The sequence below is a fragment of the Odocoileus virginianus genome, chromosome 29 (genome assembly GCF_023699985.2).
Source record: "Odocoileus virginianus isolate 20LAN1187 ecotype Illinois chromosome 29, Ovbor_1.2, whole genome shotgun sequence".
NCBI classification, from domain to species: domain Eukaryota; kingdom Metazoa; phylum Chordata; class Mammalia; order Artiodactyla; family Cervidae; genus Odocoileus; species Odocoileus virginianus.
The window spans coordinates 28,654,021-28,726,109 of record NC_069702.1 but is presented as its reverse complement, the minus strand read 5'-3'; the positions used below and the strand labels follow the sequence as shown (position 1 = coordinate 28,726,109).

General features: G+C 38.6%; 1 protein-coding gene across 1 annotated transcript; it reads right to left on the bottom strand.

Moving 5' to 3' along the window:
* Window positions 1-17,625: 17,625 nt before the first annotated feature.
* GC (GC vitamin D binding protein) lies at window positions 17,626-65,897 on the bottom strand. The gene is made up of 13 exons (XM_020905824.2): window positions 65,684-65,897; window positions 51,280-51,349; window positions 50,567-50,699; window positions 48,319-48,530; window positions 37,645-37,777; window positions 37,254-37,348; window positions 35,001-35,130; window positions 33,411-33,613; window positions 32,554-32,683; window positions 30,566-30,663; window positions 28,547-28,679; window positions 22,718-22,769; window positions 17,626-17,800 (listed from the first exon to the last, which is right to left on the bottom strand). The coding sequence occupies exons 1-12, from the start codon at window positions 65,739-65,741 to the stop codon at window positions 22,737-22,739; spliced, it is 1,428 nt and encodes a 475-aa protein (XP_020761483.2). The 5' UTR covers window positions 65,742-65,897; the 3' UTR covers window positions 17,626-17,800; window positions 22,718-22,736.
* Window positions 65,898-72,089: the final 6,192 nt, after the last annotated feature.

Genomic DNA, 72,089 nt, shown 5'->3' with positions numbered 1-72,089 from the left:
CATGAGTTCCTTATTGTAAAATTCAGGCTTAAAGAAAGTAAGGAAAACCACTAGGCCACTTAGATATGTCCTAAATTAAACCCCTTATATAAACCCCTTATACAGTGGAAGTGATGAATAGATTCAGGGATTAGATATGGTGGACAGAGTGCCTGAAGAACTATGGAAAGAGGTTTGTAACATTATACAGGAGTTGATGACCAAAACCATCCTAAAGAAAAGGAAATGCAAAAGTGGTTGTCCAAAGAGTCTTTACCAATAGCTGAGAAAAGAAGAGAAGCAAAAGGCAAAGGAGACAGGGAAAGATATACCCAACTGAATGGAGAGTTCCAGAGAATAGCAAGGAGAGATAAGAAAGCCTTCCCTAGTGGTCATTGCAAAGAAATAGAGGAAAACAATAGAATGGGAAAGACTAGAGATTTCTTCAAGAAAATTGGAAGTATCAAGGGAATATTTGATGCAAGGATGGGCATGGTAAAGGATAGAAATGGTAAAGACCTAACAGAAACAAAAGAGGTTAAAAAGAAGTGGAAAGAATACACAGAAGAATATACAGAAGGTCTTAATGATCCAGATAACCATGATAGTGTGATCACTCACCTAGAGTCAGACATCCTGGAGTGTGAAGTCAAGTGGGCCTTAGGAAGCAACACTACCAACAAAACTAGTAGAGGTGATGGAATTCCAGCTGAGCGATTTCAAATCCTGAAATATGGTGCTGTTAAAGTGCTGAATTCAATATGTCAGCAAATTTGGAAAATTCAACAGTGGCCACAGGACTGGAAAAGGTCAGCTTTCATTCTGACTGCAAAGAAAGGCAATGCCAAAGAATGTGCAAACTACCATACAATTGCACTTATTTCACGTACTAGAAAGGTTATTCTCAAAATCCTTCAAGCTAGGGTTCAGTTGTATGTGAACTGAGAAATTCCAGATGTACAGCTGGGTTTTGAAGAGGCAAAAGAATAAGAAATCAAATTGCCAACATTCATTGGATCACGAAGAAAGCAAGGGAATTTCAGCAAAATATCTACTTCTGCTTCATTGACTATGCAAAAGCCTCTGATTGTGTGGATCATAACAAACATGGAAAATTCTTAAATAGATGGGAAAACCAGACCACCTTAGCTGCCTCTTGAGAAACCTGTATACAAGGCAAAAAGCAACAGTCAGAACTGGACATACAACTGACTTTTTAAAAATTTGGAAAGGAGTATGACAAGGCTGTATATTGTCACCCTGCTTATTTAACTTATATGCAGAGTATATCATGCAACTAGATGAATACCAAGCTGGAATCAAGGTTGCCAGGAAATATATCAACAACCTCAGATATGTAGATAGTACCACTTTAATGGCAGAAAGTGAGGAGGAACAAAAGAGTCTCTTGATGAGGGTGAAAGAGGAGAGTGATAAGACCAGCTTGAAACTCAACATTAAAAAACTAAGATAATGGCATCCAGTCCCATTCATTTCAGTTCGGTTCAGTTCAGTCACTCAGTCGTGTCTGACTCTTTGCGACACCATGAATCACAGCATGCCAGGCCTCCCTGTCCATCACCAACTCCCGGAGTTTACCCAAACTCATGTGCATAGAGTCGGTGATGCCATCCAACCATCTCATCCTCTGTCATCCCCTTCTCCTCTTGCCCACAATCCATCCCAGCATCAGGGTCTTTTCAAATGAGTCAGCTCTTCCCATCAGGTGGCCAAAGTATTGGAGTTTCAGCTTCAACATCAGTCCTTACAATGAACACCCAGGACTGATCTCCTTTAGGATGGACTGGTGGGATCTCCTTGCAGTCCAAGGGACTCTCGAGTCTTCTCCAACACCACAGTTCAAAAGCATCAATTCTTCAGCACTCAGCTTTCTTTATAGTCCAACTCTCACATCCATACATGACTACTGGAAAAACCACAGCCTTGACTAGATGGATACTTCTTGTCAGATAGAACGGGAAAAAGTAGAAGCAGTGACATGTTATCTGCCTCCTCAATCATCTGTATGCAGGTCAAGAAGCAACAGTTAGAACTGGAACATGGAACTGGACTGGTTCCAAATTGGGAAAGGAGAATGTCAAGGCTGTATATTGTCACCCTGCTTATTTAACTTACATGCAGAGTACATCTTGCAAAATGCTGGGCTGGAGGAAGCACAAGCTGGAATCAAGATTTCTGGGAAAAGTATCAATAACCTCAGACATGCAGATGACACCACCCTTATGGCAGAAAGGGAAGAACTAAAGAGCCTCTTGATGAAAGGGAAAGAGAAGAGCGAAAAAGTTGGCTTAAAACTCAACATGGCTTAAAACTAAGATCATGGCATCTTAGTCGCATCACTTCATGGCAAATAGATGGGGAAACAATGGAAACAGTGAAAGGCTTTATTTTCTTGGGCTCCCAAATCACTGCAGATGGTGATTACAGCCATGAAATTAAAAGACGCTTGCTTCATGGAAGAAAAGCTATGACAAACCTAGACAGCATATTAAAAAACAGAGACATCCCTTTGCCATCAAAGTTCCATCTAGTCAAAGCTATGTTTTTTCCAGTAGTCATGTATGGATGTGAGAGTTGGACTATAAAGAAAGCTAAACATTGAAGAATTGATGCCTTTGAACTGTGGTGTTGGAGAGACTCTTGAGAGTCCGTGGATTGCAAGGAGATTCAACCAGTCCATTCTAAAGGAATCAGTCCTGAATATTCATCAGAAGGACTGAAGCTGAAGCTTTTGCTCCAATACTTTGGCCACCTGATGCAAAGAACTGACTCACTGGGAAAGACTGAAGGCGGGAGAAGGGGACGACAGAGGATGAAATGGTTGGATGGCATTGCCGACTCTATGGACATGAGTTTGAATAAGTTCCGAGAGTTGGTGATGGACAGGGAAGACTGGTGTGCTCCAGTCCATGGCATCACAAAGAGTCAGACATGAATGAGTGACTGAACTGAGTGACAGATTTTCTTTTCTTGGGCTCCAGAATCAGTGTGGATAGTGACTGCAGCCATGAAATTAAAAGACACTTGCTCCTTCAAAAGAAAGCTATGACAAAACTAGACATCATTTTAAAAAGCACAGACATCCCTTTGCCAACGAAGGTCCATATAGTCAAGCTATGGTTTTTCCAGTAGCCATGTATTGATGTCGGAGAAGGCAATGGCAACCCCCTCCAGTATTCTGGACTGGACAATCCCATGGCCAGGGGAGCCTGGTGGGCTGCAGTCCATGGGGCTGCAAAGAGTCAGACTCGACCTAGTGACTGAAGAGCAACGGCAGCCTTCACCCAGCTGGTGCGGCGGTAAAGAATCCCATCAATGCAGGAAATGCAGGAGATGTGGTTTTGATCCCTGGATTGGGAAGACCGCTGGAGTAAGAAATGGCAGTCTACTCCAGGGTTCTTGCCTGGAGCATCCCATAGATAGAGGACCCTGGTGGGCTACAGTCCAAGGGGCAAAGAGTTGGACACAACTGAATGATGGAGCGTGCGCACACACACCCTTTACCCAGTCACTTAATTTCTCTCTGTGTCAGTTCTCTTATTTATAAAATTTGTGTAATTATTGAACCTATCTCATAGAGGTATCAGTGTGTTTGTGTGTGTGTCATTTTGGGATAGTGCTGATAAAGTGTTGTCAACAATGCCTGGCACATAGTAAACATAATTTTCAGCTATTGAAATAATCCTTACTAATGGACCCTAGTTAGAGATCTTAAGTAACCGAAGCCCAGGCTTAGCTCAATGGGATCATGAATCAGAAAACATTTCTCTTGAACCAATCCCCGTCCTAACCATTTAGAACTAATTCTGTTTCTTGGAGAAGAGTTCTTCAAGGCCTTGTAAAGAACAGGATTTTCTCTGAATGTGTTGAATCTGGCTGCTCTGTACTATGTGGAGGCCATGCTACCACAGCAGGGCCCAAATTAGCCTAATGCTGGGGGAAACATTATCTTTTCTCTTACTATACTTGTTAGAATTTGTTGGAATCACAAGAGTAAGTGACAATGCAGGTTACTTTTCAACAGCCTACAGACAATATTAAGTTCTCGTTTAGTCCTTGGCTAACTGATTCCTGGGCAAGAGACCATAGTCACTACTGGTCCCTGGGAATGACGTCTTAATGACAAGTTGGGCCTCTGCCATGAAGCCCTGGATGACACATTGTAGAATTCCTTAGGAAGCTGCATAGTGTCCTTCTCTCCCTCAACTGTTATAACAGACCACGGGAGAGGTCTTGGGAAAAGTCATATACAGCGTGGACCTGAACGATATCTAGTGTATGGGAGTGAAATCTCATCTGAGATTTCAGACGTCACTTCCATATCTGAGTTAGAATATATTTTCCTTCTTGTTGGGCCTCAAGGGCAGAAATTCAGTTAAAAATGTTACTCACACGCAGTTAATACATGTTATCTTCTTTGGTTAATGGAAGGCTCACCTCTTGTCCAATTTATCCCCATTCCTCATATCCCACTTCCCTTTGCTTATAAGTAACCATTCCATGTACTTCCTACAGATACTTTCATTGTGCCTGTTCTTGTTAAATACAAAATTTTGTTTTGCATGTATGCATTTTTAATTTATGTAGGTGGTAAAGTGTAAAAAAGCCATTGCGTTTCTTTCAATTTTTGGTCAGCACTGTGATTTGAAGGACCACTCGTATCTCCAAATGTTTATCTTCTGATGTTTTAACATCTGTGTAATATTCCATGGTGTGCATCCCTCGTCCCACCTGTTCATTCTTCTAGGCTAGTGCTGGCTATGCAGTTTTTGTTTGACTCTCTGTTTTCACAAAAGCATCTTTCTACATGTTCTCCTATGCATCTACATGAGATCTATCTATTTCTTTTTATCTCTCTATCCATCATCTATGTATGTATCTATCTATCCACCTACTTATCATTTATCTCCTAGTATGGAATGTGGAGTCAGAATTTGTACCTGTATTTAAGTGACTAAAGGCTTCTTAGACCATGTACACCAGACTGAGTTCCAGCCAGCAGAACACTGAGGGTTCTTTTATCTACTAATAAAAATCTCCAAAGCTGGCATTATCCAGATTTTCAAGTTCATTGAGTCTCACAGAGGCAGAGTGATATCTCACTAATATTTTAATTAGCATTTCTCTGATAATGCATGAGTGTGATTATCTCTTTATATTCTCACAAGCTTTCTGGGCTTCCTCACTGATAGGCTGAACTTTTATTATTAGCCTTTATATTTTAGAAGGGTTTTAGATTTAGAGAAAATTGGTCCAATAATACAGAGTGCCCATATTCCCTCCCCACCTCATTAGTTTTCCCTAACAATATTTTACATTAGTATGTTACATCTGTTACAATTAACAAACCACAGTTTATTCAGATTTCCTTAGTTTTTACCTAATATACTTTTCCTTGTCCAGGATCCTCAGTCTTCATGTCTCCTTAGGCTCCTTTTGGCTGTGATAGTTTCTCAGACTTTTCTAGTTTTTGATGACCTTGACAGTTTTGAGGAGTACTGGTCCAAGATATTTTGTAAATGTTCCTTTGTTGGGACTTGTGTGATATTTTTATCATTAATTGTGGATTTTTAGGAGGAAGACACCAGAAGTAGAATTTCATTTTCATTCCATCACATCAAGTGTACATACTATCTACATGATTTATCACTGTTGATGTTGACTTTGACAATCTGGCTAAAGAGTGTTTTTCAGGCTTCTCTACTGTGAATTTTATTTTTCCCCTTCCTTTTCCATATTGTACCTTTTGGAAGGAAGTCACTAGGCTAAGTCTACACTTAAAGGATGGAGAGTTATGCTCCCTCTTCCTTTAAGGAGGAATATCTTCATAATTTATTTGAAATGCTTTTGCAGGGAGTTATATTTCTTCTCTCTCATTTGTTAGTTTATGTAATTGTGTATTTATATTAGTATGAACTAGTTTATGGATATTTAGTTTATACTTTGTGTTATAATCCAATACCAGTGTATCTATTTTGTTCCAGATATAACCACTGGAAATTCTTTACATTGGTTCCTGTATCCCTTTGACTTTACCCCAATCTTTGTGGATTTTTTCCTTTTTTTTTTTTTTTTAGCACTTTCATTCTTCCTGGCATTACAAGAGTCTCTAAGTTCATTTTCCATACTTCCTTCCCTAGCCCTAGAACAGCCATTTCTCAAAAAAAAAAATTGTTAGATCTCTTGTTGGAGGATGGTATTAGAAACCAAAATCTGAGTGTTAGGTGTGTTCATTGCTCTTGGACTATTGTTTCCTTTAGGCCTTCTCAGACAGAGCAAACAAATACAGGAGTTTATACCACCCCCTGTATAGACACGCATGTATGAATATTTCTATGTGTAACCATCTGTTGTTGTTTACTTGCTGAATCATGTCTGACTCTTTGTAACCCCCTAGACTGTAGCCCTCTAGGCTCCTCCATCCATGGGATCTCCCGGGCAAGAATACTGGAGTGGGTTGCCATTTCTTTCTTCAGGAGATCTTCCCGACTCAGGGACCAAACTTGCGTCTCCTGCGTTGGTAGATAGATTCTATACTGCTGAGCCAACCATGTGTGAGTTTAGTCACTCAGTCGTGTCCGACTCTGTGACCCCGTGGACTGTAGCCCGCCAGGCTTCTCTGTCTGTGCGATTCTCCAGGCAAGAATACTGGAGTGGGTAGCCTTTCCCTTCTCCCGCGGATCTTCCCAACCCAGGATCGAACCCAGGTCTCCTGCATTGCAGATGGATTCTTTACAATCTGAGCCACCAGGAAAGTCCCTAAATTAGACATGTGTCCCACTGGTATCTTCAACTCTAATCCATCACCACACTCATCATTTCAGCCTCCTCCTCATTTGCTTGTGAACTTCCACTCCAACAGTGAGAAACCTCGTTCCTACTAACCTCCATCTACTTATTTAATTGTCCACTTCCAGAACACATGTACTGCAGTATCAGAATTGTTAACTCATTGGTATATCCCCATGGGAAATAACTTTATCAATGCAAGTACAATGCTTATGTGCAATTCCTCTTGCCTTTAGTCCTAAAGACTTCATTAATTCTAAAGTTATGTAGGTTAGTATCTTTTCCCCCATCCCTTCAGTGGAGTTGTTTCATACACGTGTAATACAGTCAGATTCTCTTGTCACAGTCCTTATTCTTTCCCATGATTCTTGACCTCCTAAGTGATGACTTTAGAATTGTATATGTATAGTGTATACATATATTATATATGTATAGTGTATACCTATATTATATATGTATATGTATATATGTATATGTATTTTATTCATTATTTGTATTTTACAAATACAATGAGTTTTGAAAAATGTATTAATATATCATTTATTCACCACCACAGTATCACACAGAACACTTTCACCACCCTAAAATTTCCCTGTGCTTCACCTATTCAATTGATGTATTTTTATTCTCTTCTTTGTGGACTTTGTCATATTTTCTAGATTTTAATGCCTTTTTGGTTATAATTTAATTTAATTTTTTAAAGATTTTTTTTTTGATGGTGGACCATTTTTAAAGTCTTTATTGAACCTGTTAAAATATTACTTCTGTTTTATGTTATGGTTTTTTGACCATGAGGCATGTGGGATCTTACCTCCCTGACCAGGGATTGAACCTGCAACTCCTGCACTGGAAGGCAAAGTCTTAACCACTGGATCACTGGGGAAATCCCCACCTTGTTAGTTTTTAGATTTGCAGATATATTACTCATCTGCATATGTCTGTGAAATTTACCCTTTGTTGAACAGAACTCCTTAACACTGATGTAATAAAATACATCAATATTTTGCCTATGATTTGTCTTTTTTGAATCTTTATTTGGTAGTTCCTGACCCCATTTTACAAATATATTTCCCTACATTTTTATTGACTCCAGAGAAATATCTTTTACTTTAAAGCCTTTAGACCATTTGCATGCAGTCTATGTTTGCATGTCTATTTGATAGGGTTTTGATTCAATTTTCCTACACAATTAAAAAATTCTAAAACTTTTTCACATGGATTTCTGGTGCCATTACCATTATGTTTTGGGTTTCCATATATACCTGGATTTCTATTTTATTCTTTTTAACTCTTTGTATGTTATTACACTGTTTATTATTTGTATGGTTTTGGACTGTGTCTTTGGAGAAGGCAGTGGCACCCCACTCCAGTACCCTTGCCTGGACAATCCCATGGACGGAGGAGCCTGGCGGGCTGCAGTCCATGGGGGTTGCAGAGGGTCCAACGTGACTGAGAGACTTCACTTTCACTTTTTACTTTCATGCATTGGAGAAAGAAATGGCAACCCACTCCAGTATTCTTGCCTGGAGAATCCCGGGGACGGGGGAGCCTGGTGGGCTGCCGTCTATGGGGTTGCACAGAGTCAGACACGACTGAAGTGCTTAGCAGCAGCAACAGTACTACATCTTAACATCTGGTTACGCACATTCCCGTACACTACGCTTTCATTTTTAGACTTCTTTGTTGGAGACTTTATATCTCTACATCCATTTTTAAAAAAATATCATTTTCTCTATTATTTATTTTTGGCTGCACTGGGCCTTCAGTGCTGTGTGGGGGCTTTCTGTCATTGTGGCAAATGTGGGCTCATCTCGCTGCGGTGCCTGGACTTCTCATTGCGGTGGCGTCTCTTGTTGCAGAAGATGGGCTCTAGGTGCATGAGCTTCAGGCGTTGCAGCATGCGGGCCCTAGAGAGCACAGCTTCAGTAATTGTGGTTAGTTGCTATGGGATCTTCCCACACTGGGGATCGAACCATATACCCTGCTTTGGCATATGGATTCTTTACCACTGGACCATCAGGGAAGTCCACCATTTTCAAATAAGGATTTGGAATGACTGATAAAAAAAAATTCATTGGGAATTTTAACGGTGATTGCATTTAATTTATAGATAAATTTGAAGAGAATTGATATTTTTATGATAGCAAGTCATTGACTCTGGGAGCATAGACTGTCTTTTCATTCATTCAGGCTTTCTTTTATGATATTCTTAGAGTTTTAAACTTTTCTGAGTGCATGAGCAGAGTTTAGAAGCTTTCCTCTGGCTTTCTCGGCCCAGGGTTGAAACCACTACAATTCAGCCTCTTTCTCTTCTCTGTCCCCAAGTTCAAGATAGCCTTTAGGGGATCCTCCAGTCTTCAGACCCTGCAGGATTCTCACAATAATTATCATTATGGTTGTTAGTCCCTCAAATCATTTTTATTTTCTTTCACAATTTCCAGGCTTGATTCTGGGGAAGAGAGAGTCAGTAGCTTGCTCTAAGTCACCATCCTGATAAGCCTGGGTGTAACTTGTTGTTAAACCTGTTTGGGTGAGACAGCTGAGAACTGCTTTTATGTGGTGGGGGAGAAAGGGAAGAAATCATTTAATTGATTCATTTTAGTACCTGCAAAATACAGACTGGACCCGAAACTGTAGGCCCAGGTGTGTGAATCCAAACAGAGGCCCACACAGCGTATGTCTAAATATTTAAACGTTTGAAATCAAGCTAACGAACTGTTAAATAAATAAAATATGTTCTCCTAGTTTGGCAAATATGTCTTCATAACAACCTGAACATCCGGGTTTAAGTTTAAAATCCTTAGAGTCCTCTGAACTCTGTGACTGAACTTGGCAGAAGGCAGAAAGCCAGCTTCCAGCCCGTGACCTGCCACTGTTTCCTAGCCAGTTCCAATCTGTCCAGGTCTCCGATGATCTCATTTACACGCATGTTCAGACCTCAGCCCACGTGTCTGAACCCTATCCACATCTGCAAACAACTCCCTTTTGGCCCGCTGACAGTGCGGTCAGCCTGCAGAAGATGCCTGTGTAGTGGCTGGAATTTTGCAAGTCATTCTGCACCCTGTGTCCCAGAGCAAGGTCTGGAAGGAGGAAAAATGGATTCTTAGGTATGCATGTCCCTTTGGCCCCATGAATGCCTGGCCCCATGGGGAGGGTCCTGGCTAGATGAAAGACAGATACATCGAAAAGTGTCAAACTTATATAAACATTAAGTATTATTATCACTGTTGTTTGAACACTGGAAACCCTGTGGACAGTTTGTATAAAAAGGAGGATTAAGTAACAAGTACAAAAGGAAGTCCAGAGCTGGTTATTGATGACCTTGGAAGACATAGTCTGTCTCATTTCTATTTATCCAGAGCCTGATTGTAGATGAGGCAGCATGACTTATTTTAATTACTATTTTTGATGTGTCATCTTCCCACCTATCACTAAGGTAAACAAACTAACAAAATAAAACCAAATAATTTATGGTGATTTTTCAACTAAAGCCTGATGATTGATGTTTCATTCTCATTGTCCCTCTGAACTTGAATTGCCAGCTGGAATTTTCAGGAAAGATGACTTGGCTGGTATCTCACCAAGAGAAGAAAAGACAGATGGCATGCTTCTTGCATGGGCAAGGAGCATTACAAGGTAACCTGACCCTGAGCGGACTTAATAGCAGAGAGCAGCATCACCTTCAAGAAAGAGAAAGTGTTAGTTGCTCAGTCATGTCAACTCTTTGTGACCCCATGGACTCATTACCCCCTGGTAACCTGCCAGGCTCCTCTGTCCATGGGACTCTCCAGGCAAGAATACTGGAGTAGGTTGCCATTTCCTTCTCCAGGGGATCTTCCTGACCCAGGGATCGAACCCAGGTCTCCTGCATTGCAGGCAGATTCTTCACCATCTGAGCCACAGGGGAAGCCTTCAGGAACCTGTGCTGATGTTCAGATGTGGAGACTTGCCACTGACCAGCTCTTACCTCTGCGATTTCCTTTCTTTTGGGGATGTCATTTACTCCCTAGTTTATGGGTGTAGATGCCAGTCTTTCCTCTAGAGTGGAAATTCCTCTGACAGTGGGGAATGTCCTTTGTAAATGCTGGCAGTTGCTCAATAAATGTTTATTTAAAAGGTAATATATTCTGCAAAATGTAGCCTGGGTAGATCTGATTTCCTTGTGGAAATGGGATAAAGAGAAGTATAAATACAGGCTTTTCCACTTTTTAACTTGATAATTATGGTTGAGAGTGAAATACCCTTTGGAATTGTCAGCGTATATCTAACTACCAATTTCAATGTCAATAAGATATGTATATAGGTTAAGAGTACAGTCTGGAGTCAAACTGAAAAGTGCAGTTGCTCAGTCGTGTCCGACTCTTTGAGACCCGTGGACTGTAGCCTACCAGGCTCCTCCCTCCATGGGATTCTCCAGGCAAGAATACTGGAGTGGGTTGCCATTTCCTTCTCCAGGGGAACTTCCAGACCCAGGGATCAAGCCCCCATCTCCCGTGTCACCTGCATTGGCAGCAGATTCTTTACCATTAGCGCCACCGTGTGGACGATACCTGAATAGACCACCTAGAGAGAGAGGCCCAGGGAGATCACTATTCAGACTCCAGCTGTTGGATTCCTTTCAGCCCAGGCTAGTTTATATGAATGAAAAACTTGCAAGATGGCCCCAGCCCCAACCACTGCCTGACTGTCACTGTCTGAAAAACTCTGGGTCCAGTCAAACCCCAGATTTGTAAGCATATATAACGATTGCTATTGTTTTAAGCTGCTTTTTCAGGGTGGCATGTTGCTAAGCAATAGACAAATGTCACAATTACAAAGCAGGATGTGCCCTAACTGATTTAAGGAAGGTGCTAAGTAAATTTACTGTTAGATCAGTGCTCGTGATCAGTGATCGTTGTTAGATCACCATTGTTAGCTTGATATTAGTGCATTCATTATCTGCAAATTGGATGTATTAGGACCTGGATTATCTGCTTCATGTGACTGTGGTGAAGACTGGATGAGATAATGTAGGAAAGTCCTTTGAAAAGCAATATGGTATGTAAAAGTGAAGTTTTTTTTTTGTTTTGTTTTTGCTATTTTTAACATCTTTTAACCAATCTTGGTGGGAGTTTAATATTGAGAAGATATAGTTTATCACTAATGCTATCTTGTAAGAGACAAAATGGGTCAATTTTTTCCCTAAAATTTAAAAAATTCGAAGGAACAAAATGAAAAATTTAGACGAATCATTTGGTGTGTGTGCACAAAGTGGCCAAATCGACACAGTTAAAAATCTCTGAGACTAAAAGTTGAAAGTTCTGCACACCTTTAACTTGCCTCCAAGCTTTTCATGTTGTTCTATAAAGAGCTGTAGCACAAAGTAAGCTTATTCCAGGTGATTGTTGTTCAGTGGCTAAGTCCCATCTGACTCTCTGTGACCCCATGGACTTCAGCACTCCAGGCCTCTCTGTCCTCCACTTCTCTAGGAATTTGCTCAAATTCATTTCCATTGAGTTGGTGATGCTATATCTAACCATTTCATCCTCCGCCCCCTGCCCCCTGCTCTTTTTTTTTTTCTTTTTTATTGCCTCCTGCTCTTATTGCCTTCAATCTTTCCCAGCCTCAGAGTCTTTTCCAATGAGTCAGTTCTTTGCATCAGGTGGCCAAAGTATTGGAGCTTCAACTTCAGCATCAGTCCTTCCAATGAATATTTAGGGTTGATTTTATGTACTGTTAATATCAATTTTATTAGTATCTGATTTTAGGTTAGATTTCAGCACAGTCATCTGAATTTGTATCTGTCGTCCACACGGTGGCAGTAAAGATTTTGATTTGAAACGGACAAGCCCTCCTGAGGCTTTTCAAGGTGCAATATACACGGGATATGAAGATCCATGCTTTTGATATTAAAAGGTGCTTCCCAGGCGGTGCAGTGCTAAAGAATCCACCTGCCAATGCAGGAGATGAAAGAGACACCGTTTTGATCCCTGGATCGGAAAGACTGCCCTGGAGGAGGAAATGGCAACCCACTCCAGTATTCTTGCCTGGAAAGTGAGGACACAAAGACATGATCGGCTGCTAGAAACTTTCTTACTGGGGTAAAGCAACAAAGGAATCCCAAACCCCTGACCTGTGGATGAGTAAGTAGGTCCTATCCCTAATTATAAACCAGAACTTGCCAAAAAAAAGCTAAAGTCGTGAAACTAAGAACTTTGTGATGATGTGTGTCATGGAAAGAACAATTAGGTATTCTTTTGGCCTAATGAGAAAAAGAGTATTTTAGGTCCTGGAAAAAATGGACAAGATAGAAATCGCCTCTGGGAGAGGTCATTTTTTTGGTTTGTTTGTTTTTCTGGGCCTTCTTTTCCACGCTCAGCCTTTTTCCACTTATGAGGAATGGGCTGCTCATTGCAGTGGCTTCTCTTGTCGCAGAACGCAGGCTCTAGGTGTGACATCTTCAGCAGTTGCAGCCCACGGGCTTGGGTGCGCTTTGGTATGTGGAATCTCCCCAGACCAGAGATCAATCCCGTGTCCCCTGCATTGGCAGGCGGATTTCTATCCACTGTACTACCAGCGAAGTCCTGAAAGGTCATCTTTTCACTTGACTATGACTGGATTTTCTACAATGGGAGATGAAAATTTCATTCCATACTCAACAGAATTTTTGAAATGCAGTGGCAGATGAAGATAGAGCAGCACTGGAAAATTTCCCTTCTCCAGTACAATCAGTCACTTAGCCAAGAGAGACGTAACAGGTGGATCTCCAAGGCTTCCCTCTTTCTAACTGGGGAAGGCGCCACTGGAACAGGACTCGCAAGCTTGCTAGCGCCATGACTTCCATCAAGACTGATTAAATCGGAATCTCCGAGAGGGGGCCCTGGGCACTGTTCTGTTTCATTATTTTTCCCCTTCGAAATGCTTCAGATGATTCTAATGTGTAGCTATGCTTGACTTGGTCTATAGCATGGGTGGGCTGAGACTTCTGCGGTACGGTTGTTGTACAGTCTCTCAGGCGTGTCCAACTCTTTGCCACTCCACGAACTGCAGCACGCCAGGCTTCCCTGTCCTTCACTATCTGGTGGGGAGAGGTACATAAAAGGGAACTCAGAGACCTAATACGGAAACTCCAATACTTTTCTGAAACTTTTGCCACCTGATGCGAAGAACTGACTCACTGGAAAAGATCTTAATGCTAGGAAAGATTGAAGGCAGGAGGAGAAGGGGATGACAGAGGATGAGATGGTTGGGTGGCATCACTGACTAAGTGGACATTAGTTTGAGCAAGCTCTGGGAGTTGGTGATGGACAGGGAAGCCTGGTGTGCTGCAGTCCATGGGGTTGCAAAGAGCCGGACACGACTGAGTGACTGAACTGAACTGAGAGCCCTAAAAGAACAACCTTCTAAGCCTTCTTGTTTATTGTTAGCTGCCTGTTCATGCATGCTCAGTCGTGTCCAACTCTTTTCAACCCTATGGACTATAGCCCACCAGGCTCCTCTGTCCATGGGTTTTCCCAGGCAAGAATACTGGAGTGGATTGCCATTTCTTCCTCCAGGGGGATCTTCCTGACCCAGGGATAGAACCTGAGTCTCCTGCATTTGCCAGCAAATTCTTTACCACTTGAGCCACTTGGGAAGTCTTTATTGTTAGCTATTTGTCACCAAATGGAAATAAACAGCTAAGTTGATTTAATTCTTGCTTCATTAGAGTGTATGACTGTTGAATTAAATGACATAATTGGATAGCTTTTTCCTTGTTATGTTTTTATATTTTAATCTCCACATAAAGCACCTTGGGCTTCCCTGATAGCTCAGTTGGTAAAGAATCTGCTTGTAATGCAGGAGACCCTCATTTAATTTCTGGGTCAGGAAGAGCCCCTGGAGAAGGGATAGGCTAAACTCACCAGTATTCTTGGGCTTCCCCTGTGGCTCAGCTGATAAAGAATCTGACTGCGATGCAGGAGATCTGGTGTTCGATCCCTGGGTTGGCAAGGTCCCCTGGAGAAGGGAAAGGCTGCCCACTCCAGTATCGTGGCCTGGAGAATCCCATGGACTGATAGTCCATGGGGTTGCAAAGAGTAGGAGATGACTAAACGACTTTCACTCACTCACTGAGCACATGAGGTCCACACACATTATGAAGGATAATCTTTTATATTTAAAGTCAGCTGGTGGGAGAGTTCATCAATCTACAAAATACCTATAGAAACATTTAGACTAATGTTTGAAACTAAACAAATAGGCACCATAGCCTAGACAAACTGACACCTAAAATTTAACCATCACACAAGCCTTCTATTATTGCTGTTGCTCTTTACAAAGTTTAAAGTCTTTCAAACTGCATGACTAATGTTCTGTGCTTTCCTACTTAAGGTATCCCGCAGGCAGTTGTTAAACCCTCACCTGAGAACCATCACCTCTAATCATCTGCACAGGATTCCTGTATTAACAGATTATTGACTGGGTGGGGGTTGATTTTTGTAGAAACTAATGCTTGTGGTGTTAATACATCTCAGGTCAAGAATGTGTGAATACCTCACCTGGAAATTCTTGAGAAACAAAGGTGCTTTAGTGAAAGTCGCTCAGTTGTGTCCGACTCTTTGAGACCCCATGGATTATCAATCAACCGAAGGCCTTAAAAGCAAAGACAGATTTCTCAGGGGAGAATTCCACCGCAAGACGGCAACATACATGAGTTTCCAGACTGTCGGCTTGCCTCATGGACTTTGGACTTGCCAGCTCCACGGCTGTGTGAGTCAGTTTTAATCATAAATCAATCTATCTCCTATTAGTTTTATTTCCTTGGAGAATGCCTGGCTGATACAGTTTGTGAATTTCATTCTCAGAAACAAAGTGTTGTTTGGTTTGTTTCTCTCATGATGATCAGTGTTTTTGAAGGAAGGCGATTTGGAAGGTCTAAAAAGTTGAGGCCTACTTATGTTATAGACATTAACCAGTAAAATCAGCCACGGTTGATAATAGGTGGAAATTCAGAAGTGCCTCTAATATTGGGAAGCACTTGGGAAGTAAGCATAAATCCTGGCAATGGTTTCTCAAAAGCCCTGTTTTTCCTACCAAATGGAACAAATATGGGCATAATTATACCTATAAAGTCTAAACTTTGAAACTCTTGTATGAAAATGATGGATTATCTGGGTCCGTGATTCTTAATATTAAAAAATGGGGAAAGGTGTTGAGAGTTTGCTAGAAAATATATCCAGGGGAACCATAAAAATACTACTTCAACCAATCATGTAATATTTACTTGAATACTTAGTGGTAAAAAGATGCCCATTTCTACCTGGTCGGGCATAAAAATACTTCCCGAAAAGGGACCAGTTTGTAAGCAGTTCATGAATAATATGTAAATGCAACCTCTCAAATAAGAGAAGAGCAGTAGTTTTGAAAATTATTTTCAGATTTTTGAATTTTTGAATAAGTCTGGGTCATATTTGAAGGAAAATAGGTCAGTGGTTGAATGTAGACAGTAATAAATTTTATACTTTAAGTTGTGGCTCTTCACGGGACAAATATTGTATTGTAATTCCAAAACTAATTGGATCAGGGAGTGTATTCTTCAGGTAGACCCATGAATCTTGCATGGCATGTTGGAAACAGAATTTAAGTTTTTTTTCTTTTTTTTTTTATACTAACTCTGCTACCTGGGGCCCCACACCCACCTTTATGGAGCCTCATTTCTCTCATGTTGGTGGTTGTTGTTGAACTTATTTATGGAGTCTTATTCTTCTCATACTTTATATCAATGCTATTTTCTTTTCAGACTTTGTTTTGAATCTACAAGCTAATTTTAGAAGTGAAAAAAGAACTTTAAAAAGTAAAAAATACTGCCTATGTATGTAGTGGGTAGGTTTTTTTTTTTTTTTTTTTTAAATTTCATGGCATCATCTAAACAACTTCCCTGCTTGAGGTTAATTTCTCCTTTTGGAGTCTATGTGAGGTAGAACTCCACATTCCACTGTAGAAGCCACAAGAGGCAGGTGTTTGCTGTCTCAGTTCTTAGGCACCTGATCCTTGTTTAGTTGATGCAGTGCAGCCTGCTGGGACTTAGCATCTCCAGAGGGGACCAGGGATGATTTTGGTTACTATGACTCCAGTTATATTTGCTATAAAATATGCTTCATCTGTACCATAAAACTCTACATCTACCATGAAATGAATTCAAATTCCTTGAAGCAGTTAACTATAAATATAGAAGACTTTCCTTGGCTTGTATTGGTTTCCAAGGAGTCTTTATTCTGAAAATTTGATCTTTCTTTCAAAGCAAAATCTGTTAGAACACTTTCAGTTTCCCTGGGCAAAGTAAGCATGTAGAAAGAATATCATATAGGGTGTATATGGTAAATGGAATTAAGCAGAAATCATTATTTTTAGAACTTTGGCTTAATCAATTGCTCTGAGGAGTTTTCTTTAGCAACAATAAACTTGTTTAGGTCACAAAGTTTTGTTTTGTTTTTTTTTTTTGCAAGGCAGATAACTACCTAACTAAAGCGGTACAACTTATGGCTAGAAGCAAGAAAGTATCCATAGGAGGTTATATTTTCTTTAATTAAAAACACATTTTTTTTTTCTTTAAGAAGTGAGCTATTCCAGGCTCTTTATGGTAGAAGGCTATTAACTTTTTCTTAATGGTACATATTAAGCCTGAGATGCAATCAAGCCATGGAGCTCAGTGTGCTGGGAACTGTAAAGTGGATGCTTCTGCTGTGAATCTTTTAGAAGGTCACCACAGATCTAGAAGAAAGCAAGGCTGGTGGGCTGGAGTTGCCTCCTATAGTGTCTTTGTGGAGGTCATAGAAATAGTGCTGGAGACTGACACTATCATCAGGCAAAGTAGCATTTATGGTTTGCATTATTTCAATTTATTTTGGTAACAAATCATCACGCTTAACATCAGACGAGGATATAGTAGCCGAAAACAAGCAGGGAGGATCCTCGCTGTCTCCCCGGGAGCTCTGGTGTTGCTGAGTTTAGGCCAGCAGTTGTCATTCCCAGAGTGTCTCCAGCCTGAGGCCTGTGAGAACCATGGAAATACACATTAGGAAAACAGAGAAAATGGACACCAATCATCCTACAGTTCAACAGATGCACATAAAGTCGGGTTATTATGTATAGAGACAAACCTGTCTAGTGTGACCTGTATATCCTCTATGGCCCACTTGATGGGTTCTGAGTTAATGTAAGAAATTCCCAAGACCTAAATACAAAGCCATCACTGTTTGGCTAAGGTACATCATACAGTGTTGTTGTTGTTGTTTTTTGAACTAATTTATGCCTGTAACTTTCTGATGTATGAGTATGAATAATCACTGTCAGAGGGAAAAGTAGCAGCAGCCAATGACACACGAGGCCCCTCAGTCATGGGGTTGAGATAAAAGTTCAGTAGTTATTTTATTTTATTTTTTTTCAGTAGTTATTTTAATAACTCACTGAGTGTGATGTTTGGTTAATAAATCGTGTCCAAATCTGTGACCCCATGAACTATAGCCCGCCAGACTCCTCTGTCCATGGGATTGCCCAGGCAAGAATACTGGAGTGGGTTGCCATTTCCTTCTCCAGGGGATCTTCCCCACCCACGGATTGAACCTGCGTCTCCTGCATTTCAGGTGAATTCTTTACCACTGAGTCACCACTGAGTATGAGTTTTTATCCAATCACCTTCTACATTGTAATTAGGCAAGAGTGTCTCCCCCTTGTCTATTTTCTTTTCCTAGACACTATAGCAGAGTTGTATCATAATTCTCTTTGCATAGTGCAAGAAATGCCATCTTTTATTGTCCTCAATGAGTGTGTGCCTTGGAAGGAGGATGAGAAGGGAGACCCCTCTATGCTTCCTTCTCACATTTCTCTCCTTGTGTCAGCACTGGACATTGTTGAATGTAATTCTAGTAGTAGTTTCCCTCCCACCCGATTTTGCAGCATGAGCCGACTCCTTTATCTGTTGGCAACCCAAGGCACACTAATTGTTCCCAAAACTGGAGGAAAATGATAACTGGCTTTTTGGGACTTATTAAAAGACAGCAAATCCCTCTCCAATGGGGCATGCAAATGTGATCACAATCAATTTGGAGGCTTGAAGAAACTGACTAAGGGGACCAATAACTGTCAAGATGATGAGTCTGGTTTATAAAGACTTTAGTTAAGATAAAATAACATCAAACTACTGAGTGGAAGACATGAATTGCACATGTACCTAAGGAGAGGAACACCTTGAGACAAAAGCTTCAGCTTCTACATGTTTTTTAGGTCCCTAGAGTGGGGCAGGTTCTTACTGAAAAATACACAGCCAGCCAAAGTTACTCAGTTTTAGGAACTGCTTTGCACTAAATAATATGCCACTGTGGTCACCTAGAGCAGACTTGTTTCAGTAAGAAAAACCAGAGAAGGAAATGGATGTGTTCTAGAAGAAATTGACTAAGGGGACCAATAACTGTCAAGATGACAAGTCAGGTTTAAAACATGAAGAAAAGACTGGTCTATGGGAGGAGGAGAGGTCTGACAAGTGCTCACTCCTTAGTTTGGAATCAAAGTCAAGTGCTGGATTCAGAACAACTCACAACTGGAACTGTTGTTTTTGGGCAACGCTGCTGATAACTGAATGTTCCCCGGTGGCTCAGTGGTAAAGAATTTGCCTGCACTGCAAGAGACACGGGCTTAATTCCTGGGTGGGGAAGATCCCCTGGAGAAGGACATGGCAACCCACTCCAGTATCCTTACCCTGGAAATCTCAAGGACAGAGGAGCCTGGAAGGCTATGGCCTGTGGGGTTGCAAAGAGTCGTACTTAGCAACTAACAACAACTATTGTCCTACAGAGCTACAGAATTCTCCCTGAAACCCAAGAAGCACAATCTGCTGGCTATGTTCTGGGAACCTAATAGAACTTTTAGATTGTGGTATCATTATTTCTAGATATCAAGTGCCCTAGTCTCACAACCTTATGAGCAAGTTCTAATTTGCTCTTTCAAGGCCACATAACTACTCCTAATATAACCCTTTATAATTGCAGATTGAGATTATAATAAATAGGCATTAAGTAAAGAGAACCCCAAAAAATCAATACACATTGTGGAAGCATATGAAAGGACATGTGAGTGATTTCTTTTTTTTTAGGGCTTCCTTCTAGGTGATCAAATGGTATCTGGGTGGCCAATTGGGTGATACAGAAATCATAGGACTAATTAAAGGCAATAACAGAAAAAGTACTAATATGAGAGAAATGATTGAAAATTTTTTTATAGAAGATCGAGGTAATGACTAGAACCAGAGTAATCAGTATACTAGAACCTTCATCAATCTGTCACTGAAAAAACTTACCCTATTGATTTAGCTAGCATTAAGAATAGTTTGGAAGGTTGTCAGGTTAAAAAAAAGAAGCACAAAACTCTTAATTCTTCAAATTAGTGTTTCCTCTCTCTTTATTAGAATACCCTCTTTTTCAATTTGTGCTCCCGGAGACTGAAAGAACATGAATATACATGTTGCTGCTGCTGCTAAGTCGCTTCAGTCGTGTCCGACTCTGTGTGACCCCATAGACGGCAGCCCACCAGGCTCCTCCGTCCCTGGGATTCTCCAGGCAAGAACACTGGAGCGGGTTGCCATTTCCTTCTCCAATGCATGAAGGTGAAAAGTGAAAGTGAAGTTGCTCAGTCCTGTCGGACTCTTCGAGACCCCATGAACTGTAGCGCACCAGGCTACTCCGTCCATGGGATTTTCCAGGCAAGAGTACTGGAGTGGGGTGCCATTGCCTTCTCCAGAATATACATGAGACACCAAGAAAATGCACTGTGTTCCTAGAGAAAAATAATTCAGTTAAAACAAACTCAAAGGCAAAGCTTTCATGTATAATAGCTAGAGGTACCTTGAAGGGTGGGAGGTGAGATGGCTGTTCTGTACTGAGATTTTTAACTCTACTGAGATTACATGTGGGTTGAAATAAAGGGATACTGGATTAATTTAAATGAGGGAAAAGGATTAGTTTAGCAGCAATAGAGACCATATACTATTTTTAACTCTAGAATATTTACACTCAAGTAACCTAGATTTTTCATTTTTTTCATTGAGGTATAAGTGAAATTGAGTTGATTGAGTCAATGGACATGAATCTGAGCAAACTCCAGGAGATAGTGAGGGATAGTGAAGGACGGTATGCTGTAGTCCATGGACTGCAAAAAGTTGGACATGACTGAGCGACTGAACAATGTTAAGTGACATAACACATTAGTTTCAGGTATGGCTTTTAGCCCTTTTCTCCAGAAATTATTCAGTGAACTTACTTTCCCTTTAGGACATAATATTCATATGCTAAAGCACAAAGAATATATAGAGAGGGAAACTTGTTTTAGTTTCAATTCATATTTTAGACAAAGAATGTTGCCTGCTATTCCAGGAAACAATACATGTTGCCCACCATCAGACACTTCAGCTGTGCTAATGGTGTGCCCTGAGAAGAATTTAGAATGGAAAATAACAGAAAACTTTCAGTGTTCTGGATTCTGGCCATTGGTCCTAGATAGTTAAGATGTATATCTAAAGGGATAACTTCAATGATCCCAGATTCTTACATCTTCTCACACAGTAGAGAGAACTAAAATCATTAACTTGAGATGTCCATTCTTTGTAAATAGCAGTCATCTTTGATGTTTTACTAGATGTTTGCTTTTTCAGCAAAAAAAAAAAAAAAAAAAAAAAAAAAAGCCTATGCCTATATATTCTGGCTCCTCCCTTACCACTTTAGAGAAGTTCCTTTTAGCTATCTGAGAGGCTATCTTCCTGGACTATAGTCCTTAGTAAAGTCCCCAAATAAAACATAACTCACAACTTTGTCAGGCTGTGTTTTTCTTTAGTCAACAGTTTTATCAGCAGTAGAAGCAACAGCAGTAAAAACTTTTGCTAGTATTTTTGCTACTATTTGCTAGGACTTTTATATAATACATCATTATTTCAGTTAATCATTACAACAATGCTGAAAGGGAGATTTACACTTTTCTTCTTATGGAAAATGGAATTTAGCTTTAGGGATTGTAACTTGCTTAAGTTTACAAAGACAGACAAAGAATTCTAAACCAGTTTGGATGAGTCCAAAAATGAGTTCCCTTGTTTAATCCCATTGTACTGCCTCTCAGAATGTTAATTTTTTTTTTTTTTTTTTTTTGCTTTTTCTAATGATTCAAATTGTTGAGAGTTGGAAGCTTGGATTTCATTAGTTGATGGCTTTTCCTTCCATAAGCATTTTAGGAAACATTGTCAGGAAATCAGAAAAATTAAAATTTTATATAATTGAAAAGCCTCAGTTTAATTAAGATCTGAGATAAACTTGTTTTTAGTAATTTTTAAAAAGTCTCAGAAGCAATATCTTTAAAATGAATACAATTAAATTTGAAGAGTAAATGTGTTTTGTAAAAATGCAGAGTTAAGGTCACCTCAGTTTAAGGTATTGGGTTCTATCTAAATTATTTTATACTCAATATCTTCATCAGACATTTTTTTTTTAAATGAATGAGAATGTACTATCTGAAAAAAGCAAGTGGCAATATTTCAACAGTATTGATTTAGCTTGAGGAATGTCATTTTCCTCCTGAGAATCCTGCCATGTTATCTTTAAGACTTGATGGATTCTGTCTTCAAACTCAGCTTTTTCTGCTGAATGCATCAGGACCCCTGATCTCTATGATCTTAGCTGTGGGGTTATAATGGATAAAGTACTGGGCTGGGGACTAGGACTCTAGTCCTAAATATGTCAGAAGTTGGTTGTATATTCTTGTTTAAGTTCCTTAACTTCTCCATATGCTTAATATTCTCATCTATAAAATGAGTTTGACTAGATAATTGTTAGAATAAATAATTTGAACAAATAGTCTCCTTCCTATTATGACTTTAAAAAATGCATAGTACAAAGCTAGGTTCTTTGCTGCCTTTAAAAACTGTACTTACTTAAGATGGTACACATGCATCAGGACTGTAGGGTATTAATTTCAGCATCAATCTGAAATGAAAAAATATTATTTAAATCATGGGGCATTTTGTTGTAAGATAACAGATCATTCAGAAGGAATAAACATTTTTTGAACCTTGCTTATATGAAACAATTCTTGTCTGAATACAGTTTTATATTGAATTTTTAAGTGACCATCCTTCATATTTATTTAGTTTTATATTACAGTATTCCAGGAAAAAAGACAAGAAACAATGACATGAGTTAATAGGTGCTAATTATTGGGTGTGCACAGAATATTAAATCATAGCAGATGAGGTTGGGTGCCAGGGAAGGAGTCCCAGAGGAGCTGATGTTTAATTTGAATCCTGAAGCTTGTGGAAGGATTGAGACAGTTATAGTGTGTGAATAGGGCAATCTGGGTTGAGTTAGTAGGTGCAAAAGCCTTGAGGTAAGAACAAGCTTAATGTACTTAGGAAACTGCAAGTAGTTTAGGAGAGCCAAAACAATAAGAATAAGAAGTCATGACCAGTTTGGAGAAGAAACCAATGGTCCAAATTCTTTTGATTAGGAAAAAAAATTGGATGCAATTTAGAAGTGATGGAGAGCAATTAAAATGTATTTACCATTTTGTGCATCACAAAGGTTATTTTGACCTCAGTACAGAGGTGGGATTGGGTGTGAGGCGCTGGAGGAAGACTAGAGATGAGAGACCAATGGGAAGTTTGTTCCAGGTAAAATGTTGCCTAGACTGTGCTGTGCTTAGTTGTTCAGTCGTGTCCGACGCTCTGCGACCCCATGGACTGTAGCCCCCTAGGCTCCACTGTCCAATGAATTCTCCAGGCAGGAATGCTGGAGTGGGTTGCCATGCCCTCCTCCGGGGGATCTTCCCAACCCAGGGATCAAACCTAGGTCTTCCGCATTGCAGACAGATTCTCTACCCTCTGAGCCACCAGGGAAGCCCATTGAGTATGAGTTTTTATCTAGTCATCTTCTACTTTGTAATTAGGCAAATTGTTCTTTTCTGAGACACTACAGCAGAGTTGTATCATAATTCTCTTTGCATGGTGCAAGGAATGCCATCTTTATTGTCCTCATTAAGTACTGATAATATAGAAGAAGGTATTTAATGAGAGATATTGAAGGGTTATAATTCATAGGATTTGGAACTGAATTGAACATATGTAGAAGTCAAAGATTACTGTTTCTATTTTTTGACAATGGGTGAATGGTGATGGTATTTATAAATGTTGGGAAAGAGAAGTTTTTAGGGGGAGACTTTGGGCATGTTGAGTTTGAATTTCTTGTGGGTTAAGAGCCCCCATGGAAAGCTGGATAAAAATCTTGGCTCTGAGAGGAGAGATTCTGCCTGGAGATGGAGGTTTGAAAATTAAAGACATGTCCATGGACAAGAACACTCAGGGAAAATGTAATGTCATGAAAATTGAGGATCAAGGAAAAAACTGGAAGAAAAGAAGTTTAAATTGTAGGTAGAAGAGGACAATACTAAAGAGAATGAGAAGGAAAGAACCATAGGAGAAAAAGGTAGAATATGATAAGATGACAGTTGTTGCAAGAAGAAAGAAAGAAATTGTGGATATCAAGTGTTTTACAGAGAAGCCTGCTAAGGACTGAAGAACTGTTAGACTTACCAAGAAAATTTCAGTGTGACTTTGTCGTTAGTGGTATAGCAGCATCAGATGCCATACTGCAAAGGGCAGAGGAATTCACAGGAGGTGTGATGAATGAGAGTGTATACTATTCTTTCAAGAATCTTGGCTTTAAGGGGAGGAGAAAGAAAAGTAGCTAGGGAGTAGTGTCTGAATTACCTTACTTAAGATCAGGAGATAAAAAACTTTAAATTAGACTCATTCAAAAGGTATTGTTGAAACAGAAGAGTATAACTAATGAAAACAGAGTCCAAGGAACTGGGATGAATGGAATTCAGAGTGATACTACTAACCTGATGTCAATTTTACTACTTTAACAATCATTTTGGAATTCCAGTCAGTAATTAAGTTTTCTGGTATCAATAATTTATTTTCACCATTATTAGCTAAATTAGGGCTAAATTCTGACAATCTCATGGAATAACAGACCCATGTGAAATAAATGATGGTTTTTCTGACATCTAAATATGGTTTTTCTAACATCATCTAACCTCCATGTATCTCACTCAACGCACTCACAAAAGGGAAATTAAAATGGTACCCAATATTTTAGAATTGCTTTAGATCACTCCACAAATACATACATGTAAAGCTATTAATATTCTGCTTAACAAATAGTAATGGCTTAATAATCTCTAGCTATGACATTGAGGCAGAGCAGGCAACGGCACCCCACTCCAGTACTCTTGCCTGGAAAATCCCATGGATGGAGAAGCCTGGTAGGCTGCAGTCCATGGGGTCGCCAAGAGTCAGACACGACTAAGTGACTTCACTTTCACTTTTCACTTTCATGCATTGGAGAAGGAAATGGCAACCCACTCCAGTATCCTTGCCTGGAGAATCCCAGGGACGGGGGAGCCTGGTGGGCTGCCGTCTATGGGGTCGCACAGAGTCGGACACGACTGAAGCGACTTAGCAGCAGCAGCATGACATTGAGGATTATAAAAACTACTTATACTGAGAAATTAAAATTTTTCCTGAAGTGTGAGAGAAAAGGAAAGAGAAGGCAGAAGGGGAAAGGGGTGAGAAGAGAAGAACTGGTCTCCTCTTTGCGCAGCTGTTCATAGAGATTTGCACTTGATTTTTTTTTAATTTTAATGATCAAATCCAGCATATGACAGTGGCTTTCTGAAAACTTTGGGACATCTTAGGGGTAATATACTGATGAGTTTTCAGAAGCTATATTATCAGGTCATGAATAGGAATGACCTGCCTGAATGATGGAGAGAAAAAAAAAAATCAAGCCTAATTTTGCAACTGTAAGTTTTTCTGCAGTCAATGGGCCTCTATAGAATAAAAAGGAATGACTTCTGAGTGCTGTGGTAAAGCTGAAAGAAAGCGACACTGACGTTCTATTTCTTGGTCATTTCAATATGAAGGTGAGGGAGTGGATGGAAGTAGATGACATAATTAAACACTAATTTCGTATGGTTCAGGGGCCCTTTCTGCCACTCCTCTGGCCACTGTGCCATGTATGCATACAACGGCAGATAGAGGTGGATCCTCGGATGTAAATGATTCCGTGTGCATGTAGTACACAGGCACTGCTTTTAAGGAGAAAACTTTCAAGCAAAAATAGGACAAGGAGATTTGATGATAAACTATAATCCAAATTATGGGGTGAATGGGACAAATATTTACACTAAGCATTGAGCATTAAAGTCAACGCTGTTCTAACAGATTTTGCCTTAACCTGAAGTCAGAGGTAAGCTCACTTACCTAGCTATGATATTAGCATTAATGTAGAGACCATCAAAGGCTAACAGAAACGCCAGAGAGTCTAATCTCCCAGGACTCTAAAAAATCATTTATCCATGAGTAGCTCAACTCCATTCATCTCACTGTCCTTTAGCAATTTCTGAAAGTTTGGCTACTCAGCAGCAGCACTGCTATAAACTTACTGGTTATAAAGCAAGAAAATAGAGCATCACAAAACTGCCTTCTTACCATGGTTGTTGAAAATATGAAAAGCCTTAAAATGGCAATATATTATAATGAACTATACTGAAAAGCAAATGAAAGAAATGAAAAGGAACAGGCTTGAAGGAAGTATGTGCTTCATGCATAAAGCTCCATTTGCTTGTACAAGGTCAAAAAGGAAAGTGGGTGTGGATGAACAGATAAAGGGACTGAAGACTGGTTAGCAAAGTAGTATTTTTGACAGAATGTTAAAAAAAAAAAAAGGAGTTAGGCTTTTTTCTTTTTTTTCTTAATGAATGAATGAGACCCTCATAGCAAATTCTCCTGGTAGAAAATAGCTTCTAGGTAAGGTAATTTTTTTTTTTTTTAACTTCTGGTAAAGGCAACCTAAATTCAGTTGTCATATTACCCAAAGCCAGTTGTCAGTAAAGGAAGAAAAACTGTTGGATTTAGTTGCTCTATGATAAATGTTTTAATGCCAGTAATGATCAAAATATCCTAATAATCTATGTCTTTTAGAACCTTGTTTTGAACTTTAATGAAAGATGAACATGATATGTTTCTCAGCAGAATTTTAAGAATAGGCTTCTTTTTATTTTATTGTACCCTTTTCATTCCAGAATTCTGGCTTTACAAATTATTACTAGGAAGATTGACAGATAGGTTTGGGATTTGAAGGGTATGCATTGAAACTGGAGGCGAAATTAGAATTTCCAAGGGTACAGAGCACACAAATGAGTAATGCGATGTAGCTCAACTTGTTAAATTGATTTAAGACTTCGTTAGACACTGTAAGGTAAAAAGGCTCAGATGGTGAAGAATCTGCCTGCAATGTAGGAGACCCAGTTCAATCCCTGGGTGGGAAAGATCCCCTGGAGGAGGGAATGGCAACCCACTCTAGTGTTCTTGTCTGGAAAATTCCATGGACAGAGGAGCCTGGCGGCTACAGTCCATGGGGTTGCACAGAGTCAGACACGACTGAACAATTAACACGCACACACACAGAGTAATAAAAAAAACCCACCAAAATATGTAAAAGAATTAGTATGTAAAACCAAGACTTAAATACAAACAAAACTTTTCAGCCTAACTTTTAGAAAACCAGTTGAAATATAAAAGAACCTCTACCGGAGAACCGAGAAGATACATTTTCTAGTTGGTAAAGAAAGCCAGACCAGACTCAGCAGAAATTATGAGGGGAATATCATGTTTTAGAGAAAAAAATTGTTATCATAAATCAAGCTACTGGGCAGTGAAATAGGCTGCCTCTAGGAGAAAACAAATTTCAGATATTTAAATGGAGGCTGAACGACCTCTGGCAGGGATGAACTGAGTGAAAAATTACACTCAACGACCTTTATAGTTTTCTTCATATAAACATTTGATTTCTTATTAAGTTCTTAGGTATCTTCAGATGTGTTCTACTAGAATGATAATAGAAAAATGAAGTGAAAGTGTTAGTCACCCAGTTGTATCTGACTCTGCCACCCCATGGACTGTAACTTGCCAGGCTCCTCTGTCCATGGAATTCTCCAGGCAAGAATACTGGAGTGGGTAGCCATTCCCTTCTCCAGGGGATCTTCTTGATCCATAAAACTAAATCAGGCTGTGTTGCTTTCATGGTTTAATTGCATATAAATTCAGATAAATTCTTTAAAAAAATCCTTTAATTTATAGAAAAGGACTTCTAATTGACTTGAAATCCCAGGCATAAGTAGTATTAACACCATAGTAAAATTATTTTTTATGTATAGACACAGAAATGATGGGTCCAAAGTGGACCATAAGTATTTCCTTCCCAATAGACTACAGAATAAACAATAGTATAATCCAGTCAAAAGGAATACAACTTAATATCATGAACTTTAGAAAGGTGAGCCAAGGAAGAATCTGTTTTAGCATGGCATAGAGCTGTTCTTAACCCTGCCTCTGTATTCCAGAAATATAACAGGTGAGACATCAAAATCCTTGGAATTGTCGTTACTACTTCTGAATTAGCCATAAAGTGAAATGAAATGACCTCCATATATTTTTGACTATTCTAATATAGCATTTTGAAATGACTGCTGGAAAATAAGGGGTTAAATCAAGGATATGAACAAATAGGATACATGCATCTGAAAACACCAACAAGACATTTCCCATGAGTAGGACAGGCAATCAATAACAAATGAGCAATTCTGACCACAAAAGTTCTTCATACTATGCAGTGATAAGTAGAACATTAAATTTTCTTACCTCTGAATTGCAGTAGAGAGGAGGTGAGTTTATAGAACAGCACTTGGAGGCAAAGTCTGAGAGCTTGGCAACCAGCTCTTGGCGATCCGTCTCCGTGGCATCAGGAAATTTTCCTGTTAGTCTCTCTGCCAGTCTGAAAGGCCAATTTTATGTAAAGTTCTACTAGATGTATTCTATAAACATGTCAAGTGCAAAATGGTAGCCACTTCAGATCTTTTTGCAACAGCAAAGACAAACAAGGAAAATAGTTACCCTTAAGAAAATTTAGTAACTGTGGAATGATTTTTGATGCCTCAGTTGAAGATTAGGAAGTGAAACCTATGTCTCTTTTAGATCATGAAAGTAAACATACAACCTGCTGCTGAATTTGAATTCCTATTATTTCCCTTTCATGCACGCAGTTACATCATGAGGATGACCTCCTCCTCTCTTTTCCCTAGTCTTTCCTCTTCTCTCCAGTTCTAGATTTCAAACTCCTCAAAGAGTACTTCCCTTATAGGACTTTGTCACCTTAATGTATTTTCTCTCATATGTAATCTCTTCTGTTTGCCTGCTACTCAACTAGCTATGCTGGAAGGAACAACAGGTCTTTCTGTTTTTTAAGCCCTGCTCTTCAGGAACTCTCCATCTCCATTTAAGATGCTGCTAGGATCTGACTTTCTTGATTCCTTCCAATTTGAATGGTCCCTCCCAGTTTAAATTAACTCTCTCTCCTCGTAATGGATAACTCAGCCTGATTTATGACTTTTCTAAGAAATATTGATACTTGCCAGCCCAGTAGTGGCCATTGTAATAGAGACCCAAATTTATCTAGAGTTGGGATTAGTATAATGATGCTGGGAAAGGACAGAAGGGTGAGGGGAATTAGCTTGCTTATTAAAGAGTTATTGAAAATAGTAGGTCACAGCTGGGAGGGAAAGGAAGTCAGATTAGATGCAACTCAGAGGATAGGGAGAAAAAGAGGGTGTGTGGGATTTTAAATACCTAGACTCAATAGTTTCAATCTTCTCTACCTTCAAAATCCCAAATATCAATTCTATTGCATTAACACTTTTAACGCACTGAGATTATATAAATTATCACAGAATTGTCCCATGTAACCCTAGAGTTCAAAACAAAACTGTTGGCAGGGAACTTAATTTTGTATTATCCATAATATTCTATACCACCTCCATAATTTATGAATTATACAATCTCCTGATAAATGGGAAACAACCATTTTGAACTTAAGGCTTTCACATTTTTTTTCTTTTAGACTTTGTTAAGGTCTTCATAGGGGTCACTGAAGGCTTCCTCCTTTGGGGATACTTTAAAAGGTTTTTTTTTGTGAGGTTGTATTTGTGCTTATTTGAGGGGTGTGTTGTTGACGGTTTGAAATACAGCTAAGAAATTTGCTTAATGAAATAGAGAATGACATGATCTCACAGACATATTTTCTAGGAAGCCAGTAAAACTTTTGTTATAGCCTATTATTTTAGTTTTAACACCTATTTATAAAGACATGCTTCCTTCTTTGACTTGTGAAAAATGGCTATTATACCTTATTGATTAACATATCTATTTCCAGTTTACAGAGAATACATAATGGTAATGGATGACACTGTGCTTGATTGAAAGTTTGGGTTGTCTTATCATATGCCATGAAGTTAGATAATATTTTTCAGGAGTTTTAGTTTCTCAGTTATGTATAGCAACAACTACAGATAACTTTATGGTAAGAGTGTTGATATGAGTTAATTATATATTTTTAAAATCAAGTCACTGTGGCTCTTGGAATTTATGTTTCTGTGACATGTGTTCTAACTGACCTCTCATCTGATATACATGACATCCCCCCAAAAAAGAACCGTTTTTTCTTATATAGGTATTAGATCGACAATTCTTTACAACTCTTAAATTGCACCTCCTTTTTTTACTGCTCAATTAACACATCTTAAGTCTTCAACCCTGCTTCAACTCACAATACCAGGCTATTATTATTGATAAATTTGAAGGAATCAGCCAGAACAAGACTCTTACTTTTTCTTGTACTCAGTAAAAGTGTTTTCTGAATAATCAGCACATAGTTCCTGTCCTTTTTGAATGAAAGATGATAATTCCCTTGTCAGTTGAGGGCCCTGTAAGAAAATAATGATTACATAACAATTACTTGTCTTGAAACTCTCATCAGAGAGAGATATTAAATCAGAATTCCAGGCAATGTATCAATATGAGTGTCTAACCTATGGATACCTTATCTTTGACAAAGGAGGCAAGTATATACAATGGAGAAGAGACAATCTCTTTAGCAAGTGGTGCTGGGAAAACTGGTCAACCACTTGTAAAAGAATGAAACTAGAACACTTTCTAACACCACACACAAAAATAAACTCAAAATAGATTAAAGATCTAAACGTAAGACCAGAAACTATAAAACTCCTAGAGGAGAACATAGGCAAAACACTCTCTGACATAAATCATAGCAGGATCCTCTATGACCCACCTCCCAGAATAATGGAAATAAAAGCAAAAATAAACAAACAGGACCTAATTAAACTTAAAAGCTTTTGCACAAGGAAGGAAACTATTAGCAAGGTGAAAAGACAGCCTTCAGAATGGGAGAAACTAATAGCAAATGAAGAAACTGACAAAGAATTAACCTCAAAAATATACAAGCAGCTCCTGTAGCTCAACTCCAGAAAAATAAATGACCCAATCAAAAAATGGGCCAAAGAACTAAACAGACATTTCTCCAAAGAAGACATACAGATGGCTAACAAACATATGAAAAGTTGCCCAACATCACTCATTATCAGAGAAATGCCAATCAAAATCATAATAAGGTACCATCTCACACCAGTCAGAATGGCTGCTATCCAAAAGTCTACAAGCAATAAATGCTGGAGAGGGTGTGGAGAAAAGGGAACCCTCTTACACTGTTGGTGGGAATGCAAACTAGTACAGCCACTATGGAGAACAGTGTGGAGATTTCTTAAAAAAACTGGAAATGGAACTGCCATACGACATAGCAATCCCACTGCTAGGCATACACACTGAGGAAACTAAAATTGAAAGAGACATGTGTACACCAATGTTCATCGCAGCACTGTTTATAATAGCCAGGACATGGAAGCAACCTAGATATCCATCAGCAGATGAATGGATAAGAAAGCTGTGGTACATATACACAATGGAATATTACTCAGCCAATAAAAAGAATGCATTTGAATTAGTTCTAATGAGGTGGATGAAACTGGAGCCTGTTATACAGAGTGAAGTAAGTCAGAAAGAAAAACACCAATATAGTATATTAACGCATAAATATGGAATTTAGAAAGATGGTAACAATGACCCTATATGTGAGACAGCAAAAGAGACTCAGATGTAAAGAACAGTCTTTTGGACTCTGTGGGAGAAGGCGAGGGTGGGATGATTTGAGAGGGTAGCGTTGAAACGTGTATATTATCATATGTGAAGCAGATTTCCGGTCCAGGTTTGATGCATGAGACTGGGTGCTCAGGGATGGTGCACTGGGATGACCCTGGGGGATGGGATGGGGAGGCAGGTGGGAGGGGGGTTCTGGATGGGGAACACATGTGCGCCCGTGGCTGATTCATGTTGATGTATGGCAAAAACCACCACAATATTGTAAAGTAATTAGCCTCCAAATAAAATAAATAAATTAATTAAAAAATGAGTGTCTATTACTGGATAATGGATAACATTTTCTACATAAGGCCAGATTGTATGTATTTCAAGCTTTGTAAGTGTCATACAGTCTCTGCTATAACTAATCAATTGCCAACATGGCACAAAAACAGCTGTAAACAGTGAGGAGGGCTGTGTTACAATGAAACCTTACCAACACTGAAGTTGGAGTTTTATGTAATTTTCATGTATAATGAAATACTATTTTTAAACCATTTAAAACTGTAAGACCATTCTTAGATCACAGGCACCAGGCCAGATTTGGTTTGTTAACCCTTGAGCCATACCAAGGTTAATAAAGAAAATATAGACAATTGTACCTTCTCATTTAAACAGGCAGTAGAAGATTCTGAGTGGCAGCATTCATCAAGGCTTTTCAGGGTTGGCTCAAGTACTTTACTGAGGAACACTTCTGGAATCTGAGTCTTCCTGCTTAGTTCAAATATATATCTGGCAGGAGAGAGAAAGGAGATAACACTCTTTAACATGGGTAGATTTGAATATGCATGTCATGTTCTGAAATTTAATATCTATTATTGTGGCAGAACACCTGGCTTAATTAAAACTAAAAGATTGAACTAAAAATGACTCTAACACATTTTAAGTTAAAATTCTCATTGAAATATAAGTTATGGATAGTTGCTTTGAAGCTACTTGGATTAGTTAAATTAAAATTCTATATGTACCAAATATACATTTGTTTATAAATTTATGCATAAATAGATCTATCAATACTTCAGATATATATGGAATTGCATTTGTGTAAAGATACTACATGAATCCAATATAATGCATCAAGTGGGTACCTTAAGTAGCTTTTCTGTGAAAGTAATTTGTGTAAAGGCTTCCATTGTCTCATCCCAATATTTATGCATTTATAAAAGCGATGAGTATTTAGACAAAAGTAAATTAGAGTTTCAGTCCAAGTTCAGTCTAAATTCTAATCTCTAATACCAGTAATTGATTTTTTGGGCCTGTTAATTCAAACTGAGATAGTTTTAGGCTTTAAGTATGCACATACTTGTAGCATATGCAACTCAATGTATGTAGCCCATTGTATCTCAGTTCTTAGATGGAGGAAAACAGATAAAGACTTACTATCTCTTCCAATTTTTATTTCTTTTGTCACTTAATGCTAGTGAATGTCAATACTGTCAAATTAAATCAGCCAACTTACTGATCCAGGACCTTGGTGTTTCCTTTATCACACACGTCTTTGTTCATGGGCAACTTGACATCTGGCAACTCAGGGTTTGGGGAAGCTGGCATGAAGTAAGTGCACATGAATATGTCCATGGGTGTTTTTTCTTGACAACAGTCCTTAAATTTCGAATTTTTAGTGGATAAGTTGTCACAGAGTTTTACTGTGTATTCAGGAAGCTACAAGAGAAATTGTGCATTTGTGCATTGTTAGTTTCCTACTTAATCTCATTAAAAATAAGGAAAGCTTAAAAAAGTCAGCATGAATGCTCTTACAAGGTACACTGGTAGACTATTTGTGGAGTGCAATTTGTCAATATGTTATTGTTCAATCGCTGTGTCTGACTCCTTTGTGACCCTATGGACTATAGCCTGCTAGGTTCCTCTGTCCATGGGATTTTTCAGGCAAGAAGACGGGAGTAGGTTGCCATTTTCTCCTCCAGGGGATCTTCCCAACCAGAGATCGAACCCACACCTCCTGCACTGGCAGGCAGATTCTTTACCACTGAGCCAGCAGGGAAGTCCTTGTAAATATGTACTAAAAGTCTTAAAGTATAACAGTATGATTTCCAAGAATTTACTCTCAGAAAATAATTATGAATGAAGGGGAGATTTAGCTAAAAACTATTAAGGGCAGCACTGCTTACCATGTTAAACTGAAACAACCTAAATCCAATAAAAGGGAACTGGTTTAAAAATATGGTACATCTAGGTATCTAAAGGTCTCTGAAGAAGGAAATGGCAACCTACTTCAGTATTCTTGCCTGGAAAATCCCATGGACAGAGGAAGCCTGGTGGGCTACAGTCCATGGGGTCTCAAGAGTCAGACATGACTTAGCAATAAACCACCACCACCAGGTAGCTAAATGTAGTATATGCAGTAGATATATACAATAAAGTCCCACTTAGCCATTATAAGTCAGGTTATAGAGAAACACCTATCACTGAGATGTATCCTTGAAGAAAGACCAGATGTCAAAGTATCTGTTTCCAAAGAGGTCCACAGACATGGAGTGACTTCTGTCTAAAGTAACAGTACAAATTTGTATATACTTGAATGGATGATATAAATGGAAAATGGTGAGAAAGTTGGATGACTATCAAATTTTAACAAGTATAACAAAACATTAGAAGCTTTTAATAATGAGTTCAGTGTTGTCTAATAGAACAGATGATGAATGAAATAACAGGTGATGATGAAATAATCTCTATCTGTATTGTCCAATACTGAGCACTTGAAATGTGGCTAGTGTTTTCAAAGAACTGTAGTTTAATTTAAATGTAACCATCTATGGCTAGTAGATATGCTCTGGGCTCTGTAGGTAGAGTAAGGTCTTTGGAATCAGAATCTTGGCTTTTGTGTAGACTTTGCCACTTACTAGTTGTAGGACTTTGTTTATTAATCCTTGATAATCTTCTGTGTCCTCATCTGTAAAATTGAGTTAACAGTGTATTTAAATTTCATAGGATACATAGGAGGATTCACTGAGATGATGCGTGTAAAAAGTATCTTAGGAGAGTGCCTACCATTCAGTAAGTGGTCCACGGATCATGAAGATTTTCTTACCTCCTTGGCCATGCAGTCCTCAGAGGTAGACTCACAGCACTTGGAGAGGATAGATGTTATATCTTCAGCAAGTGGCAAAACATCTTCCAGATGTGCAGTAGGCACTTTCTGGGCAAATTTGATGAGATGGCTGAACAGTTAAAAATGAATGATTAGTTTACCTATATTCTCAGTTTTCTTGGTTTCATTATGAACACAGTCTGGAGGAGCATATCTGTCATGTCGCAGATCCTTTGTGCAGAAGTCGCTATTGAAAATTCAGTCATTCCCAATGAATCTCTTCATGTTTTCAGTACTGATAAAGAGCTTCTCTTCTGGCCAGATTTTTGTAGCTGAAGCCAGTCTTTAAAATGTTAGATCTAGGGACATCCCTAGTGGTCCAGTGGCTAAGACCCTGTGCTCCCAGTGGTTCTGGGTTTCATCCATGGTCAGGGAGCTTCATGCCACAATGAAACGATGCTGCACACCACAACTAAGAGCTGGTACAGCCAAATAAATACATCTTAAAAATTAAAATGTTAGACCTAAAATGGCAATAAAGAAATCTCTAACATCTATTCATAAGGCCGATGTTGTGTTATGTGGCCCCTCCTAGTCTTTAGAATTGTTCATAAATTTATTTAGAAACTACAGATAAAAGAAATAATGAAGACTTGTAGCCCTAGACCACAAGTTAATGTTGATGTTTTGGCGTATTACCCTGAAGTATATTGCAAGGTTTACAAGGTATAAGGGATTTTACTCTGCTATACCATTTATCTATTTGCCTTTTTCACTTTCTGTATCAGGAATAGGTTCCATATCTTTCTTTTAAAATTATGGCAAAAAACATAGAAAATTAAATTGGCTATCTTATCCATTTTTAACTTTATAATTCAGTAATATTAAGTATATTTGCTTTTATGTAACACTACCATAGTATTTTTATTGCTGTTGCTTTGTAATATCTTTAAAGTCCTTTGATATTCCATAAGGATTTTAGGGTGCATGTTTATTTCAGAAAAAAAAAGTCAGTGGGTATTGACAGAGATTGTACTGAATCTGTAGATTGCTTTGGATAGTGTGGCTATTTTTACAGTTAATTCTTCTAATCCATAAGAATAGAATTTTTTCTATTGTAGCTTTGATTTCTTTTAGTGATGGCTTGTTTTCATTAAATATTCTTTTAAAACATAATTCTAACTGTATGGCATTCTCTCATATGGACATATTATAATTGATTTAAACATGCTCTATTCTAGCATATTAGGAAATGTTTTTCCTATTTAAAAAAATGTGGCAGCAATATTTTTAGCTAAACTTTTGTTCACACTCAGCTCTTTGGAGTAAATTTCTACACTCGAATGCAAGTATAAGTTTATGATATGTAAATTATATCTTATATATTATGTTATATATTTAAAATATATAAAGACATTTATATATGTATATCTTTATAGAAGGTTTTATACTATGAATTACTGTGCTCTACATGCCTAGTACTCTTAATGCAAAAGAAAAACTAAAGGGAATTTCAAAAGAAAATACAGTTTAGTTTTTCAGCAGTTCTAATGGAAGATTATTTTTAAAGGACTCACGAAAGTAGCTTCTATGCCCTTTGGGGGAACCTTAAGATCTGGTGCCAGCATGAATTCTTTCATTATCATTAGGAAAGAATTTGTGAATCGGAGTAAGAAGAATTAAGGAGATTGTAAATACTAAAGATACAAAGCTGGTAAATATAGATGTCTGATGAGCTCTGAGAGCATTGTAAACATAGAAACTGTCAAAATTAAAGTGTGACATTAACACAGCCGAACAAAAATCAAAGTGAAGATTAGAACAGAGTAAGTAAGTAAAATAAATTCATGGAGCTTAAGAGAGATATAAAAAGAATTCAGGAAGTTTTCTTCCCAAGGAAAAAATGGGTAAAGCAAGTAATGGGTGGTAAATAAGAAAATGATTGTTTTTGCTTATGTGTTTGCAATATACAGCATTATGAATATTGAGGAAGTAATTTCTAGTGGTCTACCAGTCTTATGATGAGTATATGGAAAAGGTTGATTAAAAGCAAATTAGGTTTTATAATAGTCTTGTTCCTTTAGTTCATGTTCTGTGTAGAGAAAATAAAAAGTATCTGAGCACTATTTTTGAGGGTTGTAGGAACACAGCACTATGGGTTGTATTTTCTATTGCAAACATTTTCTTAGAGAATCCTAACATGGATTGATAGTACAGAAATAGCTACACATGCTGATTGTGCTCAATTTTTACCTGACCCTTGACTTCTCCTTCCCATAAGCAGCATATTGTGAGCAGATTCTGTTTGACATAACGGTGAGAAGTGATAAATGTTTAAGCTGAAGTCTCTAGAAAATAAATGAGAAAAATCTCATTAGATGGTCAGGATACATTGAAAGCAGTGTGCAGAAATAGCAGAAAAAAGAGACATTCTGACTCCTTTTGATGACTGGAAAACTGAATTCTGACCAAAGGAACATTTCCCCCAGAGATGTGTGTTTTTCCAGTTAACAAAATAAAAAAGAGGCATTTAAAAAATGTTTTCAGATTCCAGAATCTGAATCTTTCTAACATTATTTAAAAGGAATGGCATTAATAGAAGAAGAAAAAAAGTACATTAGCTATGTGATAAAATGACACCTACCTCTTTCAAAAAGCATACTGTTGGGTTTGGTGAAGTACAGCAGGACCCTACCATAGAGAGATAACTCTTGGTGTAACTGACTAAAAGTGTCAGAGGAGCTTGTCCATAATTAATGGAATATTCATACATAAATCTGTGGGGGAAAAATAGTAGGATTAATGAACATATTTGTGGGAAACAACTCACTTTTTCAGAAATATTTTGATGGAAAAAAAAGGATGCATTGTTACTTTATAGTTTTAATACCCTAAAAAGCACCCGAGATATAGAGAAGGGGTTATAATACTAGTCATTTTTTTTTTCCCAATTGTACAATTTTATTAAGTGGCATTTTACAGACTGGTTGGAACTCAAGTCTGAAAGTCAAGAAAAATTAAGTAAATAAAAAAAAAAGTGGCAAAAAATGTGCTCCAGGTACAACAAACCAACTTTTTTCTTCAAGAAAGAAAATGTGATCACAGTACACTACTTGAATTTTAAAAAGGAAACAAAGCACATAAACGAAAAGTTATTGTACATGAAATGAGACAAAGTCTAATTTTTTACCTTCTATCACATGCGTTCCTATAAAATAAGGGATGAGGTTAAGTTCCTTCCAGATAGACAGTTGAGAAAACCAATAGATTAACTATCCAGAAGGGCCAAGTCTCAAGTGTTTCTCCCTGGCTGCCCAGTCTGATCCGTTCTGAAGGGTTTTAAGTCCATGAGGAACTGGCTACATGATCAGGTTATAAATAAATTGATATTAAGGCAATTTACTTATCACCATCTTAAGACATTTGGGATTGTCTTGGGTAAGTGGCTCAGCTTGTACTGTTTTAACTTAAGAAATCCTTTGACATAAGAGGAAACTTGACTTTAGCAAGGATGTCAACCATAAAAGGTTGGTGGTTAGGTTCATCGTATTTCAACCACCTGACTGCAGCATGTAAACCTGATCCTCTGCTCTGACAGAGGGTCCTGGTTGAGGATATGTGTAACTTGCTTGACATCAAGTTGTAGAAATTCATCAGTTTTAGAAACATCAGTAAAATGCTGATGAATAAAGTCATCTGCAGTTGCTTTCAATTCAGGACAGTCTAGACACTCTGCTAATACACTTATACCAAGACAGTTTGAAGCATCAATTTGTTCTTTCAAAAAATCAACAAACATTTTCTTCACAGGTTCAATCTGGTACTGGTTTGCTGCATCTAACAAGGAATGAAGATTATTGCTATATTCACAGAAATTCTAGTGGTAGAAGCTAATTCCACAAGTTGTTCAACAATGTCAGGTTCGGCATCTTTGAGTTCCACTTCAAAGGACTTTGATGCAAGCATGTTAGCTGTGAACTTTAGTTTAAAAAAATGTCTGGCTGCAGCAAAGACAACACGATGAGCAGGTATCTTTCTTTCCTGGACCATAAGGATCACATCACACTGTGTTTTCTGTTTCTGCATGTTATTCATGACACCCATGAAACCTGCGAACAATTTGGCTTCCTCTCCAGCAGCAAGTTTCTTCTTGGTCTCCTTCCTGCTGCTCTTCTTCACCCCAGAGGCTGTCACTCTCCCTCCGTCAGCGCGATTCACACCCGGGACTCGCGGGGCTCGGCGAGAGGTTGCACAGGCACGCTGGGGCTTGTGTTCACCAAACACCGAGGCTGGGACTTGGCTGCAGCCCTCTGCTTTGGAACATGTGGTTGGCGCCACTGCAGTAAGACAGGCCTGACAATCTGCTCAGAAGCTCTCTGTAAGGCAATGTAGTCTCTGGGCTGCGTCTCCAGCAGAACTGGAGCTGGAAGGAGGTGCCTGCGGCACTGTATACTAGTCACTTTTCATCAATATTTTAATTAAAAAAATCTTTCCTAAATTTCCATGTAGATTACTTGAGAGAGGTCATTTGTCCCTTTATTCATTTAGCTTCTACCATATGCATGGCCTGGGGTGGCTGCTTATTAACATTAATGAAACAAACTAAAATGAATATAATGCAGGGGGATGAGCCAAGATGGCGAAGGAATAGGACAGGGAGACCACTTTCTCCCCTACAAATTCATCGAAAGAACAATTGAACGCTGAGAAAACTTCACAAAACAACTTCTAATCGCTAGCAGAGGACATCAGGCGCCCAGAAAAGCAGCCCATTGTCTTCAAAAGGAGGTAGGACAAAATATAAAAGATAAAAAAGAGAGACAAAAGAGCTAGGGACGGAGACCCGCCCCAGGAAGGGAGTCTTAATAGAGGAAGTTTCCAAACACCAGGAAACCCTCGCACTGGCGGGTCTGGGGGAAGTTTTTGAATCTCGGAGGGCAACGTAATTGGGAGGAAAAATAAATAAAACCCACAGATTACGTGCCTAAAAGCAACTCCCAGCAGAAAAGTATCCCAGACGCCTGCATCCGCCACCAGCAAGTGGGGGCGGAGCGGAGAGGAACCGGCGGCATTGCTTAGGGTAAGGACCGGGCCTGAGTGCCCTGAGGGCAATCGGAGGGAGCTTTTGTTAGACTCCAACTTAAACTGTGGGACAGCAAGAGAGAGAGAGAGAAAATTAACCGGCCGGAACACACTGCCGGCCATTCACAGAACAAAGGGACTGAGAAACTCCAGAGAAGAGCTAGCCGGCTGCGGACCGGCCCAGCCCCACCGGAGGCAGGAGGCAAGGGGAAGGGGAAAGGGGCAAACTCGGCCCCAGAGACAGCATCCCCTACCACACTGCAAACAGGCCTCCAGTTTCTAACCAAAGACTCCCTGAGATTCTGGATGGTAAACATCCACCAGGAGGGTCGCGGCTAAACACAAGGGGCTAAACACAAGATGTACCCAACAGGCGCGCGTGGAAACTGAGGCTGGGATCGCGGAGGGGAGAAGGCACACCGCACCTGGGGAGAGTGCGCCCGTCAAGCTCCTGGCTGCCTGAGCTGCTCGGGCCGGGGAAGGCACAAAAGGCAGGCGCAACCGAGTCCGCGCTTTTGTGGAATACCCGACAACGGGAAGACAGGCAACGCAAGGCCCGCTCCATATAGAGCAGCCGGGAGCCTGAGCAGCATAGACGGGGAGAGCACACACCCGTGAGCGGGGCAAACCCAGTGTGACTGGAACACTGTGAGCGCTACCCACACACAGCAATACCTGCCTGCAGTGCCCCTCCCTCCCCGCAGCAGGACTGAACTAGCCAACCTGAACAAGAGACCACCTCCACCCGCCTGTGTCAGGGTGAAAATTAGACACTGAAGAGACCTGCAAACAGAAGCCAAAGAAACAAAGGGAACCGCTTCAGAAGGGACCGGTGCAACAGATTAAAATCCCTGTACTGTAATGATGTAAAGTAATTAGCCTATAAAAAAATAAATTAATTAATTAAAAAAAAAATAAAATCCCTGTAGGTAACACCGACTACACCAGAAGGGGCCTATAGAAATCAAGGAGTGTAAGCTGGAACGAGGAGCTATCTGAAACTGAACTGAACCCACACTGACCACAACAGCTCCAGAGAAATTCCTAGATATATTTTTACCTTTTTTTTTATTAAAAATTTTTTTTCTTTTCTTTTTTATTTTTTCTCTTTTCTTTTAAAATTCCCTATTACTCCCCCATTGCTCCTTAACTTTCCTTTTCATATATTTTTATGATTTTTTTAATTAGGGAAAAAATTTTTTTTCTTGTTTTTCTATTACTCCTTAATTTTCATTTTAATTTCACTATAATCTTGCAAAAAAAAAAAAAGAAGCCCTATTTTTAAACCGAACTTCATATATATTTCTAAAACTTTTTTGTGTTTTTGTTTTTAATATTATATTTTTGAGTCTAACCTCTACTCTAGATTTTTAATCTTTGTTTTTCAGTATGTGATATAAATTTTGGACATTTAAGAATCCAATATTCAGTTCCCATTTTTATTCAGGAGTGTGTTGATTACTCTCTCCCACTTTTGACTCTCCGTTTTCTACCTCAGAACACCTCTATTTCCTCCTTTCCCCTTCTCTTCCCAATCCAATTCTGTGAATCTTTGTGAGTGTCTGGACTACGGAGAACACTCTGGGAACAGACAGCTGTATAGATCTGTCTCTCTCCTCTTGAGTCCCCCTTTTTCTCCTGCTCATCTCTATCTCCCTCCTCCCTCTCCTCTTTTTCATGTAACTCTGTGAACCTCTCTGGGTGTCCCTCACGGTGGAGAATCTTTTCACCATTAACCTAGAAGTTTTATTATAAGTGCTGTATAGTTGGAGAAGTCTTGAGACTACTGGAAGAATAAAACTGAAATCCAGAGGGAGGAGACTTAAGCCCAAATCCTGAGTACATCAGAAAACTCCTGACTACACGGAACATTAAGGAATAAGAGACCATCCAAAAGCCTCCATACTTACACTGAAACCAACCACCACCCAAGAGCCAATAAGTTCCAGAGCAAGACATACCATGCAAATTCCTTAGCAATGCAGGAACGTAGACCTAGCGTCAACATACAGGCTGCCCAAAGTCACACCTAACACATAGACCCATCTCAAAACTCATTACTGGGCACTCCATTGTGCTCCAGAGAGAAGAAATCCAGTTACACGCACCAGAACACTGACACAAGCTTCCCTAACCAGGAAACCTTGACAAACCAATCGTCCCACCCCACCTACTGGGTGAAACCTCCACAATAAAAAGGAACCACAGACCACCAGAATACAGAAAGCCCACTCCAGACACAGCCATCGAAACAAGATGAAAAGGCAGAGAAATACCCAACAGCTAAAGGAACATGAAAAAAGCCCAGCAAGTCAAACAAAAGAGGAGAAGATAGGGAACCTACCTGAAAAAGAATTTAGAATAATGATAATAAAAATGATCCAAAATCTTAAAAACAAAATGGAGTTACAAATAAATAGCCTGGAGACAAAGATTGAGAAGATGCAAGAAATGTTTAATAAGGACCTAGAAGAAATAAAAGAGTCAATTAAAAATGAATAATGCAATAAATGAGATCAAAAACACTCTGGAGGGAACCAAGAGTAGAATAACAGAGACAGAAGATAGGATAAGTAATGTAGAAGATAAAATGGTGGAAATAAATGAAGCAGAGAGGAAAAAAGAAAGAATCGAAATGAGGACAACCTCAGGGACCTCTGGGACAATGTGAAATGCCCCAACATTCGAATCATAGGAGTCCCAGAAGAAGAAGACAAAAAGAAAAGCCATGAGAAGATACTGGAGGAAATAATAGCTGAAAACTTCCCTAAAATAGGGAAGGAAATAGCCACCCAAGTCCAAAAAACCCAGAGAGTCCCAAACAGTATAAACCCAAGGCAAAACACCCCAAGACACATATTAATCAAATTAACAAAGATCAAACACAAAGAACAAATATTAAAAACAGCAAGGGAGAAACAACAAATAACACACAAAGGGATTCCCATAAGGATAACAGCTGATCTATCAATAGAAACCCTTCAGGCCAGAAGGGAATGGCAGGACATGCTTAAAGTAATGAAAGAGATTAACCTACAACCTAGATTACTGTACCCAGCAAGGATCTCATTCAGATATGAAGGAGAACTCAAAAGCTTTACAGACAAGCAAAAGCTGAGAGAATTCACCACCACCAAACCAGCTCTTCAACAAATGCTAAAGAATCTTCTCTAGACAGGAAACACAGAAAGGTCGTATAAACGTGAACCCCAAACAACAAAGTAAATGGCAACGGGACCATACCTATCAATAATTACCTTAAATGTAAATGGGTTGAATGCCCCAACCAAAAGACAAAGACTGGCTGAATGGATAAAAAAACAAGACCCCTATATATGCTGTCTACAAGAGACCACCTCAAAACAAGGGACACATACAGACTAAAAGTGAAGGGCTGGAAAAAATTTCATGCAAACGGAGACCAAAAGAAAGCAGGAGTTGCAATACTCATATCAGATAAAATAGACTTCCAAATAAAGGCTGTGAAGAGAGACAAAGAAGGACACTGCATAATGATCAAAGGATCAATCCAAGAAGAAGATATAACAATTATATATGCACCCAACATAGGAGCACTGCAATATGTAAGGCAAACGCTAATGAGTATGAAAGAGGAAATTAATAGTAACACAATAATAGTGGGAGACTTTAATACCCCACTCACAACTATGGATAGATCAACTAAACAGAAAATTAACAAGGAAACACAAACGTTAAATGACACAATGGACCAGCTAGACCTAATTGAAATCTATAGGACATTTCACCCCAAAACAACTTCACCTTTTTCTCAAGTGCACACAGAACCTTCTCCAGAATAGATCACATCCTGGGCCATAAATCTAGTCTTGGTAAAAAAATTGAAATCATTCCAGTCATCTTTTCTGACCACAGTGCGGTAAGATTAAATCTCAATTACAGGAAAAAAAATTATTAAAAATTCAAACATATGGAGGCTATATAACACGCTTCTGAATAACCAACAAATCATAGAAGAAATCAAAGAAATCAAAATATGCATAGAAATGAATGAAAATGAAAACACAACAACCCAAAACCTATGGGACACTGTAAAAGTAGTGCTAAGGGGAAGGTTCATAGCATTGCAGGCTTACCTCAAGAAACAAGAAAAAGGTCAAATAAATAACCTAACTCTACACCTAAAGCAACTAGAGAAGGAAGAAATGAAGAACCCCAGGGTTAGTAGAAGGAAAGAAATCTTAAAAATTAGGGCAGAAATAAATGCGAAGAAACTAAAGAGACCATAGCAAAAATCAACAAAGCTAAAAGCTGGTTTTTTGAAAAAATAAAATTGACAAACCATTAGCAAGACTCATTAAGAAACAAAGGGAGAAGAACCAAATTAACAAACTTAGAAATGAAAATCGAAAGATCACAACAGACAACACTGAAATACAAAGGATAAGAGTCTACTACCAGCAGCTCTATGCCAATAAAATGGACAACTTGGAAGAAATGGACAAGTTCTTAGAAAAGTATAACTTTCCAAAACTGGACCAGGAAGAAATAGAAGATATTAACAGACCCATCACAAGCAAGGAAATTGAAACTGTAGTTAGAAATCTTCCAGAAAACAAAAGCCCAGGACTAGATGGCTTCACAGCTAAATTCTACCAAAGATTTAGAGAAGAGCTAACACCTATCTTACTCAAACTCTTCCAGAAAATTGCAGAAGAAGGTAAACTTCCAAACTCATTCTATGAGGCCACCATCACCCTAATTCCAAACCCAGACAAAAATGCCACAAAAAAAGAAAATTACAGGCCAATATCACTGATGAACATAGATGCAAAAATCCTTAACAAAATCCTAGCAAACAGAATCCAACAACATATTAAAAAAATCATACACTATGACCAAGTGGGCTTTATCCCAGGAATGCAAGGATTCTTTAATATCTGCAAATCAATCAATGTAATACACCATATTAACAAATTGAATGATAAAAACCATATGATTATCTCAATAGATGCAGAAAAATCCTTTGACAAAATTCAACATCCATTCATGATTAAAATTCTCCAAAAAGCAGGAATAGAAGGAACATACCTCACCATAATAAAAGCTATACATGACAAAGCCACAGCAAGCATTACCCTCAAAGGTGAAAATTTGAAAGCATTTCCCCTAAAATCAGGAACAAGACAAGGGTGCCCACTCTCACCACTACTATTCAACATAGTTTTGGAAGTTTTGGCCACAGCAATCAGAGCAGTAAAAGAAGTAAAATGAATCCAGATAGGAAAAGAAGAAGTGAAACTCTCACTGTTTGCAGATGACATGATCCTCGACATAGAAAACCCTAAAGACTCTACCAGAAAATTACTAGAGCTAATCAACGAATATAGTAAAGTTGTAGGATATAAAATTAACACACAGAAATCCCTTGCATTCCTATACACTAACAATGAGAAAACAGAGAAATTAAGGAAACAATTCCATTCACCATTGCAACAAAAAGAATAAAATACTTAGGAGTATATCTACCTAAAGAAACAAAAGACCTATACATAGAAAACTATAAAACACTGATGAAAGAAATCAAAGAGGACACAAACAGATGGAGACATGTACCATGTTCATGGATTGGAAGAATCAATATTGTCAAAATGGCTATACTACCCAAAGCAATCTATAGATTTAATGCAATCCCTATCAAGCTACCAATGGTATTTTTCACAGAACTAGAACAAATAATTTCATAATTTGTATGGAAATACAAAAAACCTCGAATAGCCAAAGTAATCTTGAGAAAGAAGAATGGAACTGGAGGAATCAACCTGCCTGACTTCAGACTATACTACAAAGCTACAGTCATCAAGAGAGTATGGTACTGGCACAAAGACAGAAATATAGATCAATGGAACAGAATAGAAAGACCAGAGATAAATCCACAAACCTACGGACACCTTATCTTTGACAAAGGAGGCAAGAATATACAATGGAAAAAAGACAACCTCTTTAACAAGTGGTGCTGGGAAAACTGGTCAACCACTTGTAAAAGAATGAAACTAGAACACTTTCTAACACCATACACAAAAATAAACTCAAAATGCATTAAAGATCTAAATGTAAGACCAGAAACTATAAAACTCCTAGAGGAGGACATAGGCAAAACACTCTCTGACATAAATCATAGCAGGATCCTCTATGACCCACCTCCCAGAATATTGGAAACAAAAGCAAAAATAAACAAATGGAACTAATGAAACTTAAAAGCTTTTGCACAACAAAGGAAACTATGAGCAAGGTGAAAAGACAACCCTCAGAATGGGAGAAAATAATAGCAAACGAAGAAACTGACAAAGAATTAACCTCAAAAATATACAAGCAACTCCTGCAGCTCAATTCCAGAAAAATAAATGACCCAATCAAAAAATGGGCCAAAGAACTCAACAGACATTTCTCCAAGGAAGACATACAGATGGCTAACAAACACATGAAAAGATGCTCAACATCACTCATTATCAGAGAAATGCAAATCAAAACCACAATGAGGTACAATTACACGCCAGTCAGAATGGCTGCTATCCAAAAGTCTACAAGCAATAAATGCTGGAGAGGGTGTGGAGAAAAGGGAACTGTTGATGGGAATGCAAACTAGTACAGCCGCTATGAAGAACAGTGTGGAGATTTCTTAAAAAACTGGAAAGAGAACTTCCATATGACCCAGCAATCCCACTTCTGGGCATACACACCGAGGAAACCAGATCTGAAAGAGACACGTGCACCTCAGTGTTCATTACAGCACTGTTTATAATAATCAGGACATGGAAGCAACCTAGATGCCCATCAGCAGATGAATGGATAAAGAAGCTGTGGTACATATACACCATGGAATATTACTCAGCCATTAAAAAGAATTCATTTGAATCAGTTCTGATGAGATGGATAAAACTGCAGCCCATTATACAGAGTGAAGTAAGCTAGAAAGATAAAGACCGTTACAGGTACCAACACATATATATGGAATTAGAAAGATGGTAATGATAATCCTATATGCAAAACAGAAAAAGAGACACAGATGTACAGAACAGACCCTTGGACTCTGTGGGAGAAGGCGAGGGTGGGATGTTTTGAGAGAACAGCATCGAAACATGTATATTATCTAGGGTGAAACAGATCACCAGCCCAGGTTGGGTGCATGAGACAAGTGCTCAGGCTTGGTGTACTGGGAAGACAGGGATCGGGTAGAGAGAGAGGTGGGAGGGGGGATCGGGATGGGGAATACATGTAAATCCATGGCTAATTCATGTCAGTGTATGACAAAAACCACTACAATATTGTAAAGTAATTAGCCTCCAACTAATAAAAATAAATGAAAAAAAAATTAAAAAAATGCAATGCAATTACCTTTCATTATCTGTTTAGACAATTGTTATATATTGGCTTGTTTGTTTGTTGAAATCCATTTTTATGAGTAAAACCACTAAGGGTCTAAAGAGACTGAAATCCTGGGCAAAATCCTCTCTGAAAATTTACAGGCATGGGCAAACCAACCAATTTTTATAAAGTTATCACTTTGACTTATTTCTAAAGCCAGTTTTAATGACATTTCTTTTGACTTCTCTCTGTGTGTGTATGTATATATTCTCTGTGTATATATACATATATTCTATTATCACAAATAAATATTTTCAATTTTTCATTTTTATGATCTTCTAAGTCTAAAGAATCAATATATAATCTCCTCAAGAATATTAAACAATGAGAAGATAAATGTAATATGTTTGCTTATGGGGTGCAATATGTATCTTGTTCACAGCTGTTTCTGGGGATGTACTGTAGGAATGAGAAACAGCTATTTATTTCTTATGCTCTACCTGGAGTTAAAAACTTGTGCACAGCAATAAAATCCTATCGGATGGAGTATGCAAAGATCTCTAACATAAGTGTAATCACAATAGCTGCTGTTAAATATTTGAAAATGTCACAAGGATGGAGGCGTTCCAGGTGATTCTGCTTCAGATACTAGAACTAGGATGACAGAAGGTGGGGGTTTGGGAAAGTTGCTTTCATCTTCATCTGAGAAAAGGCATTTATAATAATCAGCACTGACAAAGACGGGCTGTCTTGGGTAACAGCCAATTTCTGTTATTGGAAATTGTCTGGGTTGTGGTGTGGTATAAGAGGTGTCTGTACAGAGTAGGGGGTTAGTTTAAACATGTTTGTTATTTTGTACTCTGAAGTTTTACATGTGATGAAAGCTGCTTACTGATCAGCAAACCCCTTGGGATCTTTCCTGAATGCCTCACAGATCTCGTCATTTGTTGGCTCCACGTAAGTTGGAAATTCTTGTGGCTGGTGCTTCAGGGTAGCCATACAGAGCTTCTTTTCAAGGCCCTGGTGGGTGCAGCACTCGGGAGTTCCAGGGTGCACTGGGAATGGAGAGTTGCTTTCACAGGACTTGTCAGACAATGCCGAAGTCTAGGATGAGAAAGGAAAAACAAGTAAACTCATATACATACAAGTTTCTAGGCTTGTAGTTCTCCACTTGGTATATAGCATCTTAGCTCTAAATTTGAAAACTCTCATTGGAAACAAAGTTGTCCATGACAAGTTGCATAATTCTAGTTACAGGCAAGTATAGAGTCTTATGTTAAGACTCAGAGTCGGACCTAAAGAAAACTTTCATTAATGAGTGGACGATGTGTGACTACAGCTTTTAGAGGTTGGATCCTCTAGTTCAGTGTTTCTCCATGGGGATATTAACATCTCTGAAGATGAGGGAGGTCCTTTTAAAAAACTCCATTGATTCTGATATGATCTTCCATCTGCATTCTGTGCTAAATACTATGCTGAGAATGTGACCTCTCTCTGCCCTCCTCCCTTCCCTTTGTTACTTGAACAGATTCTTAATCCTTGACTGCCTTGGTCTTCAACATTGATCTGTGTTCTTGAAAACACAGTGGTTCTTGAACCTGCTTTTGCATCATATCACGGACTGTATAAAAATTGGAAATGCCTGGGCTGCATAACACAGAAATTCTGATTCAGTAGGTCAAAGATGAGGCCTGAGGTTCTGTTTTTTTTCCCAAAGCCCCAAAGTTTATTCTCCTGTGCATCATGGTTGAAGCAGTGCTACAACTTAATTTACTGCCTCAACAATGGTAGACTGATTCATGTGGTCAGACTAAGCCCATGGTAATACCACCAAACAATTGTAGCAACAAACTTCCTTTTGGGAAGAATTTGATATCTGGAATAATTTGATGCATGGAATAGAAATAGTAATCATGGAAAAAATTATTTGAGGATTTACATGGGAAAAAGACTTTGACATTTTTACATTTACTTTATAAGTTATCTTTTTAGGATAAACCTTCTAAAGATCTTTCCTGTCAATGAGGGAAACCAATGTGATATTAGCTTTGCGAACCAGAAGTAAACAGTGAACCTTTCACCATTTCTTTGCCTGGCAACTTCCCTATTTTTCCCTTATTACTTTCTTCCAAATAAGAAAAGTTTACAAAGAAAGTAACATATTTATAGAAAAAAAATTGCTTTGAACAATAGGAGAAGGAAGATGTAATCCAAAAAACATCAATGCCGTTTCTGCTCTTATGATCTGTCTCTAACAATCTTGGAGACCATCTCTGGTCAAGGGATGTGTTAGCAAATATATAAAATAAAATGGAAATAAAAATGTGTCCTGTTTTGATTATAATTGGTAGCTTGCTTGTTTATTTTAACATAGTGCAGAAGGTAGGGTTGAAATGATGTGATTTTGTGGTTTATGGGAGAAAATGATAAAATACTTAGAAAGTAGATAAGGGCCAGATAAAGCAATTAATGGGTAAGAGTCACTGTGTAGAATATATTCTAATCAGATCTTTGGAACATTTTTTCTGTTGGCTAACTGCTGCAGTTTTGAACAGGGAGATATTTGCCTGTAGATTCATTTATCAAGATGCAGTTAAATGCCATTTTTATTTGGCCTGATTGACAGTATCAGTAAATTGCTAGAAACGCATGTAGTCTCACCTCTTTTAGCTACTGTCTATATTTTGAAAACTGTCATTTCAGTGTTTTAAATTTTTGCAGATATACTCTAATGGAGAAAATGCAGAATTTAGTGTGTGTGTATATATAGGGCAACTGTTGAACCCCAAAATAGTTTGAAACCAATGCTAAGTTTTTCCAGGGCAGTTGGTACCAGTCTTGGCATGATACAGGTATGCATATTGGTAGGCTTCTAAGATATACAGAATAATAGAATTATTTCAGGAGGTTCATGAATTAATGTACACCCCAGTTTTCTCATTTGAACCTTGTAGGACCAATGGACAAAATTGGCTCACTATACTAGAATAAATTTGAGTTCTGGGATAATAGGCTTCATATTTCCCCTAAACTTGGAGTAGCTGGGTTGATGTCTAAGATTTCCCCAAGATATGATGTAAAGGGCTATTTTGACTCCGTTCTATGGGCCACAACAGATGAAGCCAACCACATATCCCTACCCTGTTGTCATAGCAGTCAGGATCAGCCCCTTCAGCACAGCAGGTTACTGTTAAAGAGACAACTTCATTCACAAGATGGCTGATCTGTTCAAAGGTGCCACTGGGAAATTTTCTGCTGTATAGGACCATTGACCTGAGGAAAAAAATGAACATAGAATTTTTAAAAGTCTTCATGTTTGTGCATATTTTAATATGAAGTCTCTTCCATTTTTTTAGTGGAATTTTGCACACATATTCTTGATATGTCCTATAAAAATAGGACATTGACTTTAAAAATAGGTTCACTTAGAACAAAATCTCATCTTGCAAAGCAGGAGAAGATGGACTTGAGGGGTTCCATCAAAGCAGCCTCATGTTCTTTCCTCTCTCAAGCTTCTCTGAATGAATCTGTTCTTGCCCTTGTCATGTTGTTGGCCATAGTCCTAGCATATACTGCTGCCTTTTAATTCACCTTAGAAAACTATGCTTGCTTATTCTCTCAACTCATTGGTAAACTTTTAACAAATTCTCAGACCATGGTAGTGGTAGTTCAGCTTGAAGCTTTGGATGGCCTCCACATGCCTAACATCTCTGCCCACTTTGACCCTGGGACTCTATCCTCTTCATCTCAGTGGAGCTCAGTTTAGCCCCTGAAGCTGAGTTGAAGTTACCTCACATTGAGCTTCATTCAAGGTCAGGTAACCAAGAAGAGTGAATGAATACATCATACTTACAAAGATGTGAAGTCATCTTTTCCCAGGCTGGCAAGTTCCTTGCAAACTTTATCTTTCTCATAATCTCGACCTGACAATCAGAAATAGAAAAGTTGAATCTTTCCCCTTTAAATGAATGCTCCATTAAATATGTATATACAAAGGGACATGATTCACTGATACGAAACTAACATTTTCTTAATATCTTTGTGCGGTTTCATTTTGGTCGTGCCTTTCTGTTTCTCACAATGGATCAGAATTTGATGGCATACTATTTGATGGCATTCTATAAACTTTAATTAAAATTAAGTTAAGAAAAAGAATGAAATAATACTGAAAGTAGGTGAATCAAAATGTATATGCCAACTAGTAAATTGGAAGTGTTCTTTTTGTTGTCAGGTCACTCAGTCATGTCTGACTCTTTGTGACCCCATGAACCGCTGCATGCCAGGCCTCCCTGCCCTTCACCATCTCCTGGAGCTTGCTCAAGCCCACGTCCATTGAGTCGATGATGCCATTCAACCATCTCATCCTCTGTCATCTGCTTCTCCTCTCGCCTTCAATCTTTTCCAGCATCAAGATCTTTTCTAATGAGTCAGCTCTTCACATCAGGTAGCCAAAGTATTGAAGCTGCAGCTTCAACATCAGTCCTTCCAATGAATATTCAGGGTTGATTTCTTTTAGGATGGACTGGTTGGATCTCCTTGCTGTCCAAGGGATGCTCAAGAGCCTTCTCCAACACCACAGTTCAAAAGCATCAATTCTTCGGCATTCAGCCTTCTTTATGATAATGTTAAAAGAAAGCTTTTTGTCCCTCCCTCATTTCTTTGCTTCAGATTCATCCAAGGGCTCAAATGAACCAAGAAGAAAATAAATGGAGGGCATGTCTACATTCCAAAGTGAAGCACTAGGCACAGTCATGCAGGCCTTTCAAGGTGGGGTGTGCGGCCTGGTGTTGCCACTCTTGCTTCATTCACACCTCCAGACTCTCTAACAGAAGGCTGGGTAAGCTGAGGGAAAAATTGGAAATTAGGCAAAATAATTTTGGGGGGAAGTTGTCAGTCCATTTGATGGGTTTGGAAGACTGGTAAGAGAGTGCTTCTCCTCACTTCAAGCATCATAAGAAAGTCTTCAAAGAATACGTTCAGACCTTGATAGGTGATCCTTGGAAGATGCGGTGGCATGGTCAGGTATCTGATTCAGCCTCGAGAAAACTGTACATTTAGAAAGGCTGGTTAAGTGGCCTGGTGCAACAAAGGTTAGGCTGTGAGAGGGAGACTCTGCTCTAGCCTGTGTACCTGATGCTGATTGGGCAGGAGAGCAAAACTGGCCTATAGTCATCCTACCTCGATTTTTGTTGTTTTTTTTTTTTTGAAGTGGAGAGACATTTATCTAGAAGGCAGTAGGCTACCAACAGTAGGATGCCTTTGTGCAGATGCAGACAATTTGAAAATCAAAGGGCCAGAGGGAGCTCTTAAGTTGCCAGATGATGTGAGTGATCACCAGGGATGATGGGGAAAGAGATCTCTGAGGAACCCACAAAGAGAATGTGTTAACTCTGAACATCTGTAACCAGAGAAAGGAACGCTACCGCACCAAGCTGCCCACTAAATGGGATCTGCTGCTGCTTACCCTTCCTGCTGGCTTCTTTTCCCCTCGTGTTAACCCTGGAGGAACTAAAAGCAGCCTAGAGAGTAGGACGAAGGGGAAGAGAACAGGCAGTGGAGTATATATGATTGCCTTTGCCACTAAAGGCAGCAAGACTGATATACAAATGACCTGGGGGAGTCAAACTGCCCATTTTAAAAGAATTTAGAATTTAAAAAAAATTTTTCTTTTAATTGAAGGGTAAGTGCTTTACAATATTGGTTTGGTTTCTGCCATATGTCAACATGAATTAGCCATAGGTATACATAGGTCCCCTCCCTCTTAAACCTCCCTCCCACCTTCCACCCTTTTCCCCACCCCTTGACAGATGAATGGATAAAGCTGTGGTACATATATGCAATGGAATACTACTCAGCCATAAAAAGGAACACATTTGAATTTACAAATTTTTGATGATTAAACTAACCAGAGATTACCATGAATATTATGAGGTGGTTATTTTGAGGTTCAAAAGGACCATAAGACCTTGTTTGTATAATCAGAAAAATAAAAACCCTACTTTTAAGTCCCTCCAAGTGGTTGGAAAGAGCTAGTTCCCACTAGCTGGGAATGAGTACTTTGTTATGCTGGGAAATGTGGATGTGGTGGTTGGGAATGAATACTTTGTTGATGGTGAGACCCATGTTTTAACATACCTATTACATATACAGTGGAAGAACACAGGGAAGGCAGTCAATGTTCATCTCTGATTCATCATTCATTCAAGTAAGTTTAGGACATTTTCCAATATTTTGATGCTATATTTTAAAAATAAGTATATAAATGGCCCAGTTTCTATTCTAAATTGTTTTGATGTTTAATAACTCATCCTCTTGGATTTAAATATTGGGAAATCCATCTTGGGTGATATGATGGCAACTACTGGTATGCCTTTTACCACCTATAAGTCCTTGCCTCAACTCCACAGAAGAATAAATATACATAACACAGGGTAGAAATTCTTCTTACTTTTAAATTGGAATATAGTTGATTTACAATGATATGTTAGCTTCAGGTGTATAGCAAAGTGAATCAGTGATACATATATTTACTCTTTTTTTAGATCATTTTCCCATATAGGCCATTATAGAGTATTGAGTTCTCTGTGCTATACAGTTCTCATTAGTTATCTATTTTATATCATATATTGCTTATATGTAGAAATTCTTGTTTTATGATTTGGAGTGAAGGTGGTTGTGGTTGGATATGGACTGAGGAAGATTTTTTTTTTCCCTTTTAAAAAGACTCTCTTTAGGATTTGTTTGAATTAATAGTGAAAATGCCTGGCTTCGGTGAAAACTGCTCATAGAGGAAGCTCTTGCACCCTAAGTCTTTCAGGTGAACTGTTTAAAGTATATATCCAAGGTGAGAAGTCAGAATTGAGGGGCAAAACTTTCTTAAGTGTTGTTTTGTAATAATGGATTAACTCATCAAAATCACAAAGAAAGTGATTACATAATCAAATATCACATTATCTTGGGAACTAGGACAAGACACTAGGATTGACAATAGCCTTTTATACTCTATTGACTATCTGATAAACCTTCATATCTAGTACATTTCCTGTAATTTATTAACTTATTTACAAGGTTGGATATTGTCAGTTTCAAAAGGTCAAAATAAAGCAGGAATTTTGTTAATCATTAATGGTATCTGGTGGGACTGAAGATTAGGACACAGAGGGAAAGATTTTAGGATACAGCTGTCCTCCTATAAGGTAGTATGGGGGGGATGTCAACAACGTTTGTTATTCCTGGGTAGAGCTGAGAGAAATGGCTGACAGATTTTAGTTCAATGTGAGAGAATTTTATAGCTGTGGCTAATTAGTAACTGAAATGATGAACAGCTTTTTGAAGTGAGTTTGTTTTTTCCTAGAAATATTCAAGTGGAGTTTAAATAGCAGTATATTGGGGGCTTCCCTGATAACTTAGTGGGTAAATAATTGGCCTGCAATGCAGGAAACACAGGAGACATGGTACAGGTCTGGGTTGGGAAGATCCTCTGGAGGAGGAAATGGCAATCCACTCCAGTATTCTTGCCTGAAAAACCCCATGGATAGAGGAGGCAGGTGGGCTACAGTCCATGGGGTCACCAAGAGTCAGACACAACCGAGTGACTATGTGTGCATACATACATTATAGATTCCTGGATTTAGAACACAATTGTATCCTCATGATCTTCCTGGTCACTTCTAAAAGTTACAAAATCACCCCTTTTTGAAGTAGTAAGAGTAAGAAATTATATAGAATCTTTTTTCCAAAGCTTATTGTTTCAAGCCACACACAAAAATAGCTGGAATAAGGACTCATTTATCCTCAGTGCAAAGGGCTAACTTTGTTTAATAAACTCTCCATATAAAACTTCGGAGGTCACTTTTGTTTTAATGTGACCACTCAATAAGATGCAAAATGAAGGCCTGCATTAAGTGGGGACACCTCTGAACAGTTAAGGATCTATTTTGTTTTTAGCTTTCCAGATTTCTCACTTCACTAAGGAAGTAGAGTCTCTCAGTGTGTTGGGAATGTGAGCGCATGTGAATGTGGTACAAGTAGACACTACATATCATCTCTTGTTTAAACAGCTTTAATTAAATCAACTGTCTGTACGGACAGCACATTGGAATCCATGGGTATTTTTAGTTAGAACGCTAACTATTATTAGTTAGAATGACAGGAAACTGAGAAGCTAGATCAACTACACAAGACTTAAAATGGTTTTGGAGCCATGTTTGCTTGGAATATTCAGTCTTGGGCAAGACAGAAGCAAGGGAAAAAGCCCTAAAGAGGCACTGAAGAAATTTAGAATTAAAATATAAGATAAAACTGCTCTTACAAAAGTTACCCGTAGAGGAAGCTACTGCACCGTGTATCTTTTAGGTGGATTACTTTAAATATTTCTGACAAAAAAAAATTCATTTATTCGAAGAGAAGATCTGGCGCTTAACTGACAAAGTGAGTAGGCTAATCACTTTTTCATTTTCTAAAAAGTAGCAAATGCTGAAGTTAATTTGAAATGTGATTTATTATAAATCGATTTCTTATTCCATGGAATACTGCATAATGTTTTCACACCAGTTGAGCTCACTTTGATTCATATGATTAAATCCTATATCAAATGAATTTCAAATGTCATACTCTGTTCTTTCATGTGTCATGTGGCTAGGAAGAGGACAGTCTGGACTTTGATGCAGCTCTGGTAAATATTGGTGTAATCCTGGTGACACTGGAAAATCATTTTCACATCCTGAGTCCTCAGCACTCAATGTTTACAAATGTCCTTAGCAGAGTTGCTTTTTGCAGTAGCACGCCCCTTTTCTATCTGTATTGTGAAACATTCTGGTAACTTGTGCTTCATTCTGGGATTCTGAAAACATTTGGTTTACTTTTGGGAAATCTTTACTGCTTCATGCATCTTTCACCTTTCTCAACACAGCTGACAATACTTGTTCATACATGTAACAGACATGTCTTGAAGACTTACTCTGTGGCAGGCATTGGGTTCAGTACTGAATATACAATAAAGAGCAAAATGGACATGACCTTGTCCTTATGGAACTTTTACTCTAGTGGGGGTAGACAAGATGATACTCACTCTGGTGATACAAACTTTAGGGTTATTCTGAATGCTTTAACTATTGTTATAATTTTCTCTAAAACCATATTGATCCTCTAGAAAAGCTGTATAGCGGGAGCTGTGGTTAAAGCCTAAATAACACTGAATTGAATTAAAAAAAAAAAATAACAAGCAGGATGCTAGGAACTGTCTTAAGTTGCTATTTTGTTGTTATGTTCTGGAGAATCATGGGCTTTCAGAACTGTTGGGCTTTTACATTTTTGCAGTTTTATTCCTTTGACATTTTTATTTCCATTCTGCACTGACAGACTCATCTATGTCAGAAAAGGTCAATATACTCATGCTTTTATTTTATTTCTTTAGACTTAAAGAATACGGTTTGTACTATTCATTTGGACGAATTGGGCTAGATATTCAGAGTAGTGGTTTTAGTTGAGAAATTAAACATTGTTGGGCTAATTTAGGAAGTTGCCCTGATTATTGAAATTAAAAAAAAAATCACAAAAAAACTTAGATGTCACGAAAAACACTGTCAATGAAGAAGTGGTAATCAAATTAGTACTTTTCTTTTTTTTTTTTTTTCAGTTTTCTTGGGGTGGGGGCTCATTTCCATTGATATTTTAAATCATTATTACCTAAACTATTGGTTTGGTTTCATACTGATGTTTGCAGGCATGTATGTGGTTTTGAGTTTAAGCCAATGGGCTGAAACTCAGTTCTTTTTAATATTGAACTTAGAGTTCTGCCTGACTTCTATAGACTAACCTGAAAGAAATTAACTGTACCTCTTAGGATGCCATCAGTGGAACATTTCAGATGTTGAAAATTCACAAACAGTAGAAGATAGCAGAGCAATGGGTCAGTTGCCCAGATACTACAATTGCAGTAGAGGATAGCCTCATAGACTCACTCAAATGTGATGTCTTTGGGTTCAACTTGGGTGGTAGCCCATACAGATGCTACACTCACCAAAGTCCCAAAGGAGGCATTCTTCCTCCATGCGTCTTGTTTCACCTCTCCTTCGCTGCACAAATTGAGCACCTTGTCATCTACAAATGCTTTTGCAGAGGTGAAGATAAGGGAGCAAGTTTCCTTCTTCCACCTTTGGCATGTGTGAGAGTGTTGTCTTTGGTATCCTGACTTGGAAACTTAGAATGCATTACAGGTCTTGGTTTTTAAAGCAGCGTAAGAATAAATAACATGATAAAGCACCATATAAGAAATTTGAAAGCCACCAATACTTAAGGAACTGAGGTCTGATGGAAGAGATAAGAATAAGACCATAACACCAATAGCAGCAATGGTGATCATCACCATAGAAGACATTGAAACAAAGCATATTAACTCCTAGAATGGAAGGGAGCCTTTAGAAAGATTTGTGGAAGGAGCTATCACTTGAAGTGGACCACAGATGATGGGCAGGATGTTAACAGGGATACATGAATTGGGGGAGGAATTTTAAGTAGAGAGAACAACATGAAAAAAATATCTGAAGTTAGAGAATCAGTCATAGCTGGAGAATGAGTAATCCAATAAAACTGAAACGAGGAACTTAAATATTAGAAAAAGTGATCACCAAAGTTTTACTTTTTTTTTTTTTTTTTAAGATAATGGGTATCTATTGAAATGCATTCATGTATAGGCATGAACTCAGAGTTGTATTCAAGGAAGAGTAATCTTAGGATCTAAGTGAAATAATACCTTGTTATTAAGGCTGTTCTATGAAATGCGTTAATCTAGGTAAAAATATATAGCTTATCTCCTGCCTAATGTGGACTGTAAGGGGATCAAACCAGTCAATCCTAAAGGAAATCAACACTGAATGTTCATTGGAAGGACTGATGCTGAAGCTACAATACTTTGGCCACCTAATGCGAAGGGCCAACTCATTGGAAAAGACCCTGATGCTGGGAAAGATTGAAGGCAGGAGGAAAAAGGGGCAACAAAGGATGAGATAGTTGGATGGCATCACTGACTTAATGAACATGAATTTGAACAAACTCCAGGAGATAATGAAGGGCAAGGGAAGCCTGGCACACTGCAGCCTATGGGTTGCAAAGAGTCGGATGTAGCTGAGCAACTGAACAACAACAAAATGTGGTTAAAACTCAATGAATGTTAGCAGTTCTCTCATGGTAAAAATCCACTGACAGTACATAGTACAAGATGCAATTTATATGCCTTGTGATAAGGATCCCATGTAACTTGCTGCAGTTCTTCTCTCCGGTGGCAGGCTAAATTACTTTCTGGTATGAGGAAAATGGTAGAAAAGGTACAAAGCAAACTCCTAAGAATCAGGGAATTGAGTTAACATGTACTCCAGTTACCTCCTGGCCAACTCCCCCTGGACCTGGTCAATAAAACTGCAATCTATCAAAAGTGAGATGCTTTCACTCATGGACTCTTTTCCTTTGGGAAGTCCCAGCCTGTCACAGGGCCCGGAAACCTACAGTGTTATATTTCTATTGCTATGGTAATAAATTACCACATAATAGGGTTTCCCTGGTGGCTCAGACGGTAAAGCGTCTGCCTACAATGCGGGAGAACTGGGTTCGATCCCTGGGTCAGGAAGATCTTCTGGAGAAGGAAATGGCAACCCACTCCAGTACTCTTGCCTGGAAAATCCCATGGATGGAGGAGCCTGGTAGGCTACAGTCCATGGGGTCGCAGAGAGTCAGACACGACTGAGCAACTTCACTCACTCTTCACTCACTCACCACACACTTACTACCTAATATTTCTGTTGGGTAGTCTGATACAGATCTCACGGGCTAAAAATCAAGGTGTCAGCAGGGCTCTGTTCTTCTGGAGGCTCTAGTTCAGTTCAGTTGCTCAGTCGTATCTGACTCTTTGTAACCCCATGGACTGCAGCATGCCAGGCTTCCCTGTCCAACACCAACTCCCAGAGCTTGGTCAAACTCATGTCCATTGAGTTGGTGATGCCATCCAACCATCTCATCCTCTGTTGTCCCCTTCTCCTCCCACCTTCAATCTTTCCCAGAATCAGGGTCTTTTCCAATGAGTCAGTTCTTCACATCCATTCTTCAGTGGCCAAAGTATTGTAGTTTCAGCATCAGTCCTTCCAATGAATATGCAGGACTGATCTCCTTTAGGATGGACTGGTTGGATCTCCTTGAAGTCCAAGGGACTCTCAAGAGTCTTCTCCAACACCACAGTTCAAAAGCATCAATTCTTTGGTGCTCAGCTTTCTTTATAGTCCAATTCTCACATCCATACATGACTCCTGAAAAAACCATAGCTTTGACTAGATGGACCTTTGTTAGCAAAGTAATGTCTCTGCTTTTTAATATGCTGTCTATGTTGGTCATAAATTTTCTTCCAAGGAGCAGGCATCTTTTAATTTCATGGCTGCAGTCACCATCTTCAATGATTTTGGAGCCACCCCACAATAAAATCTGTCACCATTTTCATTGTTTTCCCATCTATTTGCCATGAAGTGATGGGGCCGGATGCCATGATCTTAGTTTTCTGAATACTGAGTTTGAAGCCAACTTTTTCACTCTCCTCTTTCACTTCCATCAAGAGGCTCTTTAGTTCTTTGCTTTCTTCCACAAGGGTGGTGTCATCTGTGTATCTGAGGTTATTGATATTTCTCCTGGCACCCTTGATTCCAGCTTGTGTTTCATCCAGCCCAGCATTTTGCATGCTGTACTCTGCATATAAGTTAAATAAGCAGGGTGACAATATACAGACTTGACATACTCCTTTCCCGATTTGGAACCAGTCTGTTGTTCCATGTCCAGTTCAAACTGTCACTTCTTGACCTGCATACAGGTTTCCCAGGAGGCAGGTCAGGTGGCCTGGTATTCCTACTGCTTTAAGAATTCTCTTTGCATTGGATGCTCTAGGGGAGAATCCATTTCCTTGCCTGCTCCAGCCTCTAGACACCTACGCTTCTAGACTCAAGAGCCCCTTCCTCCATTTTCAAAACTGGCAACTTTGTACCACTCTGTGCCTTTTTTCCTTATCACTATCTTCCTCTGACTGATTCTCTTGTTTCTCTCTTGTGATTGCATTGGCCCCACTCAGATAATACTTTCTGTATTTTTCTATTTTAAGAAGAGCTGATTGGCAACTTTTATTCTACCTGCAACCTTAATTTCCCTTTGTGATGTAAGCTAGCATATTTGCAGGTTCCAGGCATATTGATGTTGACATTTTTAGAGGACGCTCTTTCTGCCTACCATACATGTTAATATTTAAACCTGAGATTTTACCCGCCATCAAATGACTCCAAACAGAGACCAGAATTGGTGTGGATTTGTATAAGACAGTCTGATTCCTAGAATCCCACTAGCCAGCTATGTATGTTCATCCCTATATTTCATTGTTGTTTTTCAGTTGCTAAGTTGTCTCCAATTCTTTGTGACCTCATGGACTCTAACCCTCCAGGCTCCTCTGTCCTCAACTATCTCCTGGAGTTTGCTCAAATTTATGTCCATTCCATCAGTATCATTTCAGTAGCCTCTCAATAGTGATTCTACTTTGCATATAATTGTTTTGAATTCTACTTACCACATTACGTCAAATTTTGCTTTGTTTTTTAGTTTGGATTGTTTGGGGAAGTGATGGGAGGTAGGGTTTTGGTTAGGGAAGCCACTACAATAGCTGGGTAAAGGGGAGCAAGAGCCTGCACAAGGAGAATATAAGGAAATGGCACTGTAGTTGTAAAGAACCTGCCTGCCAATACAGGAGACATAAGAGGTGAGGGTCTGATCCCTGGGTCGGCAGGATCCCCTGGAGGAGGGCATGGCAGCCCACTCCGGTATTCTTGCCTGGAGAAGCCCATGGACAGAGCAACCTGGTGGGCTACAGTCCATAGAGTCACAAAGAGTTGGACATGACTGGGAAGCAACTTAGCACGCAGATAAAAGAGGGAGTGTTCCCATGTGCTGAGAACTAGATCTACGCAGACAAAAAGGAACACTGAGGAGGCTCTGTGCAAGGCTGATGTATCTCAGGGCTAAAATTTATAGACTATGGAAGTGACTGAATATAGATTAACAAATGGATGCAATAAAATCCAACAATGCTCTGCAAGACTGAATGTAGATGGCTTAGAGGTGATAGTGCCCCCAAAATAGGGAAGTTTAGAAGGCAGAGCCGGTTTCATGGAATAGGGATGAACTGAGGTTTGGATCAGTTGTGGATGACCTTGGTGGACAGAATGAATTTCACTTACTTCCCCTTAAATCGGTGTTAATGACTGGTTCTCTCTTATACTTGTCCTAAGATTAGTTAAAGACTGTGTCAGCTACATGTCTCATGAGAGGCAGTGAAGCAATGATTGTGAGCATTGCCTTTGTAAACCCACTGAATTGATGTAAAATTCTGATTTCACCAATTACTAGCTCAGTTACTTTGGATAAGTTACTTACCCCCTCTTTCCCTCAGTTTCTCCATTTATAAAATGGGTATAATAGTACTGAGCTCATCATGGTGTTGCAAGGATGAAGCAAATGTATCTAAAAGATTTTAAAAGAATGTATCTAAAAGATTTAAGCTGACACATTGTAAATTATTAGCCATTTTATTCAGTCCATAAAATCTAGTGTCAGTGCTTTATAATGAAAATAACAAAAGACTTAAAACTTACTCCTTCCAGTCTATCTGTGATGTGTCCTAGTTGACATTTCTTGTTGTTTCTGTTTAGTCTCTAAATCATGCCTGATTCTACTATCCCATGGACTGCAGCCCGCAGGCTTCTTTGTCCATAGAATTCTCCAGGCAAGAATACTAGATTGGGTTGCCATTTCCTTCTCCAGGGGATCTTCCTGGCCCAGGGATTGAAGCCTACATCTCCTGCATTGGCAGGTGGATTCTTTACCACTGAGCCACCAGGAAAGCCCCTTAATTGTCCTTAAATACTCAAAGCTGTCTCATGAGGTAGGTACTCTAATAACCTTAATTTTGTGATTTTACACACAAAAAAGTCTACTAAATGTACTATACGGCAAGTAGTGTTCTAAAACTGAGAATTCCAGCTGGGAACAAAAAGTCCTTGATTTCATGGAGTTTACATCCTACATCTTACTTTCATTACAAAAAAACAAATGAACAGCTGGTGATGAGATGATGAGTGCTAAAAACGAAAGGAAACTGAGACTGAGACGGGGTAAGGGGATAGAGAAAAATATAGTGGGTTCTCTTGGTAGGTAGGTTGGTAAGGGAAGCCTTCTCTATGTGTGAACTTGGAGCAGACAGGGGCGGATCCATGTGAAGTGACTATAGATACTAGAGGGAGGCCATGCAGTTCCTTTTTAATGATTTCAACTTCTTCCTATAGAGATCAACCTTGTGACCTTTTAAAGTGTGTGTACACACCCCCATAGCCCACCTGTGATGGTGAGTGCATACCTGGCATTGCACTTGACAACGATGAAGCATAACTTTGCTATTGATGTCCAAGGAGGTTGACATTGCTCTTGATGATCGAGTTTAGATACTTCTCTGACTTCAGTTCTTCCTCCTTTCCCTTATCATCTAAGCTCTTTAAGCTTTTACTTGGGCTGCTTTGTGAACTTAGATCAGGTCCTATCTGTTCCTAGTCTGGGACATTTGCACCTGGCTTCCTTCTGCTTGAAACATACTTCTGGATATTTACATAGCTGTCTTCTTTTCATCATGTAGATCTCAAATCCTGTGTCACCTCCTCAGTCACCATTATGTTTGCTTTGCAGAGATAATATATAGACATATCTGGGAAATTAGAATATCTACTTGCTCTAAATTGCTTCTCTTTAGCATTCTGTATAGCTATGTTACTGAATCAAACTTAGGACAGATTTGTTTTTCACATGGCTACTGAAGAAGTGGTGGTCAATTTGTAGAAAAGAGAAACAGAATGATTCAGTGGTTGATAGGAAGACTGGGTTAAATCATATTGTCTTAGGACTGTTTTGACAGGTAACTGGGAGAAAGGAAAATACAGCTTACCCAGCAACCAGAGGGAAATTTACTTTCTTCTTGCTGTTTGATATCATGTTTAATAAAATTATGCTGAGAATGAAATGCTTAAAGCAAAAGGAAAATGTTCTTGCTGACAGCTCTTATAAACAGCAGTGGTTTATTTCTTGTAGCATTATTTCTGTGGTGATTGTGAGGCTGTGTTAGTAGCCTCTTGCTTGTTTCTTGGAGGGGGAAAGATACAATTTGGATTAGTGCTTTATCCAGTTTTGAATACAGAAGCCAAGTGGAGGCAACTGGTGGACATAATTTTCTTGTCACTCACAGGGTAGCTAAAGTGGATATTATATCATTTAGATTTAGCATATTTGGTAAGCCCTTCTCTCACAAGATGTATGCAAGGGCTTGTGAGCTGAATCCCCAGTGCCATTTGATATCTGAGGATGGGCCTAACTGGAGCTAATGTTCATGTTGGATACATTTTGGAGCTGATGTTTTCCAGAGACTATTTCTATAGTATATAGGCATTTTAGGAAAGAGCCCATATGTCTGGGAAACTCTGGGTTAAATCTTGTTTTGTTGTCCTATGAGTTCTGAGAAAACAAAAACATTTATCATAAACCAGCCAAGAAGGACTAATGTATGGCTTATTTCTTAAATATATTTGGATATAGAAACTTCTTTCTGAAATGAGGGACATACACCTTGGAAAAGGGGTTCTATATAAATGATGTGGGTGATCAGTCAACTCTCAAGAACTAGACAGAGAGAACTGCAACCCTAACCAATCCTCCAGCATCTAAAATTCCTCTCAATTCCTTTAATGTGTACAATTTCTGCCAGTAGTGAGCACACCTAGTTTTCAGGTAAATCATTGACTTGGTATTTGGGTTGTGCTCAGGTATTATAGAACCCAGGATTGATGGCTCAGGACTACAGTCACCAAACATTGGACATTTATTAGGTAGATAATTGTATTTTATGTCTCAGGCATCACCATCTGAGCTATGGCACATAGTTAACCAAATTCATTGTGAAGTTCCGTTCAAGGGAGCTGGCTTGAAGTTTTTAGCATCCATTATATCATGGGCTGAGAGAATTTTAAAAGATGTTGAAATAGAGGTTGCAGAATACTGGTATTCTCCAAAGCACCGTAACTGTTTGAAGTCAATCCAGTGTATCCTTACTGAGTCAGTAGAACAGAATGGCACATTCTGGCATTCACATGTAGTTCCAGGACTTAACCATTACTGGACTTTCTGTGTTGTGAAGATCCAGATCTGAAACTAGTTCAGGAGGACTTTCCAGGCTCAGATCTGCCCTAGGGAAACCCTGGGAAAAGGAATAGGCTTTCAGGGTTCCTTGGGACCTGGGCTATTCAGAGGTCTTGTAACAGACATGAATAAGACAAAATTTAAAAATAATTTGAATGATGAAGATTTTTTTCCTAAAAAAGTGAATGTAAAAACAACAATAAAGGCAGGAGTAAGATTATTCTTGTCACAGTTAATAAATGATTCCTGGGGCACACACATTTTATTCCACTGGTTAAATGTTGTTCATATGAATTCTAACACATGACTTGGGTAAACCTGTTAACTGGCAGCTCTACGTGAAAATTTTAACTTTTCAAAGTGGGATGAATGCAGATTCCTTTTATAAGCATTAAAGAATCACCCAGAAAGTAAACTGAGACAGATTATGAATTTTGCAGCTTGGGAACTTGCCACAAAGTTGTATATTGCTCAGAGATAAAGACACTAGTTGATAAATGAACTTAATGAGAAATATAGCACAAAGATCTTAATAGTCATATTTCATAGCTGTTAAGTTCTTTTATGTGAGATATTTTAGAAACTATAATGTGACTTCAAATATTACATTAATAGAGGATTCCTTGGAGAAGTTAAAAAAAAATCTCGGTTGACTTCATGCATCATTGATATGGTATATTGTACTCTCAATGGCAGTGAGAGACAAAGCTTAGTGATGGATCACAGCCTCCCTCTGCATTCCGTTTTAACAAATAAAAACATTCTAATTTTGAACCATTTTCTTAGATCTTGGTTATTAAGAAAGCGGGGAAAGATAAATGACAAATCATATAGCTTTTCTTTCTTTCTTGAGATTCTCCTTGGCTATCCTATTAGAAAACTATATGTCACATCTGAGTTTAAGCTTAACCCACTTTCGTTCTTCCCTCTCTCCCTCTTTTAAATGGTAACAAAGTTAGAAAAGTGAAAGTTCTTGCAAATGGTCACAGCACTGGAAATCTTACCTCTCTCTAGAGCATGCACAAAGGCTACAGCAAGGAGGAAAACCAGGATCCTCTTCATTTTTCTGCCACCACGTCCTAATGAAACCTCCTTCTCCTGTAGGTTACCCAGTTGAAAAAAAATGGCAGCCCAAAGTAACCAATTCCCTTTTACTTAGATTCCGGGCTATGCACTAATCAATTATTAATCTCTACACAGAAGCAAGGGTAGTCATCCTTGGGCCACAAGAGATAAAGTATCATCAATCAAAGCAAACAGACAAGCTGGAGAAAATGTAGTGGAAAATCTAGGAGACTTCAATCATTAACTTTGTCAAACTGCAAAAGAATCAGGATATATATAGTTACCCCACCCCACCCCCACCATTGCTGCTTTTCACTGGAGATTTTCTAGTGTATTTATGGGCACATTTTCCCTCCCTCTTTATGTGTTGTCTTTGAATATTCCCTATTCTTCTTATGTGTACAAATGGAAACTTGAGATCTCTCTTTGTTTAAACCTACTTCAAGTAAAGAGTATCTTAAAATAGTGCTGACTAGATGTTTAAGTAATAAGGGGAAAAAGTGAGAACCCAATTTATCACAATTGCTCAAATCCATAATATTAATGCTAAAAATTTTATTGAGGATGATAGGATGGTACTTTGTATTTATGTGCTATATTACACATTTATTTTGAAAGCACTGAGATACATATTGAAATAACCCTTGAAGTGAGGTAGATAATAACTGAGGAGGTTAAATGGTTTGCCCCAAATCACAAAACTTAGTGGCAAAGCTTGGATTCCTTAGAGCTAATTTAAAGTTCTTGTTACTAATACTATACAACTAGTATATTTAGGATAACATAACTTGAGAGTTCATAATTGGTCTTGTAGAATGCAGAATCCACTATCTTCATTTTGCAGATAACAGAACTAAACCTCCAGTTCTGTGACTAGCCCAGAGAGGCACAGGTAATTACTGTTCATTTGATCATTGGAATCAGGTCAGCATTTGGTTCTTGCAGTAGTCCTCTTTTCAGGAAATGAGGTCACATAAGGTTTGGGTACACCAGTTCTGGCATCAAATCCCTACTTAGCTCGCATTGGCTGTACAACCTTGGGAAATCATTTTGTCTTGCTAAGCCTTACCTCTCACCTATGTTAGTGATAGCTCTTAGCACTTTGGTTACAAGAGTGTTGTGCGTGTAATAAAATGATATGCAGGATTAACCATGACAACAAACACATAGTAGCATGCATTAATGTTAACCACTTCTATTATTCTAGCTATTCTCTTCACTGGCTCTCTAAATTTATAATAACTGAGTAGGTTGATGAAACTAATGTGGCCTGCAACTCAGTAGAAAAATCTTAAAGCCAGCCTATATCCTGGATTTAGGACCATAAGTGGTAGAGAATTTTGATACCAACTTAGTAACTAAGGATGAACTACATGGGTATATTTCATGAAAATCTCAAACTGCATAACTAGTTACATTTTAAGTCAACTTCTCCATCTATATTGAAAATTGTGGAGTGTTAAGTTCAGAAAAGGGAGTCCAGAAAGTTCAGAAAATGGAAAATATAACTAAGCAAGATTAAAGGAGAGATATCTCAATAAAGCCGATGGAAATCCACATTCTAGAGGAGACTGAAAGATACTCATTACATATTTCTAGAGGCCAGATGGGAAGATTGTCTTACTGGTCAATGACCAATTATATGCTTTTCAAAGATCAGCTGCCTGCCTACCACAAGTCTTCCAAACTTTCCCCTTGGCTAAGCTCTTCATTTCATGGCATCCAGTCCTATGACTTTACGGCAAATAGAAGGGAAAAAAGTGAAAACAGTGACAGATTTTATTTTCTTGGGCTTCAAAATCACTGCCGATGGTAATTGCAGCCATGAAATTAAAAGACACTTGGTCTTTGGAAGGAAAACTATTACAAGCCTAGACAGCATATTAAAAAGCAGAGATAGCCCTTTGCCAACAAAAGTCCAAATAGTCAAAGCTATGGTTTGACTTGTTATGTATGGATGTGACCATAGTTATGTATGGATGTGAGAGTTGAACCATAAAAAAGGCTGAGCACTGAAGAACTGATGCTTTAGAATTGTGGCGATGGAGAAAACTCTTGAGAGTCCCTTGGACGCAAGGAGATCAAACAAGTCTATCCTGAAGGAAATCAGTCCTGAATATTCTTTGGAAGGACTGATATTGAAGCTGAAGTTCCAATACTTTGACCACCTGATGCAAAGAGCTGGCTCACTGGATAAAAATCCTGATCCTGGGGAAGATTGAGGGCAGGAGGAGAAGGGGTCGACAGAGGATCAGATGATTGGATAGCATCACTATCCAATGGCCTTGAAGATGAGCAAAATCCGGGAGACAGGGAAGCCTAGCGTGTTGCAGTCTATGGGATTGCAAAGAGTCAGATACAACTAGTGACTAAACAACAACAAACTCTTAGTTTATTTTGCAAGTTAATTTACAAGTATGTTTTGGTCTTACTATAGATTATTTGGAAACAGAAAATAAACAAGTACCAAAGCACTTAATAATAATTAAGAGGGACTTCATTTCTAGTCCAGTGACTAGGACTCTGAGCTCCCAATGCAGGAAGTTTGGGTTCAATCCCTGGTCAAGGAACTATGTTCCACATGCTGAGAACTGGTGCAGCCAAAGTAAGTAAATATTAAAAAAAAATTACTAAAAATCCTAGAACTCAGAATGACTATTAACATATTATAGTTTCCATTTTTAAGATAATATCCATGTCAAACGTCGCTGGCTCAGTGGTAGAGAATCTGCCTGCCAATGCAGGAGACAGGGGTTTGATCCCTGGATTGGGAAGATCCCACACGGAGCAAAACAATTAAGCCCATGAGCCACATTTATTGAACCAGTGCTCTGCAACAAGAGACGCCACTGCAATGAGAAACCCAGGCACCACTAGAGAGTACCCCGCACTCTCTGCAACTAGAGAAAAGACTGAGCAGCAATGAAGATCCAGCATAGCCAGTAAATAAATTTAAAAAATTATTTTAAAAAACATAATACACATATCTACTTTTATAGCATTTTTTATTTAACAGTATTTCATCTTCTGATTAGTTCACTCAAAGGTACATTAGGTTGTTCCCCATTTATTTTGTTATTTATTTTCCCATTTATTTTATTCCCATTATTTATTTAAATGTTTCCCATTTATTTTGTTACAATGTAAGATCAGCCTGTTCTTTCATTTAAAAAAAATTTATAACTTTATCTCTGCTTTTGCAATAGCATCTACCACTTTTGTCTAATGATAAACTACATGGAGCAAGAGTTGCAACACTTCATTTAGGTGTCCTCTTGAGAAATCCCTACACAAGCTGCCAAATGCATTCTCTTGTCTAAGTTTATTTTTCCAACTGAAAATTGGCACTCATGTGCTAATAGAAAAATACATGAAACTTTTCTCAGTCTTATTTATATAACTCTCCTTAATTCTTTTAAATGTTGATGGCTTATAGTGATTCTACTGGGAAGAAATAATTGACTTCAATGAGATATTTCAAGTTGCCATGACTACTCGGTTAATTGAGGGTTTGGGAGGATAAAAAAGACCAAGGGAAATCTGCCACTGTTGCAGCTACACAAAATCATAATAAAAAGTTATTTTTAAAGAATTATTTATTAAATATTTAAGCAGTAGAATTTCAGAGGAATTTTTTTGCCCATAAAGAATAGAATAAAATATACAAGCATTGAAATAAATTATTGTATGCATGACATTGATATAATATTACAACCAGTTAAAAAGCCAATTTGAAGAAATCTCCTGCCTCTTTATCTTAACACTGGCTTAAGAAGAAATGTAAGTTTTTCCCTAAACAGAGCTAGTTCTAGGCAAAATTGTGAGTTAAAATCCATCTTTCGTTCTTTTGCTATCACATTTTCTTCTTTTAGTGAATTTTTAGATCTTATGCACTTGACTAAAGAGAATTTTTAACATTTTATGCTGTGACAGTTTGCTTAAAACTCTCCCATTATAGTATTCCAGTAGAAATGAACTTCTTCAAATTTATTTCATTTGTAAGAAAATTTTCATTTGGATTCTCTTAATACTGTTGAAGTGTATTGTCAGTATCTTTCCCTGATAAATGACCAGATGAAATGGATGTTGGTCAAGTGATGTCCTTAAAGCTAATGTGCAGAGTAGGCACAGAGAAAACCCAACCACCTTGCTTTTCTCAACTCCCATGAGAAAACCCAATATCCTGATAAGTCCCTTTTTTACTTAAGCTTACTCAAGCAGCATTTATTTGCAATTAAAAGCATCTTAACTAACCTACTTTTAGACCAATCTTTCCCCTGTTGCTGTCATTATTTATTTGAAATGCAAAACAATCCATGCTATTGCTTCCCTACTTAAAACCCTTCAGCTAAATGCCTGTGTTTAAAGTTTGTGACTTCATCCTACTTACCTCTGTAGGGTACTTTTTGCATATTAAAATTTAATCCAGCTGACCTGCTTGTGGTTCATGGAACACATTGTGCTGCTGGGCTCCCGAAGGTCTTGTTCACAGCCTTTTCCTTGGAGGACTCCCCTGTGGCATTTTGTGTGTTTGCTTTTAATATAAGAAGGTTTTCACTTATTCATTTACATGTATTTAATTGACACCACTCTGCACCAGCTGTCATGCAAATAGTTGGTGTTACAGTGACATACAAACCTACCTGGTCCTCATGAACCTTCTAACCCAGCTAGGAAGGCAGATGATAGCAACAAATGGAGAGTGTGTGAAGGATGGAAGGGGGCTACAGAGAAACCAGTTTGAAGGCTGAAGTTCAGTAGAGGAAAGACAGTGGCTCAGTCTATTGGTACTGGCAATGGATGAAGAGACTACTTAGAAGACAGAATTTGGGGGTGGTAGCTAAAAGTTGGGAGGGAGGAGTCAGAGATGTTTCCCCAGGTTTCTGGCTTAAGCAGGTGAGTATTAGTGTCATTTTCTGGACTAGAACACACTGGAGGAGATACATAGTTTGGGGGAAAGTGTGTTAGGGAGAATTTTAATTAGGTACATGAATATTACAATTGGTTCTCTATATCTGCAGGTTCCACACCCTTGGATTCAACCAACCTTGAGTTGAAAATATTAGAAAAAATTCCAAGAAACAAACTTGAATTTGCTGTGTGTGGCAACTATTTACATAGCATTTATGCTGTATTTACAACTATTGACATAGCATTACACAGTGTTTACAGCTATTTAAATAGCATTTACACTTCATTAAAAGATTTGAAGTATACCAGAGGATGTGTGTAGTTCATAGGCAAATACTGTACCTTCTTATATAAAGGACTTGAGCATCCTTGGATTTTAGTTTCTGTGGGGATTGTGGAACTAATGCCCTCAGGATATTGAGGGATGACTACTACCCTTGAGTGCACAATAGACCTGAATTTCCAGGCTACACTGAGGCTTCCTTTTCTGAACTGTGTTTTTTGTTTTTGCTTTTTTCAAAATATTTTATGTTTGAGTTTTAAAAATAATTTTATTTATTTATATTTTATTTTTGGCTGTGCAGTGTTTTTGTTGCTGTGTGGGCCCTTCTGTCGTTGTGGTGTGTGAGTTTATCTTTGCGGTGACTTCCCTTGTTGCAGAGTACAGTTTCTAGAGCATGCGGCTTCAGTAGATGCATCTCCTGGGCTTTAGAGCATAGACTCAGTAGTTACGGCTCGCGGGCTTAGTTGCTCCGTAGCATGTGGGATCTTCCCGAACCAGGTATTGAAGCTTTGACCCCTGCATTGGCAGGCGGATTCTTTACCCCCTGAGAAGCCTCTGAGCTGAACTCTTATTCTAGCTAAAACTTGTTCATCTAAGTATTCCCAACAGTTAGCACAAAAACTCAACATGATAAATCCTGAGTAATAATCAGTTTAATGGAGGAATTTAAATATTTAGTGAGTTTGTCAATCCTGTTTTAAAAATTTAAGACTGTGATAGAAGTCTTTCTCTCTCTATATATATATATTTGCTCACTGAAATCCAGGTAAAATTTGAACAAATCACTGTTTTGATGAAAAAGCGAATTCATTTATAATTTTACTTTGGTTTTTATGCAAATCTGTGAATGATTTTTGTACTTAAAGAGGCTGTTACATAAATATTTTCAACAGAGTGCAGAAGTTAGAAAGTTTCACAAACATAAATGGTTTATTAAGCAAGATGGCTTCATTTATTTTAAGAGGAAAATTTGAGCTGACATTAGAGAAAATTGTGCGTTACTATGGCTCCATCTACCAAGACAGCAGTAGTTTAAGAAGTGTTATGTGATAAACTGGCAAATCATCAGTCTCCCCAGAACATTTTCATAAAGAAATACACATCACTAAAAAGAGCCATAGATATTTAAGAGAAATGCTTGTTCAGACTAG

Bases quoted from the DNA above. Each gene is read 5' to 3' on its own strand.
- GC (XM_020905824.2), bottom strand. From the start codon at position 65,741: ATGAAGAGGATCCTGGTTTTCCTCCTTGCTGTAGCCTTTGTGCATGCT. The intron at 50,700-51,279 runs GTAAGTATGATG...TTTTTTCCTCAG, and splicing joins AAAGATGACTTCACATCTTT to GTCAATGGTCCTATACAGCA. The intron at 35,131-37,253 runs GTAAAAATTGAG...TTAACTGTTCAG, and splicing joins AAGGAGAAGTCAAGGGTCAG to CCATCTCATCAAATTTGCCC.